The following is a 72,089-nucleotide window of genomic DNA, read 5'->3' on the forward strand; positions in this document are numbered from 1 at the left end:
TATTGATAACAAACAGATATTCTGCATAGAATGAGCTACCCATGACCTAGGATAGAATCATAAAATCATTTCAGTTGGAAAAGACCTTCAGCATCATCAAGTCCAACCATGAACCTAATACTGCCAAGTCTACCACTTAACCATGTCCCTAAGAGCCACATCTACACATCTTTTAAATACCTCCAGGGATGGTAACTCAACCACTTCCCAATGCTTCATAACCCTTTCAGTAAAGAATTTTTCGCAATATCCAATCTAAACCTTCACTGGTACAACTTCAGGATGTTTCCTCTCATTCTATCACTTGTTACTTGGGATAAGAGACCGACACCAACTTTGCTACAACCTCCTGTCAGGCGGCTGTAGAAAGCAATAAGGTCTTCCCGAGCATCCTTTCCTTCAGGCTAAACAACCCCAGTTCCCTCAGCTGCTCCTCACAAGACTTGTGCTCCAGACCCTTCACCAGCTTTGTTGTCCTTCATATACATATAAGAAAAAAGAAAAAAAAAAAAAACAACCAAACAAATAAAAAAAACAACAAAAAAAGAAGAAAGTTAGCAAAGTTTAGCATGTATAAAAACATGTTAAAATGTATAAGAGCAGGTTAGGAAAACCAGAAAAATTACTCCAAAGAGTACTATAGCAAAGAGTAAGAAGATGTCAACAACAGACTTCTGACAAGGGACTCGGGGTGATTGCAACTGACTGGAATGCCCTCCAGCCCCAGTCTGAGACCACTGAGAGTAAGACCCAGATGAGCAGTGGAAGAATGAGCATAACAGAAGAAGAAGGTGAAGAATTTTGTATATGCACATATAATTTTAAATGCAGTTTTAGCATCATTTTAAGTGTACAAGTAGCAAAGTGTTGATTAGACTTTTAAGACTTTAGAGCAGCAATAAATCCTTGACTTCATATTCCAGGTGTGTTTCTTTTGTCATTAGAAAGATTCTAGAGTGTAAGAAAACTGTGGGAATTCAAGTAGCCTTTTCTGCAACTTGGATGCAACAAACTGGCACCACTGGATTTCAGAACTCAGGCTCCAAAGCCACCTGCACCTGCTGGATGGCTTCAGATAAATCACTTCTATCTCTCTGTACCTCATTATTTATCATCAACAAAATGAAGGTAAAGAGTCTGACCTCTGCTGATAGGAAGCACTGAAAGAGGTGGGTAGTGTGAATCAGCCTTTAACTGGCTTAAAATTCAATGCTGAATTTCAGGACTTGTATCCCTTTGGAATTTTGAAGTCCAAAGGTTCACAGGTTATCAGACAATGTCTCCACAAGTGTTCAAGCTTTATTCCTGCTGTTGACTCCAATATAATGAGAGAGAGAAGAGCTGGTCTTTTATCAATTTCTTCAGCATATAAAAATTTGCTGATCTCACATCTCCTAAGGAAAAAGCAACTTTTCAGAAAAAAAATCAAGGGAACAAGTAGAAGATATGCACTCAACCAATGTTAAGATATTTTCCATTTTTAAAAATAATTTATACACAGTAAGTATTATTAACTACTACTCTACTCTCTGGCTCAATCTCTATTACTCTCACTTTACAATCTTTACTACACAAGTAAAAAAAAATTTCTACTTTGATGTAGACGTTAGCCAACATGAAATAAATCTAACATACTTTAACTTCAGGAATTGCAATATGCCGTAACTCATCTCTGTGTGTTTTGCTGTGCTGCAATCTGCTCCTATTAGGTGCAATGTCTGTGCAGAGCAACGATCATGAAGAGGTAGGCAGAGATGTTCCTGTACCTGCTGGGACACATTGCTGGACTGTGCTCCTTTCATGTTACATGAAACATGAGACATGGGCGGCATGATCCCTGTCAATAAGACCTACTTTGACCATGACTCAGGTGGACAGGAGCCCCAGCTGACACATCATACATAAATAATGACATTACAGCACAGGCTTGGCTGTGTGCTTTTGAAATCAAAACTCAACAAGTTTTTATAAGTTATTGCATACTAGATACGCATCACTTCAATTTTTTAGAAGCTGGAGTTCACCTTTCCTTTTCAAGGGCTTTTGTTGTTGTCACTTGTTTAAACATACCCAAATTACCACTAAATTTTACGAGCATGGATAGCAATATAATTTATGTTAACTTGACTTTTACCCAATTTGTAGCACTGTGGCAGAATAGTCAGGCACAATGCATAAGAACTTTACATACATGTGTGAGAAATGTAACCACCAAAGGGTCAAAGAAAGATGTGCGTAGCTCCATATAACAGGAAGAAGAAGTTCTCACACTATTTACGCACAGGGACTGCAAATAGATAGGGCATCCTCAGGAATACACAAGAGGGACAACCAGCAAGACAAACCCAAGACATGTAACATCAGAAGCAGAAGTGACTCCCCCCCTTTTGTGAGGGAGGCAAGTGACATAAAAACGTCCAACCTGAAGAGGAAGAATGGAGAAGGAAGAAGACAACTCCATTTGATTTCAACTTCTCTTGCCAAACTCTCCAGCCTGAGCACCTTGGCCACTGAAACTAAACGCCAACAAGGATTGTTGCCATCAGTACTAACCAAATGGCACCAGCTCCGCTCTATGTCACACTCAGAGCTAATTCAGAATGTGAGTCAGAAAGTGACCCTTTTATGTGCATAGTGATGATGGCAATGCCATGTAAAATGTAACTGTTAACATACATTGTGCTATAACTGAGTGAATGAATGATGATGACTGTAATAATAAAATGAAATCATTATAACACTGATATGAATGATAATTATAAAAATGCATGACAATAATGACAATAGTAGCAGTAAGTGACATTTTGTTTTGAAGTTTAAACGTGGCCAGATTTGTCAGCCTGCTATGCTCCCATTGCAGCAATCTCTAATTCCTTACCAGATATCTCCTTATGTATGTATGTATCTGCTTATCAATTGATAGATACAGATATGGATATCCAGTTTCAATAATCTCAAAATGCATGGATAGCTTTGGAAGAGTGATGAAAGCACTGGTACCAGCCAGAGACCCTACTACATCTGCTCAGGGGAGGTGAAATAAACCAGACGAAATGTCCAAAATTATTCTAGCTCTGCATTAAAATGGGTAAGGCTAGCTTTTTTCTGTTATCCTGTCTGAACAAAAAAAATCAGTGTATCCTTTTGACAAGTGTGGAAAATCAGCAGGTGTAATACTAGTTGGTTTTGCATACGTTTTTTGTAATGCCATCTGGCTAAGCTATAAAAAATAAAATATGACACTTGACTAAATTATTAAAGCTTGTTAATTGACTTTGTATATGTAAGAGAATGTACCATTTATACCTTTAAAAGACTGTTAAATACAGAACAAAAACTTACCAAAGATTATGAGTTTCTTCCTCAACCTCAAGTCACAATAAGAAAGAATAGTGACAACACTGCAACACATTTCATATTTTTCATTTGTATACTTTTTTGCGTGCTCCCTGGACATGGGACACATGGAGACAACCGTTCTCTCCGAGTGGTATGAAGGAGCTATAGTGTGCATTTAACTTGATTTAGTGTTTGCAGTTTTTGTATAAGAAAGAAAGAAAAATAAGAAAAAGTTTACATGGAACTGCTTCAAGTCAAAATAAAACTGTATTAAAACATCCAAAGTCAGGTTGGACCGAGCTCTGGGCAACCTGATCTAGCTGGAGATTTCTCTGCTCATTGCAGGGGTGGGGGCAGGTTGTGTGTGTGTGAACTACATGAACAGCAAAGTTCCCTTCCAACCCAAACTGTTTTATGATTCTGCGATTAAATTAATTCACTAATGACACACTTCGGGGGTCATTACCACTACTGTCACTATATATACAAAACTGTTGGTCCTTTGCAGTTATACCCTGAAGTAGTTAAGTGTGTAATACCATGGAGCTGATGCTATAGGGCGTATACACTACATATACACTAATAGGTGTATGTTTCGTTGGCCTATGCTATCACAGTGTTACAAAGTGCATGTATACTGTTGCTGGCCACACTGGTTTAGTTTATCAGCTCTACAGGCATACACCTTGACCTGGAAGTCTGTTAGCTCGCTTTGTCAGCGATTAGTACCTGAGTCACCCCCAGCTGCCCTCTCTCCCCTTTTTACCTCTAAAAATCTTCTGAGTGAAGAGGTAAACTGAAAGATGAGTTTGTCTCCTATTTCAGTAAACTGATAACAAACCTGAATGAAGCTAAAATTTGGGACTTGAACTTCAGCACTTCCATTATAGAGTAAATTGACTTTGATTGATTAAGACAATAAACCTGACACACTTCTAACAGCCTGTGTTCTAAAAAAATATAAGAGCTACTTGTTGATGTGTGATTGTTTCTTATTATGTGTAAAAATAAAAAGTAGCTTCAATATTTCTCAAACCTCAGGAAATTATCACTGACTCAAAAGTGCCTAATTGCAATACTGTAATGCCAGCCTAAAAGAAAATGCAGCCAAACAAAAGAAAGCACCCCCCTTGTTTTTGCAGAATGAAATAATGAGGAATGTAGAGAAAAATGATTAAAATGAGAAAGCATTTACGTAGAACTGCTGTTAAATAAAAATAGAAATGAACATTAAAATATTTGTGTTGAAACATTCAATTCCTTTCATTTTGTCCTCCATTAAGGTTGACATGAACTGATGTATACTGATAGACTTTGACAAATGATCGTGTTTGAGCAGTTATTACAAAAACAATAATTTGATTTCTAAAGCTATCTTTAAACACAAGCTTTTATGAATGTCAAAAACCTTCATTTAGAAATAGTACTGCTGAAATAAATTCTCTGGCATAATGCTAAAGTTTGAAGGAGAACATATTTATAACAGTAATAATTCAGAAATACTTTTTTTTTCTGGGAAGACTGTGTCCAGCCTATGCTAATAGAACATTACTGGTAAGTTCAGGTACCTCTTGTTCTTATACTCTCAAGGGAGTAAAAGCATTTGATTTGTCACCTGAATATTTTATCAATTGACATCAAACTTCCCTTTGCTCTACTTATGTACCTCTGTCTTCTGTAACATAAGACAATTAAAACCAATTTCACCTGTCCTGCTGAAGCACACAATTGAAATTATATTATCTAAATCTAGGTCTTCAGGATTTGACTCCATCCACGTATACAAAATACTATTGAAGTTTTCAGATCATTAAGAAGTACTTGAGGTGCTCTGGCATTTGCAGTGCTGCAAAGTATGCCACGACTTGAAAAATTCCAAAAACATGGAAAAGTCAAATGTGAATGTCTTAACATTAAATTGACTAATATGAAGAATATGTGAGAACTGAGCAGTGGCTATTGAAAACAGCTCCATTTCATAGGCCTACAGATTTCTGATAAATTTTCTAATTTAGAAGAACAAATTTCACTGAAAATAAATTTGTTTCTACCTTAGCATCCTTTCAGTTTGTACACTTTCTGGCTTATTTCAACATGCATTCAAGCAAGCACTTTCTCACACATCAATGACAATAAAGTAGGTGCAGAACCTGTAAAGTTTCAGAAGAATCTATGGAGATCTCAGTGAATGCAAAAGTATCTTATTACATGTAAAATATTTTTTAGAAATTAATTAATTGCATCCTAATGCCATAAATGAGGGCGGAACTTTATTGAAAATCTGGCTCACGCTTTCTGAGAGTGAAAGTGTGAAAACTCCCCTTTTAATTTCTAAACTTTTGACTTGATTAGAAAGTTTTTTGCTTGGATTTAGAAAACCCAGAGACAGCAGCTGTTTTGCTGGCTTTGTGTGTGTGTGTTACTGATACCTTGGAGCTAATTGCTGCATAGTGAGGAGCAATAGAAACCAATCTTTAAAACATCCCACTAACAAAAAGTGCACACAAATGTTCTCAATAACTCAAGTATGGAAAATCTGTGGTCTTAGTCCATACCACACCTGCCCAGCAGTTTTTTTCAGTAACCTTCTCCCTCAGCATTGGTCAAACCATAGCTGATGTCTTCCTATAAAATGCATTCTTTTGCAAGGGATAAATAGAACTTAACTAATTTGAACTTGTGAGCAATGACTTTGACCTGCTGACAGATGTAAAATAAATTAGAAATGTATGTTTCTTACAGCAGCTGCAAAGCCTTGTGAACAAGCTTATTAGGAAAAGCCCAGAGAAACGTCATCTTTCCTCATCATGAGATTTCTTTTTTATTAGTAGTATGAGTTACTTTTGTCAGAATGAAAGTGAAGAGAATGCCTGAAAAACAGGAATACAACTTGGCAGAAAATTAAGGCATCTCCAAGGGAATAAGTGATAGCTTCTGGATAACAGTTATAAAAACATTCTCTGTTTATATATAACCACCAATGCAATAATATACAATTTACCTTGAGGATAAATTCATCAATAGAATAAATTTGTCCACTTACTCAAAAAATACGGTGATGAAGTCAATTCAAGACCCAGCTGGAGAGTTTTATGGAAGGAATGAATGCGAACTGTGAAACTCAGAATATAGCAGCACTAATGAGGAGGGATGTATCACAGGATTTTCTAAGCTCCAACACTTGAAAGACTCTCAGTACACAGAAAGTTTATTTGAGGTTCTGTTAAGTGAAGTCTCAGCTATGAGACACTGACAGATCACCGGTGGGAAATAGTAGGTATATGCAGCCATTTCAGAAATACATAAATTTCAAAGAGATTTGTTTGGTGGGCTCTCCAAAGACTTGAAAAACTCCCCAGTCAGATGCAACTTGATAACAGTACAAAAAATCTCCAACTTTACAGATATTAGCAGAACAACTTCTATAATTTTTTTCTTTTTCTTTTTTTTTTTTTTTCTTTCTTTCAGCTATGGTCCTTTTCTTTTGGATAGTATCCTTAGCAGAATTATCTCCATCCTGTTTGACTCTAGGCTTAATTTTTTATACTTTTTGCTTAGGAAAGTCTCTTTGAGGTGCTGGAAGTGTCAGCACCTTCTTTGCATAGTGTGGGACAGGAAAGGTTTAGAAACACATCAGCATCTCCCTTGAAATCTCTGCTTGCTCCTTACCCAATGCATGATGACGGTAAATGATTATTTCTAGGGTGAGTATTTCAGCAGATATGAATCAGCCTGCTGCTCATGTGACAAGGCAATGACCCTGGAACAAGAATTCTGAGAGCCCGAGAACCTGGTTTTGAAGGTAAACCTCATACATTGGTCAGCTTTTGGAGAAGCCACCTCAGCTTTACAATGTCCCCAAACACTTGTTAAAAATCATATGCAGCATGGTGTACTACCTACAATAAGAGACATCTGAGAAGCTCTTCATTTGGGTGACCTACAGCAGTCACTGGCCTTTCTCGGAGGCAGCTGTGCAAACTACACGTTAAGGTTGTGTCCAAAGGAGGGCAGCAGCGATGGTGAAAGGACTAGAGGGCATGAGTGATGCTGAGGGGCTGAGGATACCAGGTTTGTTCAGCTTAGAGAATAGGGGACTGAGGGGTGACCCCATTGCTGTCTACAGCTTCATCATGAGAGGGAGTGAGTGGGGATGGTGGTGCTGATATCTTCTCTCTGTGTCCTGTGATAAGGATGCGAGGGAGCGGCTTTACAGCTGTATCAAGGGAAGTTCAGGCTGGACATTAGGAAAAGGTGGTCAAGCACTGGAACATCTCCCCAGGGAACTGGTGTCAAGAAGCATTTGGACAACACTCATAAGGTATTTAACTTTTAGGTTGCCCTGTATGGAGTCAGGAGGTGGACTTGATGATCGCCATGGGTCCCCTCCAGCTCAGGGCACTGTATGATTCTCTGACTCTACCCATCACCAATAGCAGTAGCAAGCCACTAGCAGCAGTGCACGGCAAGGTCACTGTGCCGTTCTTTGAATCCCGTATTCTGGTGCTGTTCTGGGGCAGATATGAAAACAGCAGTGTGTGTATAGAGCGGGTTGGATAGCATTTAATAATGTTACCCAGCAGCTTCCACATGTTTCACATATGCTAAACTCAGGTAAAATTTCTGTATGTCTCTACTTTCATTTATTTTGACACTATGCTTCAAGAAGGGAGTGCTAAGGGTTACACTTTTCTCAATCTAAGAGTTCCTAAAGATTACTTAATTATAATTAAAAGAGGAATTTCTGGATTTTTACACTGATGCCCAGCTCAGTCTCACCCAGTGTGAAAGAAGGTCTTGAATTCAAAGAGTGAACTAACTAGAAGCATGATCCAGCAGCCCTGAAACAACTGTCTACCCATTCTGTTAGGAATCAACACTCACATAATTTGCCAAAACACTGAAGTGACCAGAGAGGTTTAAGCTATGCATGGCTGTCACTGTCACATAATACCAGTTACAGACCATGCGCATTGCTGGTACGGGCATGCACTTTAATGAGGGAAAAATCTGGGTCATCATGGCAAAAAGCACTTATTCTCCTGCCTATGGATTCCTTGAGCCTTTTTCCCTACTTTACATCTATAGTAATGGAAAATCTTGATGCATGGATCATTTGTAATTTCTTATTATATTCGTTATGAAAACGTGTGCCCCTTAGTTCTTATAGGTTTGTCATTTTTGAGATATCTGCACTTCATTTGTTGATGAAGGGCTTCTCATATGTTTGTTATTGTAGGTAGTACACCATGCTGTATATAATTCCTAATAAGTGTTTGGGGACATTTTGTGATTCTCCTAAAGTAAAGAGCGACTCAGCGTCACTGATTTTCTGCAGGCACAGCTATGAACTGGTCATTATTAGTAGCCCAGAAAATTGCACAAATTTTTCTAAAAAGTTTCACATATTTTTGCACTGACCTCATGGATTGTTTTTTTTTGTCCAAAACACAAAATTCCTTCCTCTTTTATTTATTTATTTATTTATTTTTAAAAAGCCAGCTGCTATTTCTTCATTTCAATCAACATGAGTCTAACTGGGAAAAAACCCCAAAAGATTCTTCCCTCTCTCACCTTGAAACCATCAGACTTTGCAGTTAATTGAAAAAAAGGCTGAAATGTAAAACTCGTACTAAAGAGAAGTAAGTGCTGGAGAAGTGAAATGCTTATCCTTGGTAAAAGTGAACATTGGTATTTTTCTTAGGAGGAATGAGGGCTGACTGGAGAAGGATTGCAATCCTAATGAAATATACAGTCTTGTCTTCCCTGGAGGATAAATTTCCTAGGTGGAGAGATGTTGTGAAAAGGAATTGTTCCCTGAACAAATAAATTTATTGCTAAGGAGCACCGCCACTTGTCTCCATCTACTTCAAGAAAGATTGGTCTCTCAAAAGAAGTTCTTGTTTTGAACTGATGAGATTTCTCTGCCATTTGAAGAAAGTGGTTAAATGTAAGTAAAGTGGCTAAAGTAAGTATTATCAAAGTAGTGACTCCTATTTTTCACTTGATGGAAATCTTTTATGTATTATATTACATCAAACCTTAAATGCAGCACAACCATGTTTTAGTAAGTAGATCATGGCAATAATTTTTAAAATTTTAACTAAAGAGTTAAAAAAAAAAAAAAAAGGGAAAAAGGTTAATTCCAGTCATTAGAAAAGGCACCCACTGCAAAACCACAGGTTTTCTTAATTACTTTTCCTCCAGGGGCAGTTGTTGTAGAATGATCCTGAGCTGAATGAAATACAAGTTTTCTCTTCCATTCCTAATAACAAACCCATGTTCATCTCTTACAAGCCCTTCAGTTAATTATCTCTGAGGAACCTCAATTAAGGCCTCTGTTTTTCTTGATACTTTGGCTAAAGTGCATGTTAGATAAGTGATACATAAACAAAACCTCCTTTATCAGGAATTGAAACCCACAGATGATATATACACAATTCATTAAAATTTTTAGCCTTGATTTCTTTTGACTGAGAGATAAACAGTGTAAACAAATTGCAGAACAAAAATAATAAATAAACGCCACTTATCTTCACTAGCCAATAATTATACACAAAAACCTTTCATGTGTAATGAGAAATGAGCTGAAGTGAGAAATATTTTGATCTGGATGGAGCTTAAATAAACAAAATAAAAAGAGCAATGGCATATTAAGAATCTTTCCTCATCTATCACAGCCTAATGACATCGAAATGACAGAACTAGGTGAACTCCATTGCCATAACAAGTTTTAGAAGCTGGAACAGAGCTGAAATTGCAAGATTAGGTTATTTCTGAAGCAGTGTCCTGACAAGGAAACATTTTGAACTCAATTTATTTCTCTCCTAGAACGGACTTTTAAAACAATAGCGATTTAATATGACTCTAGTGTTTACCAGGATCTGTAGCCTTATTCTCAGAGAAACCATAACTGCCCACAAACTTGAATGGCTTTACAACTTCAATTGCATGAGCTAAATTATCAAAAATATCCTGTTATAATTGTCTGTTGGCTAAAAACAATGGTTCTGATTTTTTTTTATAGATCATGCTTTGCAGCAATTAGTGTTGCAGCATTGCAACAGTCAGGTCACAAGGCTCTGTAGAAGACCAAGAGAGGCATTTCTATTTTAAAACAGAACTGATTTCACTCACTCACCAGAACAATCCCACGCTACAACAGCCACAAGCACCAAGGTGTGGGGCTGAGTGACTTGGCCAGGGTTAACTGCAGGTGCACAGGGGACAGGTGATGCTGAATATAGAGTCATCACCCCATCTCTTACACTCTCCTTGAACAATAACTGTGCGCGGGTTTTTGGAAGTGCCTTTTTGTATGATTTAGGACCGCATAGTGACTCTGGTTTGTCCTTTGATTTAATCTGATATTTAATGACTCTCACTTTAGGCTGCTTTTTCTTGTGCTTCCATACCCAGACTCTCCCATCAATTCTTCATTCCTATGAACCTTAAAGTCTGTTACAAATGTCTATGCAAGGGCAACTACACTGATCATTTACATCAGAAATTAACAGGAAATATATAACAGTCCTTAATGTTGTTTAGCAGCCAAAAGCCCAGCCTTTGACAGATTTTCATGCTATTTAACTTATAACATTTGATTTGTTTCATTAGTCTGCTGAGGTTCCATATACAAGGAAAGCAAAAATATGCCAGTGCATACTAGATTACCTCATTCAGGATTTTATGCATTATATGTACATATATTCATAAATATTTCAAATATATATGCACAGACATAAAAAAGCCCCTATATATACAATCAAGCTTTGATGGAGTCAGAAGAGAAGACCTACTCTGACATATTCCATTCATAATGTGTCACATAACAGTTAGTCTGACTCATGGCCAGTGGGGGGAAAAGCCCTCCCGTTGAGTCATGAGGTTTGGAAAAGGTTCCCTTGCTTTCTAAACCCCTCCTCAGAGAGGAGTCTGGGTGCGGCTGGGGCCAGCCCAACTCTCAGACGTGGCCAACGGTTTAGCTCTAAAGGACACAGCTACTCAACAGAGGCAACGTCTGCCTGCCAGAGCCCTCTCAAGGGCTTTCACTGAAACAGTTTCACAAAGTTGGAAAAAAAATGGATGATCTATGAAGGCGACAGATGCAACAAATTGCTGTTGATAGATGCACTTAGTGCAACAATCAAGCTGGAGTTAAGAGCTCAGCGCTTTAGTTGACAGTACTTTCCCGGGTAACACCTGACCAAGTCAGATGCGCGAGTCTTACCAAAGAGGCGTCGCTGCCTGGGAGGAGAGAGCTCCAGGCCCGCTGACCCGTCCGGTGGCTGCAGTTGTCGTCCTCAAAAAAGAGGATTCTAAATGCCAGATGTACCTGATGACAAGGTGGGACGGAGTCAGTTCTGGTGTGCCGACTGGCCCTTAGCAAGGGTTGTCAGTCCTGGAAGGTCAGTGGGGCCTGATGGTTCAGCACGGGGTGAGGGATTTGGTGCAGATGGGGGTCTTCCTGGCTTTCACTGGATCACAGCAGGCTGTGAGGCTCCCTCACCCCAGCATCACTTAATCGGGCTGGCTGTTAGACCACATCTGTTACCTGTTTTGAGCTAAACATGCTCAAGTCAAACCCCAAAAGCCACTTTGAGTCGAATACAGCCATCACGACCAGAGACATTCCTTGTCATCTTCGATGGTGGTTCATTGTTAGAGAAATAAAGGTCAGGATGGAGGGGGCAGGGTGCACACTGCCACAAACTGAACTAATTATACATGTATACATATATATGATAGTTAATGTGGAAACGGAACCACTGTGACAATGCAGCAAGTGGAGATATAACCAGCAATAGCACCATCAATTCTGCCAACAAATAAATAGCTACTATTTTAGTTTCTGTCTGGCTTGACTGTGAGGTGCTATAGAGACAAGGGGCAAAACCAATCTAAAATGCCAAAGCAGCATCTTCCTGGATAAAGAATGCTGTGGAGGTGATCAGGCAGTAACAAAAGCAAAAGAAATATCAGAAATTTTATTCAAGGGTGCCAATTCCAGAGAATTTTGTGATTCAGGTCACAGCTGTTGGAAGTGATTCAGTTGCTCAGTGTGGATGCCTGAATTCAAAGGCACAGCATGCCAGCTCCCACAGGCTGTATGTCCCTGCTAGGGTAGATTTGCCCACTTTTATGGCTTAAGAGCTTTCTCAGCTCCTGTTTTCCACTGATGCCCTGCAGAGGCTGATCCCTACAGGGTGGATGCAGTTCCCAGCCTTAGAGTCTGTACTGGTAGTCTTGAGTGCTACAAGCACTACCCCCAAGAAGACCAAACTTAGCTTGTTTTACTGTCACTTGCCTTCCCCAAGCTGTTGCCAAAAGTGCCTCAGATTTCCACCCTAAAATCCCCCAGAGGTCTCCAGCACTACTCTGAAACTGGAAAACAGCCCCTGCATTTTGGTGGTGCGGAGCATCCCCGGGCCCAGCTTGGATGACCCTCCCATAGGGTGCTCAGGTAGGAGAGAGGGCAGGCACCCACCGATGCAGGTAAAAAAACATTCCATAAAAGCTCCCTGGCACTCTGAAAGAGTGTGAAAACTCTGGCTCCACAGTCAGGCTCGTTTTGTCATCCCTGATTTCTGGCACGACCGTGGACAGCAATCTTTTAAGAGAGTTTTCGATTTGATTGGTTGTTCCTCTCTAGGTGTATAGTTGAATTCAGAGTGGGGTGCTGGAGTCACGACCCTCTTTGAACTTGTCCCATTACAAATTTTGGAAGCAATTCAGGTTCAGACTTGACATTAGGAAAAATTACTGAGTAGGTTGTCAGGCACTGGAACAGGCTTCTAGAAAGGTGGTCAACAACCCGAGCCTGTCAGGGTTTAAGAGGTATTTGAACAATGCCCTTCGCAACATGCTTTAATATAGTTTATAATAAAAAAAATAATGCGGTCAGCCCTGAAGTCGTCAGATAGTTGGACTAGATGATTGTCATAGGTCCCTTCTAATCAAATTGAACTACATTGTTTTATTCTATTCTGTTCTTTTCTATCCTATTCTACATTGTGTATGTTGTGACGATGAAGCTGCCTGCATTGCGATCAGTCACAGACAGCCCTCAACTTCCAGACACTTCACCTTTGTTACTTGTGACACAACATGAACACAAGTTCAATGAGGTTGAATGCAAACCATTCCCTTGTACGTGTAATACTAAAAGCCTGAAAAGACACATTTTTGTAGGAAGACTGAGAATGTTATGAACCCATACAATCAACATTTACTGTTGTGGTGAGTTTTGGTTTTGGGTTTGTTTTGGTCCCCCCCCCCCCCCCATTTTAAACTCTGGTATTCAAGATGTTGCAACTGAGCTTATTTTGATTTATGATTTTTTGAAACACAAAGCTATGGCACTGTTTATACTTTGAGCCTTCTGAGAAAAAGTATATCAAAGGAGATGTTTTGTTACTTCTTCCTAGTCAACCTGAGAAAACAGCATGAGAGAAATTTGATCAGCCCTTGTGTACTGATCAAATAGCAGCAGCAGTGAAGTTAGCCACCCATGAATTAACTGTCCAAACATATCAATATCCCCCAAAATAAATATCATGTTTCAATTCCCAGGTTTCATCAAAACAGTAGAATGGATAGAAGCACAAAAGTAGCCATGAAAAGTTTTTGTAAACAATGGTAAGTAGCCATGAAAAGTTTTTGTAAACAATGGTAAGTAGCCATGAAAAGTTTTTGTAAACAATGGTAAGTAGCCATGAAAAGTTTTTGTAAACAATGGTAAGTAGCCATGAAAAGTTTTTGTAAACAATGGTAAGTAGCCATGAAAAGTTTTTGTAAACAATGGTAAGTAGCCATGAAAAGTTTTTGTAAACAATGGTAAGTAGCCATGAAAAGTTTTTGTAAACAATGGTAAGTAGCCATGAAAAGTTTTTGTAAACAATGGTAAGTAGCCATGAAAAGTTTTTGTAAACAATGGTAAGTAGCCATGAAAAGTTTTTGTAAACAATGGTAAGGTGTTGTGCAAAATGCATTGGCACAGAATTCCTAACAACTAATATTTAGCAAAACATTGCAAAATATTCTGGGACCTTACATATTACTGGAGTCACACAACACAACTTTTTAAATGCTAGAGTTTCATAGTTTAAGTCAACAATGAAAAAAAATATTCTGTTTTCAGCATGAAACCAACAAAAAGTAATTGAAAGCTGTACAATTATATTATAAAAATCGCAAGACTATCAATAATTTTTCATAGGACAAATATCGATTTAGTGATAATATGTATACGTTTCAAGAACTCTAAAGAGTTCATTCATGCTGGAAATGAGTACATTGATCATGTCCTGGGATTTTCTATCCATTTTCTCCTTTCTACAAATACTTGCTGTAAGCATTCCTGAATTTTGAAGAAAGGAAATGCTTTATCTATAACAATTAAATATTTTCTAGCAATACCTTGCAAAATTCAAAACATCCTCCAGGGTATCTGGAAACATAGGGCTGCAGGACTGTGTGTCTGTACAGTTATATATGGAAAGACATGTTCATATGTGCACTCATGTATAAGTTAGTATACATAATTTTTTAAATTGGAATTGAAGTAGAGTTCTAAATAAGTGAAAAAATGTAGCTTTTGGTACATTTAATGAAAGATACTATGAAAACAAAACATGATTGATTTTCCTTTCAGTTCTTTGCTTTGAACAGGCTAGGAATAAAGTACATGACCTGACACAGACACCATCAAAATGTTGACAGGTAATTAGCTAACCCCAGAGCTGCAGATGCCCCTGAAAGTGCTGATTAGGTGTTTGCTCTACAAAAAAAAAAAATAATTACACCTAAGATGGCTGCACAAAACATCAAATCATCCATAAAAAAACATGACTGCAACATGAGAGAGCAAAAGCATGAAAGGAAGAGATGAAGTGTGACATTTGATAAGGAAAGGTCCAAATTTTTCTATGGAATTTGCATCTAGATTTTTAATTCAGCAGCAATTTGTGTAACAGACCAATAACTTAATGTGAAGCAGAATTTGGTGGAGGGGTGGGGTTGGGTGTGGGAGAGGGAGCAGGATAAAGACTATTTTTAAGTTGACTTAAAATATAGCTATGTATTGATAAACAAAAAATGTTAACATTTTGCCTTAGTCCAGAAAATCACACAAATGCAGGATTTCTCAAAAATTTCATTCAGGAAATAAAAAAAGGTATAAAAAATAATGAATTTGTGAATGAAAATATTTCAAGAAATGTTTAGTATGAAACAGCAATGAAACAATATACCAATATTTGCAAGAAAAATACAGATTAGTTTCAAACACTTAAAGATGAAACTTTTAGATTTATAGCAAAAATAATTTTCCATTTTTTGATAATCATTTTTTATGACTTACATTCAATGCATGTTTTATTGCCGTCTTCTGTACTTCACTTGTATTTATAAGGCATGGATTAGAAGAGGGAACAGTTTCCCACTTATCTAGTGTATCTCCAGCTAAAGTCTAGAAGTGAGCAACTCAGTTCAATAACTGAAGATATACTGTGATGTGCATTTTTTAGCTACATTTAAATCAGTGGTTTATTTTCGCAATAGAGTGTACTAGTCCTAGAAGTACTGTGCCATTAAAGGAGAGGATGTTAGAAGAGATGAATCATGTCTAACATGGAAAAAGCAGGGGGAAAAAAAAAAAAGTCTGTTGATACAATCAAACTGGCTTGAAAATAGTGCAGTTTTCTTACTGCAACCATTTTTATTAGTCATATCAATGTGGTTATGCTTGTTATTTTCATTTGATTTATGTTTTAGCCGCTGGTGGGGATCATTTAAGTTTATAACCATATAATAAGAGACATCCATTGCCTCCAAGCTAAACAGACAAGGAAAATGATGGGAGGAAATTTTATTACATGAGTTTCACTGGTAGGAAGCACACACACACTGAGAAGAAGTGCCATTTATCAAAACTGTAGGGAATTTCTGCAGAAAAATTAAGAAATGGACACAGAATACTGAAACATCTTTGAATTATTTTGATCACAAGGTCAGGCTTCTTCTCTAGGAGCATCCCTTCAGTATTATGTGCATTCTTTAAGAAAGAACACTTCCAGTGTGTTACGATGTACTCCTGAACACTTTTACTGAAATTGACAGATACAGTGCTAAATATTTGTGGTATAGGAATGTGAAGTTTCCCAGGAGATTAATTTAGAAGATGAGAATAAGATAACAGTTATGATGTTGTATTCATAATACTATAAGTTTGTAAAAATAATAAAATTGTTTATCAAAGAAATAAAATTAACTTGACAATACTTTTTTCCCCTAATACTTTTCCATAGACTGTGTGCTTTCTAGAAATTATAAATCCTGAGAACAGAGAACAAGCCAGTTTCTAGGCTCGAGTTCTTTAAGCAATCTTTTACTTGTTTTTTCTTAATATATAGTCTTTCACAGATATTTGTATTTTTCCCTTTCACTTTTAAGGTTACTTTTGTAATTTTAATAAACTTTTTTATCTAGGCTTCCAAGGAATTTCAAGAGAATCACAACTTCCAAAACAGAACTGCATCCATAACCTTCATATTACTGGGAGAATGAATGTACAATATATACAATATTAACAAATCTTGGTCTTCATTCTTTGGAGGTACCTGTTCAAGATAACTGAAATGTTTCTACTGGGATGTATTTTCTTTAAGGTACGTTTTCTTTGATGACATAGTTTTTATAAGCCACCTAGTAGAACAGCATCAATTAGCAGTCAGGAGAGCAAGCCAGCCGGTGGAGCTCTGAGGTCTAATTTAAAGTACAGATTGGTGAAAATGCTAAAACTATAAACAAATCTTTCCTTTCTGAGGTTTATGAAATGTGTCTAATAATAACTATCAATACCACCTCATTCCTAAAGTGCCTTTCACTTCAATACCTGAAAGCACTTTAGAAACCATGAAGTAATTAAACACTAGATGTCAATAAAAGGAGTTGGGCAGGTTGAGCAGGGAGGTTAAGCAACTTCCCTGAGGTCTGGTCTCTTCTTCAAGAGTGTAATAGAAGATGCCAGACCTAGGTTCAATAACTTCTTTGTATTTAGGAAAAAACAACAATCACTCACCCAAAACCAAAGCCCAAGACACTGAATGAAATACTTTGAAGTATTCTTGATTCAGTTTCTGTCTTCAGTTACAGTAAAAAAAAAAATCTTGTTCTTAACTTTCAGGTCTAAATCAAGGCAGCTATCAGCAAGAACCCTGAACATTAAGGTATTTCATGATGTTCAGTACTTTTGAGCAAAGTCTGGTGTGGAACAATGGACAATTTTTATCATAATTGAAGCTAATTTTAATTTGAAAAATAAGAACAAATCTCACTTTTTTCTGTTTTTCAAGCTGACTGTATAATTTACATTTTAAGTGCTCATTAAGGTGAAAAATGTCAGTACAGGAGAAAGAAAATAAATTACCTTCATGTCTTTTTTGCCTCTTTCTTGTTATTAGCCATGGACTACAAAAAAGTATTCTCAAGTTATATGGGAATGAATGTATAATATGTCAAATCACATGCTGGTCAAACACCATTACAGTTCATTTTAATTAGGCCTTTTTCACTGCCTGCAGACAAGAGTATCTATAGTAGACTTTAAAATACTATCACTACTATTATATAGTTACTAGCATTTAAAATCAATTATATTTTATAGGATGTTAGTGCTCACAATTTTATTGCTTATAGTGGAAGATCTCAAGGTTCACAGTCATCCAGATGCTCTGCAGTATTGTGTTCAGTAGCTTTCAAGACTTTAAACTTCAGCCATCATAAAGAACATTCACAGTTTCCAAAAGCACTTTTAGAGCGTTTACAGGAATGTTTATTCACTATGGCTGGTTAAAACCCCAGATTTCTATTCCCTAATAAAGTTTGAAAACCTTTTGTCATGGATCAAGATATGAAACAAAGTATTTTAGGCTTGAGGCTCTGAAATCTTGTTTACTTGATTAAGAATATTTCTCCCCACAAAAACCCCAAACCAATAAACATCAAAAAAACAACCAAACCAACCACAAACAAACAAAAAAAAAAAACCTTCAAAAGAGCACTTTGAGGAATAAGCAGTAGAAATTTTGTAGAAGTTTGTAGAAATGTAGTAGAAACAAAACCCATTCAGTTTAGGTCAGCAGTATTAAGGTCTCCCAACATCCAGGGTTGTTCGGCTTTTGTTCAAATTCCAAAATCCAGCGTTTTGCTGCATATCAACTCTTACCTCATGTGTATGATTTAAGATTCAGGCTGAAATCTTACCAATCGGAACACCTGAACCATGAAGTCTCTGCACACCTCAATTACTAAAATTTAATTCTTTCATTTAATAAAGTGATGTTGTTTTATACTGTATTAGATATCAATATTACTCTCACAAGAAGAGCTTCCCACTTAATAAATCCTGTCACACAGCATATATTTGGAAAGGTATTGTTTGTGCCAAAGAATAAAAACACAGGTAAAGTTACAAAAACTATACTTTTAGGTCATTTCTTTCTGCAGCAGATGCCAGAGCATTATTCTGTGTATAACTAACTGCATACACTTTCTGCTGCCCTAGACCTTTCTGTGTAAGATTAAGTAATTTGTGCAAGTCTGAAAATTTGGTTCTGAGATATTTCAAGGGAAGAGATGAGGCTTAATTCAACTATTTTCCCTATTATTTATTTTCACACAACCCCAGATCTATGCACCTTACAAATGTCATGTTTGAATACAATATTATAAAACTTACTCAATAAATTATAAACTAATAAACTCCTGAGATGCTTTTACCTTTTTCCTGTATCCTGAAACTGGAGTTTAGTTATTTAGAATAAATGAAGAATTTTACCCAGCTGACTATTTTCTACAAATGACTTTTTTCTTTTTGAAATAAAATGGAGTTTTATAGGAGCATGTGGATAATTATTTTAGGAAGTTTATGGAGAGGAAACTGATCAAAAATTAATGTCAATGAACCTTAACTCTTATTCAGAATTTTTTCTTTATTTTCACATAATGTCTTTTTAATTTCTAATGGATATAACAAAAACCCTACCACATGCTATAATAAGAAACACCCGTCATTAATAGTAATCACAGTGAATATTTCACAGCTAATATGATGTGCAGGAAAGAAATGGCCAGTAATTCTGCTTTCTACTGGAAAGTATGGCAATTGTTTTGGATCCTGTTCCTGACTGAGGTAATGTTTCCTAGTAACCCTGAGTAAATTGCTTTTATAACATAAAACCATGGGATGATGCATCAATGAAAAATTCTCAGTGTGCAAGGAAGGCAATGCATAAACATGTGACAAAGATAGCATATTTCTGCCTCTCCACTTATCTATAAAAATTAAGTTACTATTTGTTAGGCATGGAACAAAAATATTCAGTATGAAACCCATATTTTTTGGCATTTCCTCCAGAACACACCATCTAAAATATCACAAAATATTTTAGAAGGAAATAAAAAATTCTCAAACATTTATGTTAACCATTTTTTATTAAAATTAAAGAATTTTTTTAAAAAATGTTTAGCCAGCTCTATTGCTTAGTTTAAAAAAAACCAAATGTTAAGTGGAGAGTCTCAACATATAGTAAGCCTTTATGAAGTTTCTGAATGAACTATGCTGTAAAAGCTAAGGATTATCATAATTGTTTTTCTCTTTCAGCAGTGGTGAAATCTCAAGCCAGATTTTGCTATGTGTGTATGAAGTTAACACTGATGATAATTGTTCATGTTACATGTTGTTTGGTATGGGAGTCTGTTTTACTCTAAAGAAACTAGTACAGAGTTTGACTACAGATTGAAATACTGTTGGGGGGGAAGAGATGATTGTTTACGTATTAGCATTAATAATATGTTGATAGATAGACAAGGAAAAATGGGTGTGTTTATTTATCAGCATTTGCACCGTTATCATTACATGGCTATTTTAGGCAAAATAGAACAAAAGAGCAATTACCATTCATACCAGTTTTAAGACAAGTTGAATTTATGTGTTATTTAAGCTTTAAGGCATCCCAGGAGGTTGTGATAAAGCCTAATATTATAATTTTCATCATAACTGAAGGCAGTCACCTGTAAGTTTTCATACTGAAAAAAAATAATCAAAGTCTCAGATTAAAGAATTTGCTTAAATTCACATTCCTTAAACACCTGACCCCAAGATTTGGGAACTACTGAAGAGTGGGATTCTAGTAGCTTACAACAGGCTATATGGTGAAAGGCACGAACACCCTCAGCCAACATTTAGTCTAATATTTTTTAAAATATATCAAAACATTGAAACATAACAGCACCTACAAATCTTCAAAACAGAAATAGCACCAGCAGTGAATTTGTATCTCCAGCTACACGCAAATAGCAAGGCTGACCAAACTGTCAAGCAGCTTGAATTTTGAAACACTTGGTGAAAAGGTCTCCTATCTACAGTTCCAGCCAGTCATGGGATGGAAATTAAAAGTTGTCTCACTTTCAATGGCTACAATTTATTCCATTAACTACAGCCACCAATATATTGTTGTGCTTGTAAGGAAGACCTATGACTGAAGAATACGCTTAGTAATGTCTTTGTCAGTATTGATGAAAGCATAACGTTGTGGTATTACCAAAGTATTGACAGCAAAATTCTCGGACAGCTTCTTTCCAAAATAGATTTGGGTTTATGAGTAAATGTAGCAAATACATTTCTTAAATGGAAGAAAATAGAGTTCTTAAACTTATATTTTAGACATAGTAGCAGCAAAAGGTCTTAATTAGCCTAGCTAGCAAAAGGCCAATTATAAATTTGTACCAAGATCTATTCTAAACCACTTAAAACTATGAACAACTTTTATCATACCAAAAGGAGCCAAATCAAGTTCCTGCCAGTGAATAGACTTTTGCCTAAAATGGTTATTTTGTGGTAAAGTATAATGTTACATTTTTAATTTCTCAGCCTCAAAAAGATTGTTCATCCAAAAAATATTTCAAATTTAATAAGGAAAACCCTCACATATTCCTTTTCTTTAAAAAAACCAAACCCTCATCTAGTAGCCACATCTTCTAAAAGGGCTAAAATTCTACATTTTAGTGTGGATGATATGATGTTATGAGTGATGTAACCATTACAATTTTGAGGTTTTATTTAAAAATCACTATACTATGTTCCATGCATAAGGAAGCTTAATTAAATGTTACAGGCTCTGCTGATGCTCCCTTACCTGCAGTGCACCTAAACTCATGTATATACAAAAACATAAACTGTGAGCTGGTGCTATCATGTTCTAGGCCTTTCCATCAAAATGTTGTATTTCCTGATCGTTTTCCTCACTCCTGAGTATGCAAATCATAGTAGTTTCTTTCATGCCATAGCACAGCAGTTTTTGAGAGTTCCTGTTCATGAAAAGTACGTCAGTAAAAGTATTAGCTTTGGAAAGTGTTCTCGTAAAATTACTTGGCAAAGAAAATACCAAAATGTAGTGCTCATTCATATAAATCAGACACAATTTTTGAAGTATCATAGGACAAGTACACTTTGTGTTCCCTTACACATGGGTTCTCCATGCAATTGCTCTTGTCTCTTAATTGATAGAAGAGTCCTCAAAATGGCTAGTTTCTCCAAAAAAGGTTACTTGAAAGCACTGGAAATCACATCAGAGACACTTCCACAGGTTTAAATTAAGCAAGGTTATTGGGAAGTTTTCACTATCAGATATTTCCCTGAAATACCTTTAAAATCTCCCCTAAGATGAAATATGTTATAGAAAATGTACATGTAGCAAGAAATTTAATGTAATCCTCATCTTTCTGTGTCCTGTAAACTTTCAAGGTATGGAAATAGTTCTTGATAGAGAAGTGATTTTAATGGGTCAAAATAAGGATGGGTGAGCAGTTTTTACTTCGCTCACCTCATTTCTTTTTCCATTGAGTACTGAGTTATCATAAGCAAAGTGTGACAGCTAATTCAACATCTGCCAGCACAGGGAAAACCTATGGTCTGAAGAAAGACAGCTAGAAAAAGGACCTTCAGGCAACAGAAATAACCGATTGTTAAAGAGGTACAATCACATCCCTGAGGTGCACAATATATATTTCAGGTGCTTGATTTTTCCATCTATTTAAGCAAAAGATCTTTGACAAACCCAGACACACAAATAACTTCATGAAGATGTTTTAAAAAACTATCATGTTCACAGTTAATTAGCAGCTAAGAATTTATTGAGCTTTTTCCTCTTCAGTCTCTTGTTCTTTTATCTGTAATATGCTACGCAAATAATTTATCTTCAACCCAAACAATTCTTATTCACAAACTAACTCCCGTTTATCTTCATCCCGAATATTTCGGTGGCTATTTGTCATGGTTTAGCCCCAGACAGCAACTAAGTACCACCCAAGCGCTCGCTCACTCCCCCTGCATCAGGGTGGGGGAAAAAAATCAGAAAAGGGAGAAAACTCATGGGTTGAGGTAAAGACAGATTGATAGGTAAAGCAAAAGCCACACATGGAAGCAAAGCAGAACAAGGAATTCATTCGCCACTTCCCATTGGCTGAACGCCTGCCTGCCATCTCCAGGTAAGCAGGGCTCCAGCACACGTAATGGCTGCATAACTCTGAACATCCCCCAATCCCTTCTTCTTCTCCCAGCTTAGGAGACTTAGCATAGGACTCAGCATGACGTCCTATGGTATGGAATATCCCTTTGCCTAGCTCGGATCAGCTGTTGGCTGTGTCCTCTCCCAATTCCTTGGGCCCATCCATCCCTCTCGCTGGCAGGGCCTGAGAAACTGAAAAGTCCTTGACTTAGTATAAACATGACCCAGCAAAAATTAAAACCATCAGTGCTGTTAACATGGTTCTTACACCAAATCCAAAACACAGCACTGCACCAGCTACTAAGAAGAAAATTAAGTATTCAGCCAAAACCAGAACACTGCTCTAACTTTACGTATCAAACCTGCCACCATAAGGATAAGGAATTGGCTGGATGGTTGCACTTCAGTTGTGGTCAATGCCTTGATGTCCAAGGCGAGACCTGTGACGATTCCTCATGTGTCTGTATTGGGACCAGCACTGTTTATAGTCTTTGTTTGCAACATGAACAATGGGATTGAGTGCACCCCAGTAAGTCTGCTGACACCACCAAGATATGTCGTGTGGTGGACCCGCTAGAGGCAAGGGATGCCATCCAGTAGGACCTTGACAGGCTTGAGAGGTGGGCCCGTGTGAACCTCATGAACTCTACAAGGCCAGATGTAAGGTCCTGTGCATGGGTCAGAGCAATCCCAAGCACAGATATAGCCTGGGCAGAGAACAGATTGAGAGCCACCCTGAGGAGAAAGACTTGGGGGTGCTGGCAGATGAGAAGCTCAATATGAGCTGGCAATGTGTGCTTGCAGCCCAGAAAACCAACCATATTCTGGGCTGCATCAAAAGAAGTGTGGCCAGCAATTTGAGGGAGGTGATTCTTCTCTTTCACTGCACTCTCCTAAGAGATCCCACCTGGAGTATTGTAAGCAGCTCTTGGCCTCCAACATAAGGAGGACATGGACCTGTTAGAGCAAGTCATGAGGAGGGACATGAAGATGATCAGAGGGATGGAGCACCTCTCCTATGAACACAGGCTGAGAGAATTGAGGTTGTTCACCCTGGACCCAGAGAAGAGAAGGCTCTGGGGAGACATTAGAGCAGCCTTCTAGTACCTAAAGACGACCTACAAGAAAACTGGAGAGGGACTTTTTACAAGGGTGTCACTGTGCACTGTTTCAGTATAATTACTATGGACTGTTTAATTATTATGGATAATTACCATCAAACAGTAGTTGCGTGTGGCATATGAAGGCATGGACCCCAGGTGAGATCCCCATTGCGTACATAAGTGCCAGTTATATACAATGCCTTACCCACCCAAGTTCTTCCCTGGAATGTGCCTACCTGCAGCAAAGCACCTTCTCAGCCAGTTCACACTCCACCGAGCTGTGCTTCCTCCGTGTCCATCTGAGGGGGACTTTTCTTCTACAATACTTATGACATGAGAAGCTTTGGGCAGCCCCTCACTGCAGGCAGGTGTGGCATAACCACTCTGCCACCTGGCACCCAGACAATGAACGAAGCCTTTTCTCAGAAAGGGCCCTTACAATTACCCCTTTTGTTTCTTAAATTGGATAAGGTTAAGGCTGTGCATAGCTCGCATCAGATTCATCAAACACTGTAGACACATAATTATGGCCAAAATCCCCTAACAATATAGCAAACCCACACATCAGTATGTTTCATATCACATCCTAACTTACTCAAAAAGCTTGTATGGCAACACCAGGCACAAGGAAAGAAGCAGCAGGAAAATCCACATTGTTCTGGCTTGTTCTCTGGCTCATCATCAGTCGGAGGTCCATGATCAGCTGGTCAAACGAGCCAAATGGGGATCCACCAAGTCCCTCAATCTATATATCTTGTGTTCATTAAATTATCCATTGTCTCCACAGTAACTGGGTTCCAGTACTCCATGATCCAAACTGTATATTGCATAGAGGTAAGCATCATATGACACAGCACTTTTCCATCATAAAGGGTCATTTCATACCCTTCTGCAACGGCAACATACAAGTTCATGGTAAATGCCGATCTGAGTCCAAAATCTTTAACTGAGCATCTGAGTTCCTTTACAGCTTTGTATGGGAGTTCTCACACCGCTGGTCACTACCTGGTATCGGATGGGGAACGCACTGAACAATTTCATGTCTCCCTTTGGCATAGCCTCCTTTCTGCACTGATCTAAGGCAGCATAGTATACCCTTTCTCTTGCTTTCAGAGCTGCTTCAACTCAGGTCTCTCTTCAGACATTTATTTGTCAATAAAATACATAGTACAATTTAAATCTACCACCTAGTCACAGTTGCAAAACAGAACAGAAAAGATTCAGGTTTTTTTCTTGCTCCTTGCTGCAAATAAATAAATGAAATTCATACAGTCTCTCCTGGACATGATATCCTACCATTGCAAGAAGATAAACATGATTACCAAGGGAAAGTTTGTTTCACAAGACTATAATCTCAGATGACTCACCAGAACGTGATGACTCAGCCAATTTTACCCAAAATGCAGAGTCTGTTGATAGTAGCAATTTTGTCTGGTTTGGTCCAAAACATTCTATTGAATTTTCTGTCCCTGATTTTTCTATTCCCATAATAATGATTGTCCCATGGTTCCTAGCTGTTCACCTACCATTCTGCATGGCAATCAGAGGGCTCACGTGTCCATCTTCCCATGTCCATCTTCCCTGGCTCAGCTGGGCTATGCCAGAAGTTTTGGTTTGTTTGTTTTTTCCACAAGTCCCTGTTCAGGCACCACTTGTGGCATATGAAGGTACAGGCCTCAAGTGAAACCCTTTACAGCATACTTAAGCACTGGTTAGATACAATGCCTTATCCACCCAAGTTCTACCCTGGAATGTGCCTACCTGCAGCAAAGCACATTTGTAGCCATCTCACAGCCTACCAAGCTGTTTACTCCCTCCATGCTTATCCAAGGAGATCTCTCCTTCCCCAGTACTTAAGCTTTGGGCATGTCCCTCATTGGGAGGCTTGGGGCAGCCCCTCACTGCAGACAGGTGTGCACAATTAATCTGCAGGTGAGCTCAGAGAGCCAGAGTTAGTGCTAGCGGCTTCCTCACTGCACCTTAAGGCACAAGCACTCCGCAGCCTGGCACCCAGACGATGAGCAAAGCCTTTTCTCAGAACGGGCCCTTACAGCTGTGCAGCTTTATATTGTTAAGGGAAGGTTAATCAATAATTCTAAGAAGGATCTAAAACGAAAGATCTTCTTGCAAAGCTGGATCTGAAACCAAGCTTGCCTAAAAGAAATTGAACTGTGGTCAAGAGAAGTCCATGTAGGGAAAGATAACTGAGGTTCAGTTCTCCGTCAGCTGTAAGCAGAGGTCAACTGTTGTTTGAGACCACCAGAAGTTTTCTTAAATACCTGTAAGGAGCATGCACAATGCTTAATTAACATAGCAACACCTATTTTTGGGAAATGGATGAATATGTATGGCTCTTCTGAGAAATGTAATACATAAACATAGGTATGGTCTATATAATCTTTCCTAAATGTAACATATGGCATGGTTAAGTGGAACGATCCCCTGTGCATCCAGCGCTGCGATAAAGGAATGCCTGCTTCCTAACGCTGCATTGGTGTGAAGGAGTTTTCTTATTCCTGATTTCAGTGACAAGGACATGTAATGATAGGACAAGGATTAATGGCTTTAAACTAAAAGACAGTAGATTCAGATGAGGTATTAAGAAGAAATTCTTTACTGTGAGGTTGGTGAGACACGGGAACAGGTTGCCCAGTGAAGCTGTGGATGCCCCATCCCTGGGTGTGTTGAAGGCCAGGTTGGATGGGGCTTTGAGCAACCTGGTCTGGTGGAAGGTGTCCCTGCCCATGACAGGGGTTTGGAACTAAGATGATCTTTAAAGTCCTGTCCAACCTAAACCATTCTATGATTCTGTGATCATCAGGGGTTAGCAGAGAACTGTATGTGACATCATTCATCCACCTTTCAGACAGTGGACACTCAGAACAACACACAGACTTTCCTAGAGAAGGAATATAGCTCTGTAGGCAAACCAGGACACCAGTTGTAGCCCCTGAGACTTTGGTACGCAAGAAGCCACGGTTTGCAAACCACTATTTATCCATATTCTAGACAAAATTTTTAAAAAAGGAAAATGCTGATGGAATTCCAATCCAGTTTATGTCCAGAAGCAGCAGATTGTTAGATCTTTTGCAAAGCCTCTGTTTTCCTCAATGGAGATTTGTAGAGGCTTGTTTGTGAAGTTTGTTCCTAAGAAATATATATCTGCTACTCACTTAGCTATTGAAAGAAACTCATTTATGTTTATAGATCTTCCATCTTGAAGACAGAACTCTTTCTATAGGCAAACTCTTCTATTTAGCTGTGTAAGACTGAATTCAGATACACACGAACACAGAAAGGCCCTGAATGAACAAACAAACCAATAAAACAAATTGTGTAGCTGATGTAGCCACTGGCAGGACACAGCTGGAGTTTATTATTCGTGTATTCATAACACAACCTTGCCCTCAAATCTTCCTATTTTGATGTACTGCTTTTGTGTTCCATAGTGTCAGCATTGATTGAAGCTGATTGACTTCACTCCTGCTGCAGGATACAAAATATTAAAGAAAAAATAAAAATCTGCTTCTGAAGAGACTCAGGCTGTGACTGAGGATAGATGGCAGGAACAGCACCAGGCGCAGTGATTAATAAATGATGGATTCTGGAGCAGACCAATATATTTCTGAAATCCTCCCATACTGCAGGATGCCTGCGTAATACACCATTCTCAGACCTGATAAGAAGTAAAGCAGAAAACAGCAAACAAACTTTAAGATATCTGTGCAAGGGAAATTGTTTTTAAGATTTCCAAAAAGCATGTATGTTTGAATAGATGCTTCAATAAGAGATTTCTGGGACAATGAAAGGCATTCTAAGGTGCCTAGCTTGTAAATACGCTTCTTTTCATATTCATGGAAGGCAGATGACAGGCTCGCTTTAAAAAGTCTATTAAATCATATCTGGTATAAAGCAGACATACAGTCTAGAAGGAGTCATAAAAAATGTGCCCTGCCTTTTTAAGACAGTGAGATTCAGATTGATACCTCCAGCTAATGCCCTGGCGTGTGCAAGCTCAGCCATTAGGTTAGAGCAAGGGAGCTGAAAGCTCTCAAACTAAGCAGTGCTTATTTGAAAATAGGATGTGAAGGGAGTACAGGGAAAAAAACCAGTTCTTTAGCTGTTTACCCAAGTCATTACAATCTTGGGAAGAATTGGAAAGCCTGCAAGGAGTGTTTCTTGAGAGAATTCCTATCCTCAATGAGTGCAGCTGTGCGTTTTTTTTCCCCTGAGGCAGAAGAATGAAAAGCAGCAGGTGACAATAACCTGAATTGAGAGGCAGGGGCTGAGGGCAGCCAAGGAGGGGACCTGCCCCTACCTGGGGAGCTGAGGCTGAGGTCCTGGCCTGCTGTCCTCAGACAGGAATGAATGTGCTCTAAACATGGATTTAGTTCAGACTTAGCTGTACAATGTGTTGATTCTTTTGTTTCAGTTTGGGTTTCTTCCTTTCTTTTGGTACTACAGCACATGTTTGAATGTCAGGAAATTTTCTATGCGCAGGCTCAGGAGGAAGGCTACCTTTACTGAATAAGATGTGGGGAGGAAAGAAGGAAAACTATTTACTACGGAGTTTAAAGGGGAAAATGCGTTGACCAGAATGAAAGAAATACAATTGCCTTGGAAAACATGGGAGCCAAACTATTATGTGAGCCTCCTTTTCTGTGCCCCTGGGATCTTTAAAAAAAAAAAAAAAAATACAAACCACCCAGAGAAAAAAAAAACCAAAACCCCAACTAAACACCCTCCCTCCAATCCCTGACCCCAAACCCCACAACAGTTTTAGCCCTGTGTTTAGCAAGGGTTCAGGTCGCAGCTCTGGTATGGTACAACTATATAGCGCTGGATCATACTGCTGTGAAAAAAGTCAGTAGGAAAATGAGAAAGGTGAAACTGCAGAGACAGGCTGGACTGTCAAGATGGGACATGTTAGAAGCTCAAGGCTTCAAGAAGAAAATCCCCAATGTGTGGAAAGGTATAAAACACCGATGGGAACAAACGGGGAGGCTAGTTGGAGTGTGAAGTTGTACATATCCTGCTTGCGAAGGTTCTGATGAGCTGGGTAATGGTGCCTGAACAGACCCATGTAAAACCTAGCGGATTCGCAGAACGTACTCAAAAAGATTCTTTTATATCCAGTTGCTAGACAACTCGATACAGACATAAGATTTGCATTTCTTTTCACTCTTGGGTCCTTACATCCCCCCAAAATGTTATTTTTAATGAGCTTTGCGATTCAGCTAGGCATAGCATTGTTATTTTCAGCTTTGCATAATGAACAGTGGCTTTTCATTAAAAAGAAAACCCAATGAAAACAAAAAAATATCAGTTTTGTTTGTTTGGAATATAAAACCAGCCCGACTGAGTTTAGAGAAACATTTTGTTCCACTAACTATGTCTCTGACTTTCCTGGAGTTTATTTGTGTTTGGTTGTTGGTTATTGGTTTTTGGGGTTTTTTTAATTCTTCCCTTCTCTTGAATATAAAAAAAAAAAAAAAAAAAAAAAATCTGATTAAAGAAAACATTTCCATTCATTTGTTTTGCAACAAGTCATCTGAATGTGCAACAAATATGGCTAGTAGAGTCGGTAATTTCTTGAGCAGTAAAACTACCCAGGCACAAAGCCCTAATTAGTGACCAACACAGCATCGAGAAACCTCTCCTGGTGTACGGTGGGTGAACAACTCCCGGATGTTGGCAGCGTCGCTGTTGTCACCTGGCACCTCTCCCTGGAAGCAGAAGACAAACCAAAGATGTTTATCCTGTGACATTCCTTGCAGTTGAGAATCATATCAAAGCAGCAGAAGGACAAGTTTATGTGCATTTACAGACATTCAGTAGATAGAATAACTTATAATACCTAAAACATAGAGATATATTTTCCTAGTAAATGAAATACAGGTTTGGATTACACCTTTGCGTAAGTAAATCACAACAAAGTGGTTTTTTTTTTCGACCTTCCAGACCTGCTTCTTCATAGTTTTCTTAACTTTCGAACTTTCTTTGGGTATGGAAAGAGTGGACTTGGGTGATGAAATACTACAACAGTCTTGTAACTTGGTGGAATTTTTGTCATTAGATCTTACCCCCAAAACATAAATAATGTTTCCTCAGGAAGGATAGGAGATCGGGGGTCATGTACCAGAAGGTTATCTGTCTCTTTTGGAATAATGACCAGTGTGGAGTCAGCTTCCAGTGGGCTCGCAAAGTCAGTTCCACCGTGGTCTTTCCTGGCAACAGTTTATCGCAGTTTCAAAGTAAAGTTCTTTTTCTCTACAAGAAAGAGAGGTCAATCTTTCTAACAGTCGCAAAACACACCTTCTTCCTTATCAGTGCTTCAGCGCTGACGTTCAGTGACAAAATGAAACTTGGATTTAAAAAAAAAAAAAAAAAAAAAAGAATCCCCAATTGAAAGCAAGCCAGACAGCTTTTCTCCAACCTCTTGAAAATAAAAATAAAATCCTCATAAAGAAAAAGTTGTGGCAATGGTTCTATATGCAGAATGAATTCATCACTGTAACACAAAGTGAACGAGACCCTTAAAAGGGACAATACTGTATGAATAAACATAAGTATTTCTACTTGGCTTTAGTTCGTTAGTCTGTCACAGAGACGTGATTCACTGCTCGGTAACTTGTTAGCAATGTACAAGATGGACAGCAATTTGTGGCTATAAATGTCGGTAAAATGAGGTAGGTAAGCATGGGAGCATGTTGATTAGCAAAACTACAAGTGGGTCGCTTACAGAAGCTTTGCAAAACAAGACTGTAGCCGTGCTCTGCCGTTCTGCTACACCCTGCTTGGTGTCACCTGGAGGAAAAATAGGAACACGTGAAGGGCCTCTAGCAGTAAGCAAAGGCACAGAAGTGAAATTACATTTATACTGGGAGTAGCTTGATGCAAAATTCAAACAGAGCAAGATCATTGTAATGGACAACGGAAAGGCCTTTTTACAGAAAATTGAAATTCCCTTTGGAAACACTGGTTTACACTGTCCTGTTCACACAATCTCTATTTTTCAGTATTTCTGTACTGTAACTCTGCTTGGGTGAGTCATGCTAGGTCAAGGCAACATCAGCAGCTGTGTTCTAGGAAACAAGGGATGGCGCTTAACATTCCTGAATAATCAGTAGTGTTCCTAGGGGATATTTTGTTTCCTTTGGAGCCTACTCCAAGACAATATCTAAAGCTGGCGTTAAGGCACTTGCCATTCTTCTTACAAAATATTAAATTGAGCCCATGTCTATGTTTTTCTGTGAACTATTTAGTGCATTGTTTTATTTTGATGTTATTGCCAGTTTCTTTATAGCAAATTATATTCTTTCTACTTGCAATTCTGGGTTAGGCTAACAAAATAGAACTCTAAATATTTTTTATTTATTTATTTATTTATTAAGTCTAGAAATGATAAAAAGCAAGGTAAAAATGTCAGCACTCCTCTCTCCTGAATTCAGGAACTGTTTACAATGTACTCTGAGATGAATGTGAAGCTTCATAAACTGGTAGAATAAGCATCACTGGATAGCTGTTGAAAGTGGGAAGAGTATTAAATGGCAGAAACAGGAGCTTGTGGTGTTTTATGGAGCAGAGTCCAATATTTTCAATCAGATCAACAAATAGCAAATCTTGAAATGTTATAGTTCATCTTGTACACAGAAAAAAAAAAGAGACATAGAAGCTATTTTAATGAAACAGACTGATAGTCTGGCAGTAAACTGTACCTGATGAACTGGATGAAAGCCAAAAGAAAAAGAGCAAAATCTGAGAAGACATAAATCTAATGTCATCATTTTTGCAATAACTTCTTAAATTGTTTCTGTCATAGAATAGTTACACTTAAAAAGCTATCATATATCTTGAGCTTCAGTAATTAACTTTTCTTTTTTTTTATGATTCCAGGAAAAGATTATTTAAGAGGTTTTGTCTCTTAGAGACTCTAGCTGACAACATTCACATCTGAGGAACAGTGCGATATGTTGGTATTATAAAGCTGGCTTACGTTCCTGTGGAAATCCTTGTGCTTTAACGTGCTGCAGACCTTGCTGGGGGTTATGTCCCACAGGAGAAGCTGGTCGGTGCTGCGGTCAGTCAGCTGAGCTACCTGGTATTTACACTAGTTCATCCACGGCAGGTATATGATTTACTAACAGGTACTGTGTAATGACCTGAGGCCAAAGCATTCAACAGTTTTAATGCATACAGCACTGGCCAGGTTTAAGCTGAAATAATTGCAGCTGCATTTACTTTTTTTTTTTTTATTTTTAACCAAAAGAGGTTTTCAATGCAAGATTTCCAGATACTGAAGTAGTATCCTGATCCTCATCTAGAAGTTAACTCAGAAAAGAAAGGCAGACAAGCCTAACAGAGAAGTTAGGAGTTGCGACAGGAATTTTAATAGCAACTGAGCACTGCAGAACCCTGAACAGGACCCAGAAGAGTCGTTCTGAGACGGCAAAGGAGATACAGCTCTCTGGAAAGCCAGGCACCTTGAGCTAGTGCAAACCTTAATCACTGTCACAAAACTCTTCCTATGCCTTTTGCTTCATAAACTCTTCAAATAGACTTACTAATTAAATACCACAGGATTCTGCGGTTCTAACAGAATGACTAAAGGCTCTTGCCACTGCTCTTGCAAGGATGAGAGTAACCACAAGCCTATCAGAAGACAAAGTCTTGAGGAATATTTTCCCTCGGTTTGTGCATGATAATAGTGGAATTAATGGGAAACCTTTGAAAGACCACTGGACTTAGATTTAATTAAGAATCCCATGAACCACAGAGCAGAGAGCAGTGTAGTGAACAGTGTGAAATATAATTGTTGATGTAAAGGTTAATGAGTTAATTAGCCACATTTAAATGTTTAATTCAAATAAATGTTCATCCATTATCTGTAATGGGAGCCATTTTGTTTCCTCTATTTACACAGTCTAGGGTTTCTATCCCCAATATTCTCTATAGCTATGAAATTCAACATATGGCCAGGTAGCTTTAGTTAAAAACCAGGGGAAAAAATTATGGCCTTGATGCTAAATCTAACATTTTATTTCCAACTACACCTTAATGGACTTGAGTGAGGTTTAAGACACATCCCAGAGCAAGCCATAATAATTAATCTGCATGACTGGATTTAGCACAAATTGGACACATCTTGCAATTGTAATTCTCCTCCTTGCTTCTAGGCAGCAGTAAATTTGCACCAACAGATCAGCACCATAGCTATGTACTGGCTTAATTAGCCTGGATAATGAGCAAATATGTTACTTTTGACCAGAAAATAAGCAAGTGATTGGAAAAAAAAAAAAATCAGACTTGAATAAGAACACAAATATATCAATGCAACTTTTGCGTTTGCAAAAACTTTCAGAAGATTTTTTTTATTTATACCCAGTGTGTAATGTGGGGGAGGGGGATTAAGGTAAATCTTACTTTTTACATAGGAGAACAATGTTCCATGATCATCAGTTCCTTTGTGGGAAGTGGCAGTTTGAGTTCCAACCCAGGCCTTAAAATGTGAATCCACCACTTTAACTGAAGAGCTTATTGATTACATTATTGATATTAGGAACTTGCTATTTACAAAGAATAGATAGATCTGACTAAAGTGTTGCCATTTCCTCATAACAAAATGGGAGAAACTTGTTATTACAGGGGCTGTAATACAAAGTTGTTATGCTTTGTTCAGAAATATTTTGTAATTTTTGTTTCTCAATTACAAATCAAAATAATTGCTTTGTATTTAAATTTGCTTATTTACAGTAAAAGTTGAACATTTTGGGATATTGGGCACATTAAAATATATTTCTCCACATGTAATTTAGCCAGTAACGTAATACAATCTGCCCTTCGTAGGATTTTTATTAAAAAGGTTTATGTCGAGGATTTTTTTAGTTACTCTTTCAGTACAATATTTTGGATACTTTTTTTTTAGAGGGATACAGCTGCAATTTAACTGCTCATTTACATTTCCATGCTCTTTTGGGGGTGCCCATAACAGATCATTCCTCATGACAGTAAATCCGGTTTCTGGGTGCCTGCTGTTGAATTAAAACCACAACAATGGATCAGCACAAAGAAATACTCCACCGTGAAAATGTTTTGTTGGATCAAACATTTCCAAACGATCCTAAAAAAGGCATCCTGAAGTGGATTTGAAGTTGCAGAGTTCTGGCAGAGTTTGTGCCAGACTAGTTACTGCATGCAAGCCATTGTCCCCACTTCACTTGTCCTTTAGCAAGTCTGTAAGTTTGAGTTCTGCCCTTTTTGGTCTCATTCTTACCCTCCATGTGCGCAGATCTTAATTTTCTTGCAACCTTTATTTCCAGCCATGAACTCTTCCTTCTGTGCAGGCAGCACCTAAGGCAGTGGAGGAACCTAATCCACCCCTAATGACAGAAGCCACAAGCATCCATGGAATGTAATGGGGACAGCATCCCACCAGGCACCAGATGCATAAGCAGTGCATCACCCCAGTGCAACCACCTGTTGTAAAGCTCCCTCGTGTACCACCCTTAATTCATATGTGGGTGGTCCTAATTCCTGCACAATCATGGCATAACCAACCAGCACTGCCAAATGGAGGACTGGCTCCCAGTTCTAAAACATAAGCAAGTCCTACTACCCTGGGATACGTTATTATATAGATAATACCTGCTGTAGATCACACTAGCCACTTCATCCTAATTCTATTTTGCCATCATATTTTGCAGATCTTTTTACCGTTTTATCACCACCAGTACTTGTCTGATGTTATCTTTAATCGGTGCTTCTCTGTATGCACTCATTCCACCATCTTCCTATTACATAGCACCACTTTTTGCCTTATTTAAATGTGATTCAGGTTGCACTCTGAGCAACTAAAATTATGATGCTGTTCAGGAGAAACAAGCACTGGATATAGCTTCAAAATGGTACTCCTGCTTGCCTTGGCTCAAAAGGGGAATCAAGCCACACATCTGTTAGTGCTGCTTCAGCTTGAAAACAGGTCTTGATACAGACAACAGGCCTTTGAGTCCCTGTCTGTTACTTTTTCTTTTACTTTAAAGCAAGCCAGCTTGCTTTAGACACTGAAAAATAGTGACAGGCAATGTAACTTGAATCTTTCATAACACTGATGCATAAAAGTGTCATGATATTGCCAAGGATCAGCCTGCAGTTCAATCATTTGGACAATAAATGTGTATATTTTGAAGGGGTGCCTTCCAAGTGGAAAGGTCTTTTTCTCTTCCACCCTTTTGTCTTGCCCACTCTCCTACCAGCAACCCAAGCCCTCAGTGATTCAGTCTTGCTGGAGAGCCAGGGTTTATTTTGGGAAATATATCACTCTTTGCCATTTTTTCAGCAACAAATATTTTGATTAAAACAAAATGTAAAGCCTGGATCTTCCATCAGCCTGCTTCCCAAGTTGTAGTAGTCTGAATCCAGAACTCTGCTAGACCTTTATCTTCTGAAAATTTGGTTAGATTCAGTTAAGCCTAAACTAGATTAAAAATCATTAGAGGAGTCACATACTATCCTATCATTTTCATTTCCTTAGTAGATGGAAAACGACCAATGCTATACCCAGCTCTTCTGTTTTAAACAAATTCATATCAGTTAATTGATGCTACCAGATATCTGACATGAATTGTGAATGACATGCTTTGAATGAATAATGTTCATGCAAAGACTATTCAATCTAAACAAGACTGCTAATGTGTCATTCCCAAAGTATTAACACACTACCACTGAATAGGCATATATTACTCAACATATTGTTTTCAGAACACTGTTAATTGAGAGAAGTGTGTGTGTTAATGAAAACTCCCTTGAAATACATTTCCTTTTAAATTACAATGCATGTTTTATCTGAGTGGGTTACTAAGATATCTGAAAGTGGACTGGAAAGTGACTAAATATTAAGGATTAATTTCCCCAGTACTGTATGAAAAAGATTGTTTTCTTCTTAAAGATAGCTTGCCACCAGAAAGCTAAACTATATGCAGACTTCCAGTTCACAGGTTTTAGTTATGGGAGAAGGAGATGTTATACAGCACAAGGGTGGAAGAGTGAGAATGTCTTTGAACTAAGAAGAACACAATAAAAATTAACAATATTTGCGGTGGTTGGTTATATGAAACATGTGGAATCACACTGGTAAATTTTAACCTAATTTTCTAAGAAAATGGAATGTTTACATTTATTTGGTTCTCTCACTTCCCTAAAACTCTTAACCTTACTGGCCGTTTTCACTCAACTTTGGCAGAAAGACAAATACCTCAAAGTCATTTTAAATTAATAGAAAGCTTATATAAATATATATAAATGAAGAGAAGAAAAAATATGTTAATATTTCTCACTGACAGAAACACCTCTCTATTGTCTCAAACCACAAGACGCAGCATATAATCTGCACAATGCCAGGGGATTCTATAGATTTTGCTGGCTCTGTGGCTCAGGAACTACTTTCACTTACATTTGGGGCCCTGAATCTTTAGTAACCTGAAGGAAGCAGAACTGTGTGTATATCCAAAGTTAACGACATCATAAGCTTTTTTCTAAAATGAGCTGTTAGACACTGTAGAGTCACTCTTGCAGAGCTCTGTGCAGCATCAGAAAAGTAAAAAATGGAGCTGTGGTTCTCAGTCTGGTGAGCATCGCTGCTAGGCCATGTCATTGTAGATGGGAGAATTGTTTTGGAAAGGGAAGGGCTCTGTTGTAGTTTTAAAAGTGAGTCCTGAGCTTCTGCCAGCATCATGTGGGGTGGCAGGAGCAACACTGCCAGTCCTGAACAAGCTTCCCATGACTGGGCAGTTGACTGAATCTTCTCCTATTTGTTCCTACCCAGATACCTGAGAGCTGAGGAATGCTAACAATAATTGCATGAAGTAATGACTTGTTTGCAAAACATCACAAGTCAAGTTTTGCCAGAAATACTTTCATGCCACCCACCATCTATTCCTGCCAATATTTTTTGCTCCCTGTGACATTTAAATTTGCAATTTGATTAATGATTTAATTTCAGTGCTTGGAGTATGTTTTATATTATTAGTTCCAGGAGAGAAAGGCAGGTAATTAGACAAATACAGTGAAGTAGCTCAAAAGACTTTTAAAAGTTGTTACTGTAGTAAAAAAGCAACATGAATAAATATGGCAGAACGAGGGGCCTCTAAAAATATCCCTTTCAAACTGGAGGTTTCTTTTTTTGCTGCATTTTCCCTGCTTATTGGAACAAGGCAGCCAGGTCTTTGCTAAATACACAAAGGAGCATAAGGAGTATGTTAAATGTTAATCTGGTTTAAATTATGAAGCAGGTCTCAAAAGTGAAACTTTTTGTTCACCTGCAGGTTACTGGTCATAAAGCACAGCAAAATCAGTACAAAAAACTTGCTTTAATTGCAACTCACAAACATTATTCTTTGTGCCAAGTTGATAATTGAGATAGTTATATTCCATGATGTGCAACAGCAGCTGTGGGCTATAACACTGACAAGTCATCTTTGCATTGCTCATTATTTTTCAGTAATTGACTAATTTTATCCTTCACACCTGTTGTATAAAACCTGGTGGCATCACAATAATCTAAAAAAAGTTGATATTTATCTCCTCTATCAATCCTATGTCTCTCTCCTTAAGGACTTTCTGAAAATATTTCAAAAAGCTGTATTTTAACCTTTTGTCAAGATACAAGTTTGTATAAGCCAACGGTTACCCTTATAGGATTTATGCATAATAAAACTTGCACATGGACTTGAATTAGTTGGGAAATCTGTGTCTGACATGATTTTTTTGTATGAATTGTCAATTAATTGGCATAATTTGAAATGCAGAGAAGCATTTGGAAGTGATATATATCGTTCATGATGTTGCCTTGATACATAGCTTGCATTCATGTACCCATCAAAGACAACTCTACAGCCTTGACAAGAAAGTATTCAGAGCAGATGGAAATATAGATTTATCTGTCTTGCTTTGAACTAGGAATATGAGATGAAAACCTTAGTCTCTAATCTTGTGAGAAGTAACTTTTCTAGATAGTCTTTCAAAAGCAATAGCTATTCCAAAACTGGAACATAATATTAGTGCTTTTGCTGTACCTGCCCTTGTTTTGGAGTGTTTATGCTAAAGCAGATTTCAGCTTTCTTCTGGATGTGCTTCTCTCTGTATTGGTAAAAACTGCAGCAGCATCTAGATTTTTATCTGAACTGACTGAAACTATGTGGGATGAATGTGGACCTTGGGGTTTCTTGGAGAAACAGTATTGACATCTTCTAAGATCTGATATTTCTAACAAAATAACAGAATAATGGAGGCTGGAAGGTACCTCTGAAGATCATCTAGTCCAATTGTTCTGCTCAGACAGGGTCAGCTGGAGCAAGTTGCCCAGGACTGTGTCCAGCTTGGGATGCCCAAGGATGGAGACTCCATAATCCCTCTGGCCAGCCTGTTCCACCATCTGTTCACTCTCACAGTATAGAATTTTTATCTTTAAGGAATTTCCCAGGTTTCAGTCTGTGTTTTATGCATCAGTTAAATCCTACTGCAAGTCAAAGTGGTTGGCTGCAACAGCAAATAAGTCCTGAAATATTCAGAAGACAGTCATAACTGAAGAGGACTGTAAAGTTTGGAATTACTTTATAGACTATCTAGCTTACATAAAATTGATTAGAGAATATAATTTCAGAAAGTCTGGAATATGTTTCATAGTGTAGTCCCAGTTCACTATGAAATTTTAGCTACATTCAGTCCTACCACATATACAAGAACATATATGAAGGACAGTACTGAAAAAAAAAAATAAATCAAATCCATTCCAGAAGTTGTTTCTGATGGTTATATCAGAGTGTTTAATAAGAGATTAAAATGGCCATATGGAAGTCAAGTCTTTGTTATTATGCCACATTATTGTAATTATATGTCAGCACAGTAATAAGCAAACAAAGCAACTTTTTGTTAATGTGGCAGTCATGTTTATTATTACTCATACAATAAAAAAAACCCACAACTACTGCTCATCAATATTCAGCCTCCCTGGGGGAAAGAAAAATGGTGGAGAAGGGTCTCTAGATTGCCTATATGTTGATGGAAGAGAAAAGATGGAGCTTTACAAAAACTTGACACAAGGAGAGTAGCTCCCCTAATACAATATCCCATTAGTTCCCCTATAGCTGTTTCACATGGCAGCGAACCTGTGGTTAGATAATCCTTAAGGGATAAGTCTCTGCCTGGGGGCTCTTTCACATGAGGGAATTGCACACCCTTCCTTCAAACTCAGAATGCCTTATTTCCTTCAAATTATCTTTCGCATCCTCCCTTAATTGAAAATTCCTAACCCCTCAGGGCTCCCCATAGTATGTTCTTTCTCTTCCCTACTCACTGCTTTCCACAGCTTCTTCATACCCTTATAAGTGAAGCCGTTTAGCATCCTGTAGCTTAACGTAAAGGAAAATAGACATGTCCAAACTATATTTATTTCTTTTTTTCTTTTTCCCTCATCTGTATACAGGGAACGGTTCCTGTTTTCTGACTTCCAAAAGGCAAGAAAGTTCAAATTAGCTAAACGGGCTTGTATTTTCACTGGTACTTGGTAAATTAACAAAATTCAGATAAATATCTCTAACAGTCTATAATTATATTTTTTTCTTCACACCAGTCCCTTTGAAAGGACACGTGCAACTCAGCTAAAAAGATCAGCCAACACATTTCAGTCCTTCTGAAGACAACATGCCCATGGAAAGCCCTTCCCAAACCTTCTAATTTGCTTAACAACTTCTGTCTTTAAGTGACAGCTTCACAACCTCTGACTTCAAACTCAGGTTCCATAGTTAGGGAAAGGAAGGACTGACATACGTGCACGGTGAATGTAAAAATATTTTACATATTTTTAATATTTCTGCAGTTTGAATGTTTTAGTGTGGATCCTTTGTCATCTTAATGTCACTATCTGTTCTCACTACAGTTCGCAAAAATAGTTGTTCACAATTTTTTTTTAGGGTTTTCAATATGGTTATATCCACTCAACATTATTGTGGACAAGGTAGAGGGCAGTGGTTCCAAAGTGTGGCTACAGCTCTTTCATTTGCCTTGTAGCTTTACATGTAGCTATGAGCCAAGTAGTCGTAGTGGCATCTAGACCTTTCAGTGGAGATAGTGCTGCTCTACTACATCTCATACTGAAAAATGTTATAAAATGTCATAAAAAAGGCTCTCCCTAGTGTTGCCTTCTAACATAGCATTAAATAGCTACACATTGTCATCCCGCCTGTGTGTGACAGGGATAATAATGAGCTTAAAGAGCTACATTTCTAATAGTTTCACACATATCTAAGAGCAAATTGCTGACTCTTTCTTGAAGTAACAATACAGTTTCTCTGCTAATAAACTTTGGAAAAATCTTGCCTGCAACTCATCAGAATCATCTTTGGATCAATATTATCTAAGGAGCTCAGGGCAGCAGCACCAAACCCGCAAAAGCCATTCCCTTGGTTATTATATGTAGTTGGAGAGGCTGGAAAAAGGGACTGAAAGGGATCTCAGCAAATTCAACAGGGACAAAGGCAAAGTCCCACAGCTGGAATGAACCAGCCTCCTGCGAGGGCTGAGTCTGCCTGGCCGGGGGGAAATGCACATGGTCTGGCACTAGGTTCCAGGTAGATGCTGGAAAATCTTGAACTAAAAAGGAGAACTACAAGTTTGTATGAGTTTTCCAAATATCCATGCAAATGTCTCTCAGGCTTTCATACTTTCTTTGTGATGTTTCACTTCTATCTCTTAGACACTTCGCTCCATGACGCTGTCTGAAGAAGGCTGTACTTTCTGATGAAATGCTGATCTACTGAGAACAGACATTGCCTCTGGTAAGAGACAGAGTCCGTTGGCAGGAATGCACCAGCACAGACAGCATCACCTACTGTGTGTTCTTCAGGTCACTGAAACAAGTGACAGCCTTCTCATAGCACGTGTCAGGGGAGGTCAGTGCTAAGGAGGAAGTAATGGTATTCAACTCCACAGGCATAGGGCAAGGGGTAATAGTTTTAAACTAAGAACTGGTTTCAATTAACTATTAGGAAGAAATTCTTTACTGTGAGGGTGGGGAGAGACAGGAATAAGTTGCTCAGAGCAGCTGTGGATGCCCCATGCCTGGGTGTGTTCAAGGCCAGGCTGGATGGGGCTTTGTGCAACTTGGTTTAGCAGAAGGTGTCCCTGCCCATGGCAGCAGGGTTGGAAATAGATGATCTTTAAGATCCCTTCCAACCCAAATTGCTCTATGGGAATCTAGGATCCATGCGTTTTCTCACCTTCTTGTCCAGAGTTGCAAAGACATATGAAGAGCTGGTGAATGACCTCTGGATGTCACACTGATTAATTGGTGAAGTTTGCTTTCACCACTGGATACCAAGTGCCTTGTCAGATTAATTATCGTTCCCTTGGAAGGCTATTTCTTTTCCAGTGTCTCCTCCTAGAGTCACTACAATAAGCCTCATGCAGCATGGGGCATTTCCAACCAACAGTTTTGGGGATCATGGAAGCCACTTCTAAACATCCTCTTTTTTTGTACAGGATGAAAAAAAGTTACTTCTTAGCAGCGCTAAAGTACTGTTTGAAAACCATTCTAGGATTCTATGGAAAGGCATTTTTTCCAAATTACATGACAGAAGTTAGAAACTGCCGTTGTTAGAATGAGTTAGTAGACAGTAGCAGTAACAGTTTAATAAGCATGTTTACTTCTGAAAACATGATTATATCCAGGAATTACCTGAATCTCACAGAATGCCTGAAATCTTACCTTCTGCAGAACTGAAAAAGAAGGAGCCAAATCCCCTATTCCAGGTTTTATACAAGGCTACTTCCACATAAACCTGGATCCAGACGACAGTTTAATCATGAATTCTGGAAACAATTTCAGGCTCTCAGACTGTCTTTCTGAGACAGCTTAGCGGTCACCAGAATTAGATTTAAATGACCAGAAACAATGACCTAAAAAGGAAAATTATCCTGCTGTGAGCTAAGTGTGCTTCTAGCTTCTTCTGTGTTCTTTTCAAGGGCTTCTTACCACTGAAGCTCAATGTCTTTTTCCATTTGTAGGCTGCAGTGAAATTAGAGTCTCCCATGACCCAGCCATATCTTATATTACAGCCCTCTTTCAATGTAATTCTGTATTTTTTGCTTGCTTTCTTTTCTTTCTTTTCTCTGTGCCAGCTTTTTTTTATTTTCTCTGGTTGATTTACTTTACTGTGATGCTGCCTTTACCTTATCGAAAACAGTGTTGTTATGGTCTTTGCAAGAAAAATCTTTTTATTTTATCCATAGCTCTTTTGAAAGCTGAAGAAAAGAATTTAGCAGCCGAGTGGATGAAGTTTGTACATCAGTATTCAAGATTATAGACAGCTGAACTACTCCAAACGAGGTCAGTAGTTACATAGAAATACAGATATACTAGATTTTGGATTTTTCAGTTGTTAAATTGTGGTTTGCTGCAAACCAGGATAAGTTTGTACAAAAGAGCACACAGAGAAAAAGTTCAGTCACTATATGGCATGAACACAAATACTATAAAAATAAATAGATCTGAGAATGGTTATTAGACTTTGTTCTATCATTTCAGTGAGATGTGCTTAACAGGTCATATGTATTTCCCATATTTTCAGAATTCAGGATTCTTGTACCTCTGCCCGAGACACACAGGAGGACCCATAGTGATGGGCAGGATGCGGGGCAGGGGAACAGCTTGGCTGTCCTTTGCCCTTGGAGGTCAGCAGAGGATGGCAACCTGCCCCAGTGCAACAGCCACTGCCGGGAGCTGGGAGAAGCAGTCCCGCCCCACCTCATCATAAAACCCAGCACCACTCTGTAAATCTCCAGAAAGGACATGAGAACCCGTGTAACTTTGAGAGCAGAATGGTTTGGTGTGAAAACTGGGCTGTGAGCAATGGAAGAATGGATGGATTGGCTTAGTGGATTGGTCTGTTTTCCAACTGTGAAACTTGAATTTTTTTCATTGAAAAAACAGCATGGTTCAAGGAAAGGGACAGAAACAGGCAATCTGCATAATTTTCAAATTCAAGACAAAATTACTTTTTTATCTGTGAAAAGACAGTTGGCAAAGATGTATTAACTTTATATGCATGCTTCATCCAAACAATATAAGCAGACTTTCAGAAAAAAAGTAATTGGAAATCCTTTGAATATTGTGTGCAGGTTTGTGGCATATTTTTGATAAAAAACATTTCAAATTTATCAGAATGTGCTTAGTAAAATTATATTTCCTATGTCAGAAAATATATTCTGATGCAAGAATTATAAAGACATGAAACACTGAGGTTTTACCCAGTTTAAGCGTGATCAAGAAAAGCTTAGTTAAATACAACAGGCGACTAGAGCCAGGCTGCTCACTCACTCAGGGCCAAGAAAGCCTTCTAGTGAGGTCTGGTCTAGCAGTGCTGGAGCTCTAATTAATCACTACTACTGTGCATAGCAATCATTTGTTCCAGCCTTTCTGAAAGGTACAGGTCCTCAAAATTTCATCTTTGAGCCAGACATATCCATTAAAAATAACAACTACCATTATCGTAGTAAAACTTTTGAAGTGACTGCGTCCAGTCTGTTAAGTAGATTGAAGTCAGTCTGTTAAGGAGTTAATTAGTGGCACAGAAATAAGTTTGAGACAACTGAGCTCTCCCACCCATCTGCACAACTGTCCTACAGGAGCAAAGCCTTTGCTTCTGTTTGGGATGGAGCTCTCTGTGGACAAAAGACACATTCTTGTGCATTGTCACAGCATCACAGGGTAGTGTCTTTTAATAGTCCTTCCCCTCCTTCCCCCCCCTCTACGAACCACCTCCAACAGGTAGCTTTAGAAATTAATGTTCTTCTGATGGTGGGTTTTTTGGGTTGTTTGTTGTGGTTTTGGTGGTGGTTTTGTTTTGTTTTTTTTTTTCAGGCAGGCAGATTAGTCCCAATTCTGCTTGAGGTGAATTCATGATGGGAATTTAAGAAATGGTTTTCATATCTACTGAAAGCTGTTTTGCATCATCTTAACGATATTAGCAACATGGATGAAATGGGGCATAAGCAGAGCAATTTGCAGAAATCACAAGGAAGAAATGAAAGAATAGCAGTTGTTTATCCTGAAGACAAGAAGAACTAAAAGGTTTTTGCAAAGAGGAAGACACTATTTTCCAAGCCTGCGATGCTTAGGACAAAATGTAATGGATATAAACTGTCTTGAAATACTTCAATCAGGTATCAGGCAGCCTTTGAGGCATTTGGAGCTTCAATATGATTACATCATCAGATGCTTCCCAAAGTCTTTTGCTTCTCTCTAGTCAGAGTTTTTACCATTTTAGAACCTTCCGTCAGACAGATGACAACCAACATCCATGCTTTCATTAAAGAAGTCTCATAATACTTAAGGCTCCCCAATCACATCTTCAAGCAATGTAAACCACTCCTGCCCCTTTTCTGATACTAGTAAAGGTATTTCCACATAGGTAATTTTTACTGTGTAGATACTTTTGTCTACTGGCTGTTACAACGTACCATAGTTTGCAGCAGATATATTATCTTTTATTTTCTTCAGGGAAACCTCCGATGATCCTAATTTTTAATGTCAGAAAATTTGAGTGGTGCATGATTAACAAATTCTGAGCTTGGCTCCTTTGCACAGCGCAAACTTTGTGTAGCTTCACTGTCCAGAACTAACGCTGGAGCTGCCTGTGTGGCTGTGTTATTTTTCTATTCCGAAAAGTTGAACACAGAGCCGTAGAGAGGAAAATTTAAATGAAAAAGTTCCTAATGCAGTCTAGCTATGACATGATTACAACTAGGTTAAATGTATTAGTTCTCCACATATTACACTAGAGGTCATACAACATCTAATTTATTTCCTTGACTTTCACATTTCACACTCCCCTGAATGTAATTTCTTTCAATTTTCTCTGCTGTCGGTAATTGGTGTGCCACACATCTCTCTTCTCCAACAGACTCAGTCTGATTATACTGGCACTGCATTCTGTGTATCTATTAAGAACCAGGGATCAAACTTTCCCCCAGGCCTGGTTTCCATTTCTCTCTCTCATACTCATTCATTTGTTAAGGGCATGAAGTCTTCATATATTTCACATTTAGAAAGGTTAGTGCTTTCTTAAGAAGGAAAAAAGCAAACGAGAAAACTTGCCAATGGGTGAGTCTGTCTTTCAGACCTCACATTTTGTCTTGGCTTTCACCTTCCCATGTGATGTGTGGCAGTGTTTTCAGAAATGTCTCATTTAATGCAGACAGAGATTTCATCTCATCTTGCAAAGTCTTTAAATGATAGCGACAACAAAATGTAAAGTTTGGATCATTTTGTAAACTGTTACAGGGAAAATGAAATATTGAAGAAGACAAGTTCAATATTTTTTTCAGATCTCAAAGTTCTTGCCACTTTTATTATATTCAGGAAGAGGTACTCAAGGTCTGCTTCTGTTTGTAGCACCAGTTTTATGATCATGGAAGTCTACTGCGTTCCAGCAAGTAGGTATTTCTTACATCTAGTTTTAAAATATAGTAGACAATCTGAATTGTAATTTCTTGAAAAAATTCTGTGCAGACCCTCATGGTAGACACCCTATCAATGTTCCCCAGCTCTAATACAGACTTGCAATCTACTGTACATCAGCTTGGGGAGGATTTCACAGTGCTGAGATATTTCCCAAACAAGTGCTCAATTCACAATTAACTGTAGAATTTTGTTAGCTCAAATACACTTTGATTTCCAAATCCTTTATTGAAAGTTTTGCTGCTAATTTTTTTCCCCACAGAAATAATTTTTCTGCAGTATTACATTCCTGTAAATAATGAAAATATGTGGTTTGATTTTTGAGTTTGATCCCTATAAACCTTCCATTTTCAATAAAACCTGTGTTGGTTTGTTTGTTTGTTTTTTGTTGGGTTAATTTTCTTTTCTTTTCTTTTTTTTTTTTTCTTTCTATAAAGGCTTATTTAATTACTTTTCTGAATCATAATTCGTGCATCATTCTATGATCTACCCAAAATTTCTTTTTTTAAGAATTAAATATACCCCAATTGCTTGTGGCTGTGTATTATCATTAAATACTTTATTACAGAATCTGTTAGGTCACAGATATTGCTGGAATGACATAACTGACAAATAATTAGATGTAAGTGTAGAAATGCTTGCTATTTGCTCACAGTTACCATTTTTGTGTGCAGAAGGCAGTTAAAAACAGAAAAAGGTGAGAGCAAACCATGTTTGAAAGGCAGCTCTTATATTTGTCCTTCCAAGTACTCAAGGTCTCTGCCATAATGGTGCATGGACACTTGCCTCCAAATTAAAACCAGTGTTTCTACAGAGAAAGCCCCTGAGATGTCTGATGCTTCCACCCAGATGGAACTGGTAAGGAAGGAGACTGCAGTACAGATAGATGGTGGGTTGCAATGAATGCCCAGAGCCTTCTCCTGGAGAAAAGGTAAGTACCTGAAAAAGATGTGCACAGGTTGATGATCCGTTGTATCAGGTGGCTGAGTTGATGCAAACAGTTTAAAGACTGCAAATTATTAGAGGGACTGAGATTAAGATAGATAAGTGGTTTCAGAACCATGCTCCTGTGGTGGACACCACAGAGAATGAGGCACCTTGGACCCTGGTGACCCACAAAAGCAGGACTCTGCTTCAGTCCCCACCCTCCAACATTACAACGAAAATCAGTTAAAGCTTTAACAGCTGTAGACACCCACGAGCAAGGTCTTCAAGGAGAAACTGTACCAGCAGCTCACAGTGGATACCACAAAAAGAAATAAGTGCTCATAGTGGGTGACTCCTTGATAAGGAGCTCTGAGGCAGCTGTCTGCTCGCCTGACAGGGGGTCACGAGAGGTATGCTGCCTTCCAGGAGCTAAGGTCCAAGATATTGCAGAGAGGATGCCACAACTTGTCAAGAGCACAGACTACTAGTCATTGATATTCTTTCATGTGGACATGAATGACACCGCAAGCCAGAACCTGGACAAAACCAAGGAAGACCACAAAGTCCTGGGTGTGCAAGTAAGCAAAAAGTGTTGGTGGCCAAGTTACCATTTTACCAGATAGAGGAAAGGGTGCAGCCAGAAATAAGCATATAATGCAAATAAGCCTCTGACTTTGTGACTGGTGCCGTCATGAGGTTTTTGGGTTTTATGACAACAGGACATTCTTCACTGATTGTGGCTTGTTAGGGAGGGAGAGGATCCACCTTTTTAGAAAAGGCAAGGGAATCTTTGGCAGCAGGCTAGGCAACTTGGTGAAACAGGCTTTAAACTGAAGAACTTGAGGGGCAGGGTCCAAAGCGGCAACGTTCATGCCATTGCAACCAACTGGGGAATAAGCCAGGCCAGGCAGAGCAGTGAGACATGTTCCTTAGCTGCCTCCCAAGATGAGAGCCAGAAGACCAACCACCTCAAGTGTATGTACACCAATGCATGCAGCCTGGGAAACGAACAGGAGGAACTGGAGCTCCATGCCCAGTCAGAAAGCTATATCATAGGAATAACTGAAACATGGTGGGACAACTCATGTGACTGGAGGATTGCGATGGATGGGTATAGGCTGTTTTGTAAAGACAGGTAGGGAAGAAGAGGAAGAGGAGTCATGCTCTATGTTAAGGGGAACCTTGGATGTATAAAAGTCAGCTACAGTGATTGTGGAAGCCCTATCAAATGCCTCTGGGTCAAGACCAGAGAGTTGTTTCCAAGGGGGTTCTTACAGTAGGTATCTGCTGCTGACCTCCAAACCAAGACAACAAGGCCAACAAGACAATACCTGGGTCACTTAAGGGAGCTTCGGGTCACCGGAACCTGGTTCTTATGGGTGACTTCAGCCACACAGACGTTTGCTGGAAGAAGAGCGCAGCAGCTGGCACGTCATCCATCAGGTTCCTGGGAGGCGCAGAGGACTGCTCCCTCACAGGGCTGTTGGCTGTGCCAGCCAGGAATGAGGCACGGCTGGAACCGCTGCTCGCAAACCAGGAGAACCCGCTTTGTAGTGCCCCGTTAGTGACAGCCTTGGCTGCAGCGGTGACGGGGTCGTGGAGTCTGGGCTCCTGCCGCGCATGCTGAAGGTTGCTACTAAGACAAAGGGGTTAGAGTTTAGAAGAGCAAACTTCAGCTTGCTCAGAGCTCGGCTGGGAGGGATTCTATGGGAAGCTTCCATGGAGGATAAAGGAGACAGTGAGTGCTGGGAGTTTTCCAGGAATGCTCTCGCGGAAGCCCCAAACCAGTTCATCCCCTTTAAAGGTAAGGGAAGGAGGCAGAGCAAGAGACCCCCCTGGCTCAGTTGCAAGCTTCTGAGTCTGTTCAAAGCCAAAAGAGCTATCTCTGGCTTTCGTCTGCAGGAAGAAATCTGGGTCTCGTCTGGGATGTTGCCCATCTGTATTAGAGCAGTCGTCTTGCCACCACTTGCTCTTCCACATGGTGAAATAACCTGCCAAATACCAAACATTGTTTCATATGTTTTTTTCTTCAATTCCTCTTCTGTGCACTACTAACTTTTTGTCTGCTGTGAGGTAGCAGATTTTCAGTATATATTGTAGTAATTGCATTTGAACAACACATACCTCTAAAACCTAGTAAATCACTTAGACTTTCTATCTTTAGGGTAGCTAATTGTTTCATTTTCAGAATGCTACAGTTCATTGAAGTGCTGGTGTCAGACACTGCAGCAGTTACTGAATGCAAGTATCTCCCATTGTCTATCAGGGAGAACAAATCATAATTTAAATTAACCTTACTGTGTAATAAAATTTTGTTACATGTCGTTATGTTATATTTTATAATATCTATAAATCAATCCTAGCAAGCCATTTGCTTAAATGACGGGTTTCTAGCTTTACTCTGTTAAACAAAGAATCTTCCCTATGATTAATTTTTTCAAATAACAGTGAAGTACAAAGTGGAAAACATGTAATTTTCTAAACTGACAGCATTTTGGGCCCTCAAAACAATTCATTATGTTTAAAAACCAATAGAGGTGACTCTTCAACAAAATATATCACGTAATTTAATTATAACAAGGAAGTTGGGTTTGCCTGACAGCCTTCTGGATGGAAATGTGCCCAAGTGCCCACAAAGCCAGCTGTCATACTTTTCCCCTTCTCCTGGACCAGATTGAGTAATATGTAGTCTTTTCTATAATGAGTGTCATTCTGTATTTCCAGAACCTCAGAGCAATTTGTTTGCAGTTTACCAAGAACATTTCCAGGTTTTCCAGTTCAAAAATGTATCTACAAGCTATTTTGATGTTGTAAAGTGCTATGTTTCATCAGAAGGTGTTGCTTTAAAAGGTTTTCAATTGATTGTTTTAAATGTTTCAAAATTAATCAGGCATATTGCTTCTCTGTCATTTTGCTTTTCCAGGAATTGTGCTATGCATATATTTTATTGTCAAAGTAAAGCTTTCAATAAGATTGTTTTTTATGTTTCCAAGTCAATATTTTTCCAAGATGTTATGGAGTAAAACAAACAAACAAAAAAACACCCAAAAGACAAGCCAAAAGCAAAAGAAGAGAAAATGTAAAGGAGAGCTACATGTAGGGAAAGCTACTACTTTTTGCAATTGTTTGGTTCTTTCGTGCTCGGATACTTCCCACCTTTTTCATGAGCAAAAAAAACCCCGTGAATTGGACCTGATTCACCATCACTTTTCTCTAGTTTTATGTTGAGTAAGTGTTACTTTTAATGTCATTACGAAGGCATAAAACTAAAATAAGGTAGTAGTGATTCAATTCCAACACACATACCAGGTAGTAAAAATGTCTGTAGGGAAAGAGCTTTAAATATATTTAGATAAATAGATGCTTCAACCAAGCAACACACACAGGTTTATGAGTATCCCTGATCCATGGCAGACTTCTCATCACCGTCACTGGGCGTTGTGAACGTGTGAATTGAGGGTAGGCTACAACTTGCAGAGATCATAACATCTTAAGCATTTTGGGTTTGCTTCTTTATCTTTCTCTACATTGCTGGAGAAATCAGATTTGCAAAACAAGAATGCATAAATAGCTTAGTCCTCAGGTCACCCAGTAACTCCTAACAGCCAAATTCATTCCTGGTGCAGCTCCATCTGTTCCCAATGAAATTACATGTGGTGAATTTTGCCCAAAGTGTTTAAAAGCTTGAAGAGCCATTAATTTTTGTAAATTTTGGAGGCACTACCAAGATGAGAAAGAGAGGGGTTACTGATACAATTTGGGAGGCAATGAATAAGAAAAGGATTTAATTAAGGGTAATGAGGAAGCATTAAAGCAAAGGAAATTTGCCAGTAGGTTGATTTAAAAACATATACATATTCTCAGTGCTCTGATCAATTTAACAGTTCAGTAGTCATCAGAATAATGTTGGAGTCCCACTGTTTGAAGCAATTAAATGCATGTGTTTCAAGTAGCAAAAACATATAAACCAGAAATAGAAAACGACACAGGTCTGTTTTATCACCAGGTGCCTCTAGTTTGAAAATTTTCCCGACGTGATGACAATGCCTAGCAAAACATGATGATGTTGCCAATTAGTTGGATTATTAATTTGTTATCCCTGATGCTCATTTCCTTGGTTTCAAGTTTGGTTACAAGTCATCTAACAAAATACAGTTAAGCACAGAATGTAATTTCGAGTTCCTTAAATGTAAATCCTTTTTTTCTGTTCATTGTTGTTCTTCTCTTCAAGCAAACTGCAATTAAATATATTACTGAAATAGTGAAGAAAATAATAAAATTTTCAAAAGAGTTATTATAAAAATGGGAAGAACAGTCATCGATATAAAAATATGCAGGCTTCTATACTGTATCATTGGATCAAAAATAGCATAAAAATGATATACTTAAATTTATAGCTGCTTATTTACATCCCATTCCTTGAGTATTTAATACCATTGATTTCCCCATTTGGAAAAATCATTAAAGGACAATCCAGACACACATGCTCTTGAGAGAAATTATTGAGTGGGGTGTTAAAAAGTGAGCAGATTAAAAAGACTGCTTGCAAGATACAGGCATACAGAGTTAACGAAGTGTGTTCCCTATAATCCATCAGTTGTCACATTGCAGCTATCTGGTGATAAAATCAATATAAATGTTGTCAGATACACAACATCGCTTCACTGGGAACTCTAACCTCAATATGTCATCATACAGGTATTTAAGCATTGGGCCAAACTGTATACAAAGCTTAATGTGGCTCAGAGCTTGTAAACTCTGACAAAGGATTTATTTATTTTGCAATTTTGTTTGCTTTCAGCACACCTCTGTTTAATTCATTCATCTTAGCAGTTATCATGCTGAGATGGATCAAGGTGCTTTTGTAACCAAGACTTTCCCAACACACTTTTGTCAAGTGAAATCATTGTGTTAATCAATTTAGTTAATTTTAATACTGGTAGAAAAAAAATCAGGTGTTTTAAAAGCTGCTTTTCCCTGATTATTTTTCGCTGCAAAAAAGGTGATTCTGGAGCAGCCCACTGAGTTTCTTTTTGCATTCTCTCCTTTTTAAAAGTGTGATTTTTGTGCAAACTAGTGACCCAGACACTATTCATGTAAAAAACAAATCCAAAAAGTATACACAGTCTGAATATGAATTTAAACCGAAATCAGAACTGGAACACAGCGTCTTTAGATAGGGAAAAAACAATTCTTACCTGAATATGTGCTCTTTGCTGATTCGAGAAGGGCATTGCTTGCAAAGCACATTATAAATAGTTAAAGATGTCAGCAGGGCAAAAAATAAGAAGAGCCCAAATGAACTGTTTAGGTCTTATTGCAAAGACTACTGTCTATATTGTGACTTTCTGAGCAGGACCATTTAAGATGAGAAGAGACAGATACGAGCAAAAAAGACCTTATCTCAGATCTCTTTACCTTTAAGGCTTATAGTCATGAGTCATACCAAGAAAAAGTGACATAAGATATTACACTGCTGTTGTGGTTTAACCCCAGCCAGTAGCTAAGTACCATGCAGCCATTCACTCACCCCCCTGTCTGCCACAGCAGGATGGGCAGGAGAATCAGCAAAAGGTAAAACTCGTGGACTGAGATAAGAATTAATGCTTACAATAAAATATAATATAATGTTAATAACACTTGTTATGAAAAGGAGAGAGAGAGTGAGTACAATCAAATCCAAAAGGGAAAAAACCGCAAGTGATGCACAGCACAACTGCTTACCAGCCGCTAACCTATACCCAGCCAGCTCCTGAGCAGTGATAGCCAGGCTCTGGCCATCTCCACCCAGTTTTTATACTCAGCATGACGTCCCATGGTATGGAACACCCTCTGGCTAGCTCGGGTCAGCTCTCCTGGCTGTGCCCCCTCCCAGCCCCCTCGCTGGCAGGGCCAGAGGAACTGAAAAGTCCTTGACTCGGTATAAACACGACCCGGCAACAACCAAACACACCGGTGTGCTATCAGCAGGGCTCTCACACCGAATCCCAGCACAGCGCCAAGCCAGCTGCTAGGCAGAAAATTAACCCTGTCCCAGCTGAAACCAGGACAACTGCATATGATTGCTCTTAATGTTAACCCAAGCCTAACTGAGGACTAGCACAGAATACATAAAATTTCTCTGTTGCTCTCTTTCCAAAAGAAAGGTTAGGCTTTTCTTACTTCTCTGCTCTTATCCTGTTTCTCATAAAACCTTTGAAACCACCTGATCTAACCTTTCACAGCACTTCCTCGGCTGCCTTCTGTCATTTCCTGCTAGCACGGACTTTGTCCATAGACTCTTCTACATCAGTGGTTTACACTTCATAGCATGTTCAATAATATACCTTTATCATATAAATCAAAGGGCACTCGAAACAAAATGAAATACAGATTCAAAGCAAAATATTTTAGCCCCAAATAAAATAAATACTATTAACAAAAATTCCTTCAAAGTTGCAGATCCTTCTATAGCATGAAATTTTTTTGCTCACATTTTCCTATTAATTTCCTTAGGTTTCTCTTTTACTTCTCTCTTCATTGGCTGATATCATCCCCTTTGTCTTTATTACGGCCTGCCCTTACAATTTCTGATTGGGAGAATTTGTATCTCTTAATCTACAGATATTTTTTGACAATCCAGATCTAAAGTGTTTGATATTCACCCACCATTATCTCAATTCCTAAAATAAGACATTCTGGTTTTTAGGAAGATGATAGGGTAATGTTTGAGAGCCATTATATTCTCTTCTAGGGTGAACGCTTTTCAAGACTTACCAAATTGTGATAACTGGTACTGATAAAATGGTCTGCCACTGCCGTAACACCTTCCCATCCGAGTCCGTTGGTGATATATTTCCCACTGGTTTTGCTCACTGCTTTTCAATGTGAAAAAGTTTAAATCTAGAGATAATAACTAAGCATGTAAAGCCATGGATAATGGTTTATTTTAATTGCTATACATAGCATTGGTATTCATTAGTGCCAAGAATAAGTAGGATCAGTGTACCATGCAGACACTCATTTACTTCTCACCATGGTGCCCAAGAGAAAATAAAAAAATGAAGACAGGTATTTCTCCCCTTGACTGTAATAAAGATGCTAAGCTGAATCTTAGAAGGACAAAAATTATGTCCCAGGAAGCAATACTGCTGAGTTTAATGTAATTTTCCTCAACTGATATTCTACTGCAGGTCAGTAGAAGCTTCCTATCCCACAAGCTGATGTTGGAGGTGCTCTTACCTGGTGTGGTTTGGTCAACTGTGCAAATCAAAACTGCTTCCCAACTGATTTCTACAATCTTCTTCCAGTGTGTTCTGCTTTTGACTACTTCTGTGTCCTCTGCCTGCAGGAACGCGGTGCCGTACCCAATTCCTCACCACTGCTCGCCTTTCTGCCACTCCTGCAATGTCTCTCCTCATGCCCCTGTACTCCATCGTCTCTGCACAGGACCCTCAATCCATGTCCTTCCAGGTTGTCTTGTCCTTGGCCCACATTGAGCAGTACTGAAACACTTGCTACCATATCCAATAAAGCTCAAAAATAACATCATTCCACACGGACATTGCAGAGTACCTGTTCTGCCCTGGCAGGTCAACTCATTTTATGAGTCACCTGCCACAATTATATTTTATCTCAGTGCAGCCAGAAGCAACAGAAAAGGCAGGAACCTGCTTCAAATGTCAACCTCGTTAGGCTTTTAAACAAATTACCTTGCATCAAAGTTACATATTTTTAGCAGAGAACATACACATTTTATATTTGTTGCAAATCATACACTAGTATGCACTCGCAACAGTGAAATAAAAATGAGTAGGTAAATGGGGATAATTTTTATTTCCTATGATGTTAGCACTCACGTTTGCATTTTATTGTTCTCTGTTCCCTTTTATGGCTAATTTGGGTATGATCTTAGAGGAAAAAGAAGGAGAAAAAGTAACTCAGTCAATTCCCTGCACTTTTTGTCCTGTATTTGGACTACAGTACCATCATCATGGCACATTGTTTTACCTACATAAAGGTAACAATTACATAATATTTCATTCTGCCATGTGTTCTACCTTCTGATTTTCTCACTGCAATATTGCCATATCGATAAGGAAAAATTCTGAGCTGGTTTGTAATATTTTATTTCTCAACGTGTAACCTGCTGTTATTGCCTAATCCTTTCGGTAGCACTGTGCTATACTGCTCTGATCTGTCTCGCCAGCTGAGCTAGGTAGACGATGCCCAAAGGAACAGCCCCCATTTATATTCTTCATCTACCCAGTTAATGAAATGCTTACAATATAACGTCAGCTAGAACAGTCAGAGGTCCAGCCTAGATGCAATACTGGCTCCAGGTTGAGTCTCTCAGGGATCCTTGAATCTATAAGTAAACGAGGGAGCAAATCAGTATAAAATCCAACAAGATTGCAAAAAGCAGCTAGAAATGCAGGCTTTTGTGAATGGAAATTGAAGTTCCTGAAGCTCAGTCATGCTGTCAGATGTTTAACTTCCTAGTGTGAGAGGAAGTCATTTAGCCGGGAGGGAATTAGCAAAGAAATGCTTTCATAATTGAAGTTTTAAATTGTTTCTCTTATCGTCAAATTATAATCATGCATGGAACCAACAGTGGGAAATAAGTTCAGAACATGAGGAAGCATGAGCATGATGATTAGCATGTTTTCCCTAAGGTATAGATCCAGCAAGAGAAACACAGTAGGTTTTAAAGATTAGATAGAATTGTTGGGCATGAAGAGAAAAAAGATTTCCAATATGAAACTTGTTTAAACCAAATCCATTAGACATCTTTATACTTACATAAAATAGTTCCACATTTTCTAAATGTACTTCTCTAAGTATTGTTTGTTTGTCATAAAAGACTCAAATTGAATAAGTTGCCTTCAAATGCTTCTTAATTTAGTCATTTTATAACATTATATTGCTACTATACTAAAAATCAGCATCCCTTGCTTTTTTATTTGGGAGTGGTGGTGGTGGAGAAGAAATACTGGAGTGGTGGTGGTGGAGAAGAAATACTGCAATGAAGAACTGAACAATGAAAATCAACAGAGGTGAGTATGTCTATGCATGTTGCTGATCACCTGCTGTACCGGCACCACTTATTGCCCTCTGTTAATGCCCTTTACAAGCAGTGGGAGCATTTTTATTAGGTGGAAGAATAAAGTAGCAGTTTCCATTCAGCTTCCATACATTCCAGAAAACAGGCTGACTACTCTCCTAGTACTGTCTCTTGTGTATCTGGTGGGACAAGCTCGCCTTATGGGATCAGTGACACAATGATTAGGGCAAATCGTCACTGCAGAATCTTCTTTTATCAGGATGAAAGCTTCCCTTAGAAACTTTCTGGAAGGTTGCTGAAAAGCTTTTATTTGACATTTCTGCACATGGGGTATGCATAAAGCCTGGAAAGGCTATCTGTTGACGACAGTGTTCCTATTTATTCTTGGTTTTGAGGTGTGGGTATCATCTGAATTATATCTTGCGGCTTTCCCATCAGTAACTGCTGTCAAAATAAATACTACCACAGGCTTGCCCTGCCATGTGGCTTATGTAGATCATAGCTCTGGTGGTGCTCCCATTGTTAGCAGTTTATAAGAAACCTTTCTAGGGGAGTGTTATGCAACTTAAAATTAGAATAATGTTTTGAACAGCTGTGCATTTTGAAATGTTAAAAGCATTTAGAATTATTGCCTACTTCTTTCAATGATTAGCTTAAACAGCAGTTTTACTTGTTTTTTATTAAACAAAATAAACTATTTTTTGGTGGCATAACCATTTTTAGTGTGTTCAGCTCCTCCGTATCATTCTTCCCCCCTCCCAAAGGGGAAGAATGAAGGACTAAGGAGAAACAGAAAAGCCAAGTGTCTTTTCCCCCACCATTTAAAATAAAATACATTGATTTTTTTTTTCTGTTAAAATTTCAAGTCATATTTTAACACGACATTTCTTCAATAAAATAAGCATCAATACCTTAATCTCATTTATGTTTTAAATAAATTGTTGTAAAAGAAAGATTCCTTTAGCCGTGTACTTTATAGAAAGATGCCCCACTCCAGGCAGCAAGACAGAAGGGATTGATAGACTGAGCAAAGCTGTGTCTCTGGGCATTGGTGTGAACGTTCCTCTCAAATAGTCCAAAAGTATCCCTCCAAAAAAGGCTGTTGTTTTCCTGGGAAGTTCAGAATTAATGCTTGAAGAAAGTCTTCTGAGGCTTTCTGGTGATGGGTCTGGGCTCAGGAAACATGTGAGTGTGTGTGGGAACCCTGAGCGTGGTGTGTGTGCTGCACTAGTGCCCCGAGGAGGGCAGGACACGGCTGTCAGTGCTGCTCTGTGGTTCGAGTCCTATGTGTGGACTGTACTGGCTGGTACTGGTCTATACTGGGCTCCAGGAGGGGTCCTGGGCCAGAGTGGCTGGAGGAAGTGACTGATCTTAACACTCCTTAATAAAGTGTATAAAGAGAAAAATGTCAAGAAAAAAAAATGCCACTTTGTGTATCCATGTCAACACGCCAAGCCCATATTAGATGTACATGGAGAAGAATCTGTGGCCTCCACACAGCTTGTTGACCCAGCCCCAGAGTCCGTCACTACAGCTCCAGGGCCGTCAGTCTGAGGTGCTCCTTTGGTGCATGCTGAAGGCTTCTCCCAGTCCGTACAGTCTGACGGAGGCGCAGACCCTTTGTGTGCCCTTCAGCAAGCCATTTCATCCAGCTGAGCAGTCCACGCACAAGGTAACCACCTTAGCCTAAACCGAGTGGCTGTAGCTTTTCCCCCAGTGAAGAACATTTTCTTGTTTTATTTTAAATGTCATGAGCTGTGCAGTTTCTGAACATCTTATGTATGACATTCCAACTAAAATTGTCCCCCTTTTTTTCCTTTTGATGCTATTCTAATAAGTAATGTTTTCACTCTGTTTGTTTATAGATGCCAAAATATCTGTTGGCTCCTAATTCCATCAGGTTTTGGTTTAAAATACCATTTTCAATGAGTCAGGGTAGACCTTTGGGCTACGTATTTGAGCAATACTGGGTTGCACAATTTTTGCTTGTCACCAAAGCAGACATTGAGAGAAACCATAGCTGCCACGCTATTATCACACAGCACTTAGACCTTGACCTGTAGTGGCCACATTTACTTACAAAACCCTTAACTTTTTGCACTGAATTACAAAAAAGAAGCCCCATTCTTGCTGCAAAAACATTTCTTACCTCACACCCAGCTTCCCAATTTCTCTTCTCCTCCAGGGCTGCTACTGGAGAGGAACATGATGCCTATGGCCACTTGTCCATCTGATTGCCAGAGGAAGATTGTGGTTGCATGCTATAAGCTCCATTTAAATTTAGCTAAATGGGAGTTCTCTGTCATTGTAGAATAGAAAAGAACTTTAGAAACGTGCAGGCAAATAAAAAATAACACTGTTCAAATTGTTTATAAAAACTCAGCCACTGCCACTGTAATGTAAAACCTCTATGTTTTTATGTACGTTAGTCTGAAACATTCACTGTCACTATTGCAGCTTGCAATTACAGTGAAGTGAGGCAGAAAATAGAAGTTCAAGAATGTATTAGAGTAATGAAGTTTGAACTATTATTTGAAAGGTTGTTGTTATTTTAGTAAATATTTTATCTTTCTAGCTGCGTGGATTCCTAATCGATCTTTAACTATTATTTTTCCTGGACATTTCTCATCAACTTCTAATTGCTGTTTTAAGGCAATGGGGAATAGAGAGGATAATGTGCAGTGGCTGTGGGAGATTGTTACACTACACCATGCAAACACGCTTAATAAAGTATTTTTAACAGCTCTTTGCTGGAAAGGAAAAATTGAAGTTCATATCAGCTACTTGGTCACTCTCCCAATTAGCTCTAGAGGATTGATCTATTAGTATATTGTGCTGTACTGGTTTATATATAACATGATTTATATAATTAATTTTAATATTTTTCCTTAAGAAATAATAGAATAATGTTATCACGTTTATGCCTCAAGCATTGCTACACAATGATTTTTGCTAGAGGATGACACTTATTACCACTTTGGTGCTAGCTAGGTATGGAAATATGTTTGAGGATTTCAACCATAATTAATACTTTGTTAATATATTCTGGGCTTCATGCTTTGATAGACAGAGATGCTAGCCTAGGAAATCAGAAATAATTGAAGGTGTTGAAAAACATATGTTCATTCTGATTTTTATACTGATGCGATAGAAATTTCAAATGCGTTCCTTGTGAAAAGCATATAAAATTAAGAATTGTCTTCTGAATACAGGTTAGGCAATTGGCCATCATGTTCCTAGGTCAGGAGCGAAAAATTTGCATCAGTTTACATTTTCATATTTGCTGAAAGATGAGATCCACTATTTAATTTCTTTTTAAATGCTTATCAGTGTCTGAGAAGAAATGTGCATTTGCATGTGAACCTTTGTGACTTTGTTCAATATTTGTCAGTATTGTGGTTGCATGTAAATTACTACTGGCTGATTAGTACAGCTCAGTGTTGGCTGTACAATCTGCACATACAAACATGAATGTATATGGGTTTTGATAAAAGATTCCTATTCAAATTTATTGAATGTTGTCTGGAATCAGAGAAACTACAACTCTGTAAGAGAAAAATTTCTTTGTGGCAACGTGATTAAGGATGTAAGATCTTCAGGGTGTCATGTACACGCATTTGCTAATAATAGTTATTCATACCATAATAGTATACTTTCACTTAAAAAAAAAACAAAGTAAAGTATAACTCTCAATGGCAAATTCTAGTGCCACCTGAATGTCCTTTCTAGCAATGCATTTTGTGCGTAACTTTAGCCTGTAGTCAACTGTAGTGAAATATGTTGTATGGAGAATATTTTTTTATTATTTTTGTGCTTGAATAGAAATGTAAAGCACATTAATAAACCCATTGTCATTTTATAAGGCCAGCCTACAGAAACACACATTTAGATGTCAGCTTATAATTTTGACATGCAAGCATATTTATGTAAAAAGCAATGAAAAAATTGAGGTAGATTTGGGGTGGGTAGATGCCACCCTAGTAAACTTCATGGGAAAAGCTTTATCTGAAGTATTTGCTATAGTGATAATCACTGGTCTTTAGATATCTCAGATGCTTTTTTACAAAGGGAAAAGTCAGTTACCCCTCATTCTTTGCTGGTGCAAGGGCAAATAAACTAATGAAGCAGAGGGAAAAGCATTTTAAATAAGTTAGTGTTCCTTATTAGTTGGAGTGCAGGCCTTTCTCCATTCCCCAGTTTCTCTCTTTGTCAGAGTCTCAGATTTCTGAAGTACAAGAACACCATCTGGACCATAATGGATTTCTAGCATCACTTCATTTGTATTTCAGCATGTCAGGGGGACCACTGAGTGTTTACTTTTTGCTGTGGTTTTCCTCTCAAAAATATAATCCATAAAAGCTAGGACTATAGTATTTCTAGCCTCTTGGAGGAGTAGAAATTCTCCTTTATAAAATTATGTTTTGTTTTCTTCATTTACAGGCCTACCATCTACTGTTGAGATCTACACAGTGAAACCATGTTCTAAGGTTGCTTGGGAAGACAAATGCCATCACTCTGAATGTCCCCCTGTTCTTTCATCTTCTCCCAGCTTTTATTGTTAAGCATGATGCCATGTGGTAGGGGATATCCTGTGGGGCAGCTGGGGGCGGCTGTCCCGGCTGTGTCCCCTCCCAGCTCCTTGTGCCCTCCCAACCTCCTCGCTGGTGGGGTGGGATGAGGGGCAGAGAAGACCTTGGCACTGCATGAGCCCTGCTCAGCACTAATGAAAACACTGTGGTATCAACACTTGTTTGCAGCACAAACAATTATGAAGAAAAATAACGCTACCCCAGTCAAAACCAGCAGAAACTGACACTTCTCTCTGCCTTAAAGGACTCAGGATAAAAGGTCCCATCGGTGTTAGCAGCAGTAGTTACAATGTCTCAGCACTGACTCTAGACTTCACTGGCTTTACACAGGATTTGGTAAAATTTGGCTTGAAGCTCTGAGATATCTCCTGAAATCCCAAAGTGTTAATGCTCTTTAGCATGAATTTGGCACCAGAGGAGCGGTCAGTCCCTGGTCTCATGAGCTGGAGGTGAACATCTTTGCGTGACCAGAGGTGGTTGGATTCATTCACCGTGCTTTAGAGCCCTGCAATGAAAGAGGTATCCTTGGCAGGAGGCAAGGGTCAGTCCTGAGGGTCTCAACACCCCCTGGACACTGAGACTAGGATGGACTGTCTCTGCTTGATATGTGGGAGTTCAAATAATCATCTTGCAGCCCAACAACATTAGACTTAGCACAAAGTTTAAGTTAGTCCTGAAAGTAGTTTATTGTACTTACTCACATCTGTGAGTGTATACAGTACACATTCACACACGTATGGACGTAAAAGACAAGTTAAAATGTCAACTTAGGACTCTAGAGAAAGATGTCAGTCATGGGATCTGTTTTTATGACTCTGATCAAGTCACATCTGTTTTCCATAAGTTTAAGATACAAGTGTAAAAGCTTTTCTGATGTACAGAGGTTACAATAAGAGAGGTCATCTGGGTACCTGAAACGGATGAATATGAACTCTGTCACCTACATGTATATCACAGAGAAGAAAACAAAACCAAAACCCCTAAAAGAAGCTTATGCCTTGTGACACTCTGGTAGCTGCTGGATTTTAATTTTTTTTTTCTAAAACCTCATTAACACTCCTCAGAGATAATCCATTTCTTCTTCCTTCTCTGATAATGTTCAGTAATCAATGACATTGCTTTAATATTAGACAAAACAGAGATCAAGAAATAAAATAACCTACTGTTTAATGCACATAGGAGTCATATTCTTCTTTGCATAAAGGAAGCTTTTTTCATCTTGCATTTTATTTTTCTTACATCAATCTTAATTTTTATACTGTCTCCCTGAGAGTTCATTGTAGTGTTCTAGTTCACAGAGACAGCTTCAAATTCAGAGCTGAAGTGGCACCCACTGACCCACTAGATTCTGGTTAAATCCAGTTTGCTCTGGAATTGCTTATTAAATATGGCCAATATCTATAGCTTAATTTACACCATCATTATAGTTCTGATGAGGGTGGTGGTTACAGAGCAGGCTAATGATAAAAACACGCTGAATAACTGGCTAATTAAAGTCACTACACTTTTTGATGTTTTTCTTAATTGGTCCTGGGGGAAATGGGGAGGATATTGAATTACCATGCTGATTAGAAATACACTCGCTGCTGCAGTTTGAATTTTATTTTGGAGAAAAAGCTAGTGGCAGCTGGAGAGTCATCAGAGGATAGGAGCAATGATCCCGTTGTATGACCACTTTTAATAAGCAATTTGTCAAGGGACATTCATTTTTTTCCCTATTCAGCAAGCTTATAATGGGCTTCCTCCTAAGAAGTCATAATTCTACATCTCTGGTGAGTTACTTGGGTGGGCAGTAAGAGGCACCTGGAAGGAGCTAGGTGGAGATGTGTATTTTAGACGCAGGATGTAGAAAAGGATATCTGCAGCTGTTATCTTTAAATATTTTCCCAAGAAAAAGCAAACCCAAACCCCAGGTACTGAGGGAGTATAACTATTTATTCATTTCCACCTACTGTAATATTATCATGCACCAAAATACACCCCCAAATGTAAAGGAAACCATGCCATTTTGGTAACAATTCTGTCAGTGCAGACTGTGCAGTTTCGGTTAGCGCACACCCCTGTGTGCACCGAGAGCCGTTGCTCTGCGAGGCACCAGCTGGTCAAGAACGTAGAAACCGAGCTTCGTTTTGCAGCAGTATGTGGAGCGGTGTTGTCTGGAATGGAATAGATATTTGGCAGAAGGAAGAAAGGAATGAATTTTATTTTCCTGGTCAGATCAACACTAGATTTGTGTGTGTGTGCGCATGTAATGAGAAGGCAGCGAGGAGAATGATTTAAAGTGCCAATTGAGAGTGGTAAAGTGCTGTATGCATTACAGTAAAAGGAAGAGGAATCATGAGATACATCTGCTTTGGAACATTTAGGAAGTTGTAAGCTACAGGAAAATGAACTCTACACTAAAATCAGTGTACTAATTAGATCTGAGCTTTATTCTGGGATTTCACCTGTTCTTTATGGCATGCAACTTAAAAACCCCATGCAAACATGAGAGCTTAGCTCATTCTTGCTACTGTGTAGAAGAATTATTCTGAGAATAAGCCTGTGCTGAAACTGGTGCAAATAAACTGCCAAGGAGCTTAATTTAATCTTTTTTTGTCTGTACATGTATATATACTTATATTAGGTTTGTTATCTTAATGAAGTTTTATGGAAGAAGTTACAATATCCTGGAAAAAAAACCCCCACATATATTAAACCACCAGTTTCTCATTTTTAAAAGAAGTATATTTATTTTGTTTGTTATTTATATAAATGAGTATCCATAGTGCTTTTATGAACCAAATAGAGCCAGTTTAGGCTGCTGAAGTAGCTACAGCATGTAATAGTTAATTCAAAATCTTGTAAAAGAATTTATTACCACATATATAAGTCATCTAATTTGTTGTTTCTGCAACTTAATATTCAACTGTATAACTTATCTGAATTCAGAGTAATGCATTTTTATGGCTTTTGCTGTAGCTAAACTAGGGCATACGGAAGCAGCTCACTGCTGGGAAGAGACAAGGACACACAGTTGGCTCCCTCCAGTCCCACGCTCTCACAGGAATGATCTTGGGTGCTTTAACAGTCCGCCATGTGGACGTCTCCCTGCTATCTGAACATAGTCAGTGCCTATTTAGACACCTAGAAAGATGTCTTACTGACCAGGAAATAAAAAAAAATCATGTCTTGAGGTTTACCTTTGGCAGCTGGGATAGAGGGTGGGAGAGCACTCCAGTGAGTAGCGGATCACGTATCACGCCAGGATAAAGAGTAGAGCCCCAACCCACAATTTATGACTTCTCTCTTACCTGAAATGTCTGCAATACAGGAAAGAGCTTTCTGAACACTCCTACTTTCCTTGAGCATTTTATATTTTTGTCCATAATTGTTTCTTCCATGAGCCCCCCCTGCACTCACATGAAGTTTGACATTTCCGACATGGCTTAAGTGTATGCTGTGTAAAGCACGATCTCCTGTGATCTGGCTTCAACTGATGCCCCCAAGATTTTGCACTAAAAGAGAATATCTGACCCTTATTCACCCTTTCCTTGCCACTTAAGATTTTATAAACCTCTGCCACATCTCAAAAATGGAATCTCCAAAAATGAAGTTTCTCTTAAAATGAGACCTTATCATGTTCTTCTGTGGTAGCTGAGGTCACGGTCAATGCATTAGAAAGTAAACTGGGAAATTCAGGACTAAGTATCGAATGGCTCGTCAGCAAACCTACGTATCATTCTGCTGCAGAGCAGGTAGAAGGAAGACTTAAAACATGTTTCCTCATGTGATAAATACATACTATGTAAGAGGTATTTCTAGTGGAATAGCCCACAAAGTGCTGATTTAGGGCTTGCTGAAAGCTATTTTGACTTTGTATCAGTTAAGTTATAGCTTTAGGGATTGATGTTAAGGAGTCCTGGCATTTCTGATCAGCTGCTAATGAAAGGATGGTGAACTTCAGTTATCGGATCATCAGCTGCTTTTTTTCCTTAGCAGGCAAACAATCTTCTACCTTCTGTGTACAGAAAATTCAGTATTAAAGAAAATGCCTCTGGAGTATATGGGACATTAATAATAATAATAATAATAATTATTATTATTATTATTACTGTATTTCAGAAAAAGTGGATTGGAAATGTCTTGATTTAATTTTGAAGTAACAGAAAAGCCTTATATCCTTACATGAAAAATTCCAAAACACAGCCTTAACTGAGTGCACACTTGCTCAGACCTACAGTTTCTAACATGAGCAACTAAAATTAGAATTCAGACACAATGGTGCTAGATTTGCAATTTAATATAAGACCTTTAGGAATCCTGACAGTTTGCTCCAGGGGGATGAAATAACAGTTGGCACTTTAAGAGATAAAGTTTTCTGCTATTATCATCACAACATTTATGCAGCTATGTTTAAAAGTGACAGAATAACTCTTTACTGAAATAAATGGCATGGTCAACACCTTCCACTAGCAGAAAAAAGCTTCATGTCAAGTGATTTCAATGACCAAGCAGAAGGTAACCTGGCAACCTGCAATAAATAAAGGGCCCCCATGGAATAGGTCAGGCAAGCATCAATGAACTTTCTGCCTCTCCAAAAGTTCCTTCAGCATAATTTAATGAACAAAAAGATACTGCCTTCCAGATGTTCAACCAGCACAAAAACATACTGCTTTAAATACCTGCCTATTGATTATTATATCAGGTATAGGCATTTGTTTGATAGTGGAAATAACGGAGCCATCTAAAAAGCTGTTTTCCATTACATCATTTTCAGACCCTACTGTTGTAATAATTACCCTACAGTATCTTACAGTGAACGCCCTGTAAGGAATCAACAGACAGAGAAAGGAGGAAAGGTGTACTGGAAAAATACAGCCTAGCCGACTGAATAGCAATGCTAGGAGGCAGAAGAAAACCCCATTTTTTAGGGATCATAAGTGAAGTTATTACTAATAAAAATATAAATGAATTTACTTAAAATTGAGTAGACATTGTGGCAAAAGCAAGATTGGGGGGGGGGGGGGGTGGAGGGGGAAGATCATTAAACACTACTCGGCTCTGAGTCATGTGACCCTGCTCCTATAGGACAACAATCATCCCACAATTCATCTTACTATGACAGCTAACATTTACAGGTGTAGGGGTGCAGAATCATTCAAAAAACCCAGAGCCAGGGTGGATTTAAAACATATACATCAAGAGTGAGACAATTCCTTCTTAGGAACTAGGTACTTGAGTGAACTTGTAATGTTGAAGTATTCAAAAGCAGGTTTGTTAATGGATCCCACGTGCAGTTTTGTGGTGACATATCCAGAGCAGCAAGTTGCATAAACTTCAGCAACAAGAACTTTGACTCAGGTTATAGAAGCTGTTGCAATAGCTGGTAGATGCTGCTCATGCCTGAGATATCAAAGGACATGGTCCAGTAAACTGAGAATAGAAAAGATGCATTCAAGGAGCACAATTTACTTAGGCATCAGGTCTCATTGGTTTAGTGAGATTTTTTTAAGAAAAATGTACCTGTGAGCAGGACCTTCTGCATAAAGCTGCCACATTTCTCTAGCAGTAAGACCAGGTAAAAGAAAAAAAATAATAATGTTGCTTACCCTCCACTGCTTCAGAATAAAAGAAAGACCCAAATGTTCTCTTTTCCGGAAGGATGCAGCAATGTCTACACCAAGGGTAAATTATTTCAAGATTAAGCCATGCTTTTTCTTTTTAATGACCTGTAAAGAAAAGTTCCCTTTCTCTCTTTCCTTGACAATTTCACATGCTTTATTAAATGTTGCAAATTGGAGCTTGCCTTGTTGTTTTAAAATCATTTGCAAATGTATTCCTTCTCTCACAGACTCACTCACGCAGGGTCAATTTTCTGCCTATATTACAATTCCCACACTCCCATAGGGAACGAAGAACGGTTTGTCAGAAGCCTGCAAAAGGAGACAAATGATCTGTGCTCTAGTCTAATAACCTTCCTGAAGACTGCAAATGTGTGAATTGCAAAAGTTTCACCTGCAAAATCCCTACTGATATACTAATTAAGAACTAGATGTCTTCAACCACTGGGGAAAAAAAAAAAAAAAAAGAAAAAAAAGGAAACAAAAAAAAAAAAAAAAGAAAAACATAAGGTCCACTGGCCAAGACTGGGGGAAAAAAAAAAAAATCATGGATGAGAAGTGGCTCAACATTGTCCCAGAATCCTTTGCTGAGGTAGGATTACACACAACCACAATGCATTGTAAACTGGATTCATAAGGATTTATTGATATTTGGAGGATCTGTAAACTACATAGAGTTTTCTACATGCAATCTCTCTGTCTCTGCCGTGTTTTCCTCTCTCACAGCTTTTACTTGGTAAACAAGACTCTCCATGTGATTTTTTTTCTTTCTTTTTTTATTGCTGACCTCCTTACTGAAACCTGTCATGAAGGTTTTGGTTTGTTTTATTTTGTTTTCCAGATAGGAAAGATTGCATGGAGGAAGTTATTCATACCTACTACATTTTAAACTGCTAAAATTAAACCACGGTAGTTGCCACCTTTAGCCTGTGCCCCTCACCCCAAACCACTGAAATAACAGCAGCAGCCTGTAACTTGTATAGCTAATTGTAAACAACCCCGTTCAAAATACAAAAAAGATGACAGATGAAACTATACATAGCTCACACTATACTACACTTTTAGTGAAAAGTTTATGCATTAACATTAATTTTGTTTTAAAAAATAAAATTCAAAACAAACTATAGTGTACCAGAAGTTTCCATGATATTTCATCCAGCTACTGAGTTTTATTCTAATTCAAATAACACTGGAACACTTCAAAGTAACTCATTAATATACCTAATGTTTTTGAAAATGACTTCTTTATCAGCAGTAAACTCTTCATAAAAATGCTAGATGTGACATGTGAATATCACAGTCTTGTTAAATGAGACTAATTTATCTTGAGCAACAGTACTTTCTGATTTTCAAAGACCTAATGGTATCTAATTTCTTTTTTTTTTTTTTTATTTAATTCTAAGTACTTCATCCTACCTTTTACTTACCTGTAAAATGTGTGGGATATCAATGCATTTCAAAGGTTTTGTTGGAGAACAAATAATTTCAAGATTAAGAGATGTTCAAATCTTACAGCAATGCATACCTTACCATGACCTAACATAAATGGATCAAATAAGCATTTTCCCATAATAAATCCACATTTATTTTAATAACTAAGTTGTTGCTTGAGTCGTCTTGTAACAAGAAATGAAATGGACACAAAAAATTTGTCCGCAAGTGAAGCAATTTATCATAATAAGGTAGCTTTCTGGAAATTTTGATATTGAGAGACTACCTGAGTGGAATAAATATCCAAGGAGAATAACACAGTCTGGAACAAGACAGCACTCACTCTGACTCCAAGCAGGCAAAATCTTTTTCATAGAGACAGAAGTAAATTCTTACAGTGCATTAGCTCCCAGAAGGTTTCTGCAGCATCGAGAGTTCTCCTTGTCTGTACAAACACACTGTACCACTCACCCTGGATGCTTATGGTAACAGCTGAAAAACATCACCATTACACAAAGTGCTTTCCCCTTATGTAATAGAACTATTCTTTTTTATTCCTATTATGAGCATGATGAAAGGCCTCAGTCTGGATGTATTAGCGTGGTAGAAAAGCATGATATTATATCTCTTGTGCAGTCACAGTTTTTCTCAGGCAAATAAGCAAAATCATATTTTGTTGTAGCAGAACAGTTAGTTCTACAGCTGGGGGAAAAGAAAAGGTGTAGGAGTCTGTGAGTGAGTTGTTACCTCCCCTTGCACGCCACCTCTCTATTAGCAGCAACAGCAGAAAAGAAAAGGCTGAGCAAGTAAGAGTAAGAAATACATTGTTTGTGTTGGAATGGTTAATTCCCTGTCTTCCCCGGCTTACAGAAAAGAGGCAGTTTGCTCTTTCCTATTCCACCCACAGCCTACTTAAGATTTAGGAAGTTATCTAAGGTGCTTAAGTCCTGAGCTGTCACGCCTGATCTCCGAGGGACGCAGCCTCAGGTAACACAGTGAGTGCAAGAAGGGATAGTACAGAAGGGCAACAAAGGCATCAAATCAACATGTATGGTGGCAATAAATGCCTGGCACCAGTATGGCATGCTGACTGGCTAAAACCAGCAAAGCAGCAAAACCTCATGAAGTGCTAAAAAGGGCATGTTTCTGTAAGTGATACAGTGCACGCTGGAGTAAACACTCAGCAGAACGCTCCGTTAACTGTTAGAGTAACCAGTGCTGTGGGACAGTTTCTGTCCACTCATGGTATAAAAAGATTTATTTTGGGGCTGTAAAAGCATGAGTTTTTCTTTCTTTTTAATCAAAGCTGAGATGCTATAGGACACAGCCACAGTTTCACAGTGGAGCACGGGCGGTACCTGGCCTCTTCTTGCTGTTTCAGATCCACTTGACCACTCGAATGCGATTCAGAGGGAGCCAAAATGCAAGGAGCTGGAGCCTTACCACACAAACCAGTCTAGCTTTAAAATAGAATGATTAGTCTGAACTAAATGTCAACCCATGTGGAAACTAATAGGCAGGAGAGATACTATTTTAAGGATATCAGGGAAAACAGAGGACTCAGTCACTATTAGTCTGCTTAACTAAGTTTCCCATGGCATATCCCTATATAACAGTCACAAAAATAGATAAAAGTTCATCTCTTCCCATTTGCTCTTGGCTTCATTGCTTCTTGGGTGCACCTGAGGACCTCAACAGGTGCATGTCCAGGTTATATATTTGCACAGAGAGTGTATCTGGCTGGGTAGAGTAGTTATTTGCTGCAGCAAGAAAGAGCCTGCATGACATATCTGCTTCAGGGCACTCTTGGAGACTGCTGAAAGTTCATTGCTACCTGCTGGTGGTGGGACACACCAGTCAGGATTCCTGCCCTTGGAGAAGCTGAGGAGCCTGTGTGTGATTACTCCTGGGAGCTTGCTGGAAGCAACAGCCCATTTACTCACTGCACCAGTGCTTCCTATAAATATATTTATAACCCTGGCATGCCTGCCTTACCGTAATCTCAAGGGTTTGTCTGGTTCAGAGAAAGCCATAATGGGAACTGTAAACTTTTATGCTTGCCCTCTCTAGAAATTGTGTTGAAACTTTTATAACAGAGATTTTTCACCTTTTGCTTGCTTGTCCTGAAATCTTACTCACAAAGCAGTTCTATAAAGAATTTTAAATAGTGTGCAGTGTACCCAACTGGGTTTATCGTCTGCACCTGCTACAGCTTGTTATCTAGATGCTTCACTACAAGAGCTCAGTTGTCAGTCTGAATGCTCTGTTCACTGTAATAACATTGATGAATAATTTTTGTACTTACCCTAATTACATTTATGTTGAAGACAGTAGAATACTGCTTAAGAAAATCCTTTCTTTATGCAAAGGTGTCACACTTTCTTTGTAAATATTCCAAAGAAAGGAGAAGGGGAGAGGCAAAACAGAAGTACTTTAGAGGTTTTAATGTTATTAATATTTTGTCAGACTCGCTCCTGGTTTTAGGAACCGGAGCAATTATTATTGTCATACAAAACTTCTCTGGTTGACTTCCCAAAACTACTGTTGAAAAGTTAAAACATTTCATAAACATTGAGAAAGTATATGTAAAATGTGCTTCACACTATGTAAGAAGAGCTGAGATGCACAATTAACAGACAGCTTGCAAAACCTTCTGTGACCTTACTGAGGAAGATACCAATTACCATGAGAAATGTTCGTAATTGTCCATTTGCCAAGAGTTATCAAGCGATATCTAACTATAGCTTTCTGCATACACAGTAGATGCACTTATGTGATTGTTTTTGGTAAGGGACACTGTTTAAGAACGCCACAAGGGCTATTTCACCTTTTGAGCACACACTGTTGAACTGATGCAGTTCTCAGGGGAATGCATCATTAATGTCTATAATGTCTATGCAAATCCTCACTTGACAACTGAGTCCATTTACACAGACATAATATCACAGTCCTGCAACAGAAAAGGAAACTTTTTCCTACATCCCTAATTAAATTCTGGAAGCCGGCTTCCATTCTACTGCCTTCTGCTCCCTGAAGACGGCTGAGCAAACCAAAGTTGCTGGGAATTGTTCAGGCATGCTGCAGTTACAGGGGGTATATCATCCAAACCATGAGCCACATGCTCGTGTGACTCTAGTGACCATAACCAACTGTCATGCACAGCCCACAGGATGAAATTTTTTCGCACACACAGTTGATGAATATACCTGTCACTGTAATAAATAGTTGAGCCAAGACCTAGTGGGAAAGCAGGAGGAAATACATTATCTTTATTCCAATCCCAAAACAGAATTATTTGCTCTTTAAATCCAACAATTTAGCCCAGCAGTAAACCAAAGAGAAAACAAAAAAAAAAAGAAACAAAAGCAAAAAAAACCCCTCCACACCGTACAGCCTTATTAAATTCTATTTAATCGCACCCATTGAGGTTTATCCTTTAACATAGATAGGAAACACTTCTTTATCTTGCATGCACCCATTGACAGGCAATCAGAACAGCCCCTGTGAGGGGGGATCCCTCAGGTTCTGATCTCCCAGGAAAGAAAAGGGATGGCAAAGGATCACAAAGCTTGTACCATGGCTTGTCCCTTTCTGCCTTGGTTCAGTGGAGACAGAAACATGAACTATCATTATAAATGGGTCATGGCATCTATTAACCACTACCAGGAGAAATGAGCCTTTTTTTTTTTTTTTTTCTTTCCTCCAGCCCCCCACGCCTCTGGTAACTCATGTAATCCAGCACAGAGATTCAGAATCTCTGTGACATGCTCCATTTGGGCTTTCTCCCCTGCCAAGGCGTATAACAAGAGAATGAAATGTTCCTTTGCTGCCCTGCTGAAATCATGCTCTCCTGCCTGTTATGAATTAGATTCACAGCCTGAGTATCTCCCTCTGTGATCAGCTTTCATTACTAATAACCAGCTCACTCTGCCTTGCTAGAGCAAGAGCTTCTGACTCAGTTCAGACACCTCAAACACAGGAGCACACAAAGACTTCTAATTAGTGCCTAAATATTCTGTCTTGCACTAGCTACCAATTAGTGTAAATGCAAGCTGCAGAGGCTGTTGAAAACCCAATCAAAGACACTGACCGATATGTTCAGTGACCAGGTGTTTTGTTGCTACCACAACATGGGTACAGGTACAACTGGTAGCTTTTTCCTGGTTTAGCCCATAATGCTGCCTAAGACTTCATCAACTTTCTCAAAATTGTGCTCCAGTCTACGTTATCTTGTTTATCAGCTCCTGGGTTGTTTGGGGGTTTTTTTTTGGTTGTTTTTGTTTTTTTTGCATTGCTCCCTGACCTCACCTTTGCCTTCTGTATCAATGATGTCGATACCCTTGTTCTGCAGTTCCCTGTGCCCCATTCTGAGTTGCCCTTCATTTTCAGGCATATTTTTCCAGAACCAATTTGTCATACTGTTTCTCAATCCTTACCTTGTCTTAGGAACTTTAAATCCTCTTCCTCTTCTACTTTTGCACCCCCAAATAATTTTCTAAGTGGGAAAAGCTGGGGAAGGATGATATGTGTCATATGGAACAAGTATCAGGTGCCTACTTATATGTAAAAATTATATGCTTGTATTCGCTTTTATGTGTTGCTGATAATTTCAGAGCAAAGGTTGCTCAGCAAGGAAAGTAAAAGCATCTCTGTCTACAGTCTGTTATTCACTGGTTTGTGTATTTTCATCATAAGTGTTCTCATGCAACCCTTCACTAAATTAAATAGGTCATGCTGCATAGTGATTTATAACCTGGAGAACCATTTGATTTCAAAGGGACAGCACAGGGTATAAATCAAAGAATGAATTTGACCCAACAATCTCCTGAACAGACAGACTTTCAGAGCTCCTATTCTTTATTTCTGATACATTCTTTTCAAGATGGGGTGATAAAACTGAGCACATGGTTCAAGGTGAGCTCACACACTGATTTACAGAATGGCCTTACAGCGTTTTCAGAAGTATTCTCTATTC

At 38.6% G+C, this 72,089-nt stretch overlaps 1 long non-coding RNA gene across 1 annotated transcript; it reads right to left on the minus strand.

Annotated features, from left to right (window-relative positions):
• Positions 1 to 27,412: 27,412 nt before the first annotated feature.
• Positions 27,413 to 51,817, minus strand: LOC130157044 (uncharacterized). Its single transcript, XR_008824686.1, has 4 exons — positions 51,647 to 51,817; positions 30,753 to 30,817; positions 30,094 to 30,280; positions 27,413 to 29,736 (listed from the first exon to the last, which is right to left on the minus strand). It is a non-coding gene; the product is annotated as an uncharacterized LOC130157044 (long non-coding RNA).
• Between the last annotated feature and the right edge of the window lie 20,272 nt (positions 51,818 to 72,089).

This window comes from Falco biarmicus, chromosome 11, assembly GCF_023638135.1.
Source record: "Falco biarmicus isolate bFalBia1 chromosome 11, bFalBia1.pri, whole genome shotgun sequence".
NCBI classification, from domain to species: Eukaryota; Metazoa; Chordata; class Aves; order Falconiformes; family Falconidae; genus Falco; species Falco biarmicus.